The sequence below is a fragment of the Coregonus clupeaformis genome, unplaced genomic scaffold, assembly GCF_020615455.1.
Source record: "Coregonus clupeaformis isolate EN_2021a unplaced genomic scaffold, ASM2061545v1 scaf1335, whole genome shotgun sequence".
NCBI lineage: Eukaryota > Metazoa > Chordata > Actinopteri > Salmoniformes > Salmonidae > Coregonus > Coregonus clupeaformis.
The window spans coordinates 56,722-128,810 of NW_025534789.1; the positions used below are offsets into that span (position 1 = coordinate 56,722).

Consider the following 72,089-nt stretch of genomic DNA (forward strand, 5'->3'; position numbering starts at 1 on the left):
AACCCAACAGCCCAGCCCTGTGGAGTTACATCAACCCAACAGCCTAGCCCTGTGGAGTTACATCAACCCAACAGCCCAGCCCTGTGGAGTTACATCAACCCAACAGCCTAGCCCTAAAATACCTTCCAGTCTTGTTCCTCTGCTATACTAATATTTTCTGCTAGCTCCTCTCTGCCTCAGTGATGTGTCTGTCTCCTCAGTGACGTGTCTGTCCCCTCAGTGATGTGTCTGTCCCCTCAGTGATGTGTCTGTCTCCTCAGTGACGTGTCTGTCCCCACAGTGACGTGTCTGTCCTCTCGGTGACGTGTCTGTCCCCTCAGTGATGTGTCTGTCCCCTCAGTGATGTGTCTGTCCCCTCATCCAGCAGCATACCACCCTGAATCCCACTGCTAGCTTGCCACTGAAGCTATACAGGGTCAGTCCAGGTCGGTCCCTGGGTGGGAGACCAGATGCTGCTGGAAGTGGTGTTGGAGGGCCAGTAGGAGGCACTCTTTCCTCTGGTCTAAACGAATATCCCAATGCCCCAGGGCAGATATTGGGGACATCACCCTGTGTAGAGTGCCGTCTTTCGGATGGGACTTCAAACGGGTGTCCTGACTCTCTGTGGTTAATAAAGATCCCATGGCATTTATCGTAAATGTAGGGGAGTTAACCCCGGTGTCCTGGCTAAATTCCCAATCAGGCCTTCATACCATCTGTCACGCCCTGGCTCTGGGGACTCTAGTATGTGGAGCCAGGGTGTGACTTTTCATTTTGTTTATGTTCTAGTTGTTGTAATTCTATGTTGGCCAGGGTGGCTCCCAATCAGAGACGGCTGTAGCTCGTTGTCTCTGATTGGGAGTCATACTTAGGTAGCCTTTTGGCATTCATTATTTGTGGTTTCTTGTTCCGTGTTGGTTTGTTTATGTAACCAAGGACGTCACGTTTCGTTGTTTTGATCGTGTGATCATTCATATAATAAATATGTTTGCTTTCAACGCTGCGCCTTGGTCCTCTCCCTCCTTAGACGAGCGTGACAGAAGAAACCACCATAACAGGACCAAGCAGCGTGAGGAGAGAGAGAGGATGGACTTGGGAGCAGTGGAGTAGGAGTCTCGACTGGGCCAAGCCAAGCGAAGAGGAGAGAGGTTGGACTTTGGAGCAGTGGGGTGAGAGTCTGGCGAGAACGATGGAGGCCTGGCCCACGGGGAGGAGAGACCCCCAGAAAATGTTTAGGGGGGGGCTCACGACGTCGGGCCAGCAGGAGACCGCGGCAGAGCGGCACAGCGGAGTGGCTGAGGAGGCCGCCAGGTTACGGGAGTCACTGGTCACCAGGGGGAAGGAGGTTGTAGAGGCACGGCGAGAGGTACTGGCGTGTGTTGCCAGTCCGGTCCGGCCTGTTCCTGATCCCCACGTAGGGCCAGTGGTGTGTGTTCCCAGTACGGTCCGGCCTGTTCCTGCTACTCCCACCAAGTCAGTGGTGCGTTTCGTCAGCCCGGCGCGGCCCGTTCCTGCTCCCCGCACCAAGTCAGTGGTGCGCGTCGTCAGCCCGGTCCGGCCCATTCCTGCTCCCCGCACCAAGTCAGGGGTGCGCGTCGTCAGCCCGGTCCGGCCCATTCCTGCTCCCCGCACCAAGTCAGTGGTGCGCGTCGTCAGCCCGGTCCGGCCCATTCCTGCTCCCCGCACCAAGTCAGTGGTGCGCGTCGTCAGCCCGGTCCGGCACATTCCTGCTCCCCGCACCAAGTCAGTGGTGCGCGTCGTCAGCCCGGTCCGGCCCATTCCTGCTCCCCGCACCAAGTCAGTGGTGTGCTTCGTCAGCCCAGTCCGGCCTGTCCCTGCTCCACGCACCAAGCCTACGGTGTGCGTCGTCAGCCTGGTAAGGCCCGTTCCTCCTCCACGCACCAAGCCTACGGTGTGCGTCGTCAGCCTGGTAAGGCCCGTTCCTCCTCCACGCACCAAGCCAGGGGTGCGTGTCGTCAGTCCAGCACAACCCCGTGCCTGGGTCATGTCGGAGCCGGATCCGCCGCCGAGGCGGGAGTGCCCATCCGGTCCCTCCCTGTTGGATTTGGTTGGCGCGGTCGGAGTCCGCGCGCTTTAGGGGGTACTGTCACGCCCTGGCTCTGGGGACTCTAGTATGTGGAGCCAGGGTGTGACTTTTCATTTTGTTTATGTTCTAGTTGTTGTAATTCTATGTTGGCCAGGGTGGCTCCCAATCAGAGACGGCTGTAGCTCGTTGTCTCTGATTGGGAGTCATACTTAGGTAGCCTTTTGGCATTCATTATTTGTGGTTTCTTGTTCCGTGTTGGTTTGTTTATGTAACCAAGGACGTCACGTTTCGTTGTTTTGATCGTGTGATCATTCATATAATAAATATGTTTGCTTTCAACGCTGCGCCTTGGTCCTCTCCCTCCTTAGACGAGCGTGACACCATCATCGCCACCTAATCATCCCCAGTTTCTAATTGGCTCATTCATCCTCCTCTCCCCTGTAACTATTCCCCAGGTAGTTGCTGTAAATTAGAATGTGTTCTCAGTCAACTTAGCTGGTAAAATAAGGGCAAAATAAAAATATGTGTCTGTCTCCTCAGTGATGTGTCTGTCCCTACTGTGTTGAGCTAAACACCCACAGGCAACAGTACAACACCCTATAATACCTTCTATTTGTTCTGCCTTCTCCAGTAATGTTGAAGTAGAGAGAAGTAATGTTGAAGTAGAGAGGAGTAATATTGAAGTAGAGAGGAGGAATGCTCCAGTAATGTTGAAGTAGAGAGGAGGAATGCTCCAGTAATGTTGAAGTAGAGAGGAGGAATGCTCCAGTAATGTTGAAGTAGAGAGGAGGAATGCTCCAGTAATGTTGAAGTAGAGAGGAGGAATGTTGAAGTAGAGAGGAGGAATGCTCCAGTAATGTTGAAGTAGAGAGGAGGAATGTTCCAGTAATGTTGAAGTAGAGAGGAGGAATGCTCCAGTAATGTTGAAGTAGAGAGGAGGAATGCTCCAGTAATGTTGAAGTAGAGAGGAGGAATGCTCCAGTAATGTTGAAGTAGAGAGGAGGAATGCTCCAGTAATGTTGAAGAAGAGAGGAGGAATGCTCCAGTAATGTTGAAGTAGAGAGGAGGAATGATACAGTAATGTTGAAGTAGAGAGGAGGAATGCTCCAGTAATGTTGAAGTAGAGAGGAGGAATGCTCCAGTAATGTTGAAGTAGAGAGGAGGAATGTTCCAGTAATGTTGAAGTAGAGAGGAGGAATGCTCCAGTAATGTTATCTCCTATAGGTTCTCTGAGATTATTAATGTCCCCAGTGGTAACTATTTACTCAGCAGACAACACTCTTAGTGACCAGATTTGTCTCCTCCCTATTAACCAACATTCTAATTGTTGTAATGTCCCATTCCAAGTCGACTGGACGGAATTCTAATTTGGAGCTAAACTGTTCCAACTCACCCAGGCCCAATCAGACGAGTCATTACTGAGCGTAGTTATCCTCATATAAACCAACTATACACACAAACACACACACAAAAACACACACACACACACATACACACACACACACACACACACCGTTCTCATTCAGTGAACAGCTGTGGAGTGTGTTTATGATCCACAGGTGGGTCATTATGCATCTATGGGGCTATAAAATAATATATGTGTTATGTTTTATCATCTCTCTAAACCGTTGGAAATCTCATGATGAAACAATGACCGGAAAATATTTTATCAGACAGTTAAGGCTCGCTGGGGTGTGTTACCGTGGCTGTCTCCTGCAGATGGATGTCAAATTTAAACCCTCGGCTTAGCCCCAAATGACACTCTATTCCCTACATAGTGCACTACTTTTGACCAGAGCCCTATGGAGGCCCATAGTGCACTATGTGGTGAATAGGGTGTCATTTGGGACGTACACTGTTAATTACAGGGGTCATAACCGTGTATCCAGGCCCTGTCCCAGCCAACATAGAGCATTCAGCTCATACAAAAGGAATCAACACTCATAGGATTTTAACAGAGAGGAAGAGGCGAAGGGTTAGGGTTTACTCTGCCCAAAATAAAACCATGAAGTGAGGAATGTATTCATTGCTAATTTGCTACGTGAGGCTTGTTTGATTGAATATACGTTTCATAATGGTTAGGTTGTTATAAATGCACTGATATAAGTAGACGCACGTGGCATTTCATGAAGTTCGAAAATACTGCTTTATATCAGTGTTGCTCACAAGCATATATATATATATTTTTTTAACCTTTATTTAACTAGGCAAGTCAGTTAAGAACAAATTCTTATTTACAATGACGGCCTACACCGGCCAAACCCGGACGACGCTGGGCCAATTGTGTGCCGCCCCTATGGGACTCCCAATCACGGCCGGTTGTGATACAGCATGGAATCGAACCAGGGTTTCTGTAGTGACGCCTCAAGCACTGAGATGCAGTGACTTAGACCGCTGTGCTTACTCGGGAACACTCATTGTCTAGAATGGACCCACATGATCTCGCCTTCTCCCGCCTGCCTTCCATCTTTGAGGACATTTATATTGTTAGAGTGGTCACTCGACCATCTTGTCAATACAATAGATTAATATTAAATGGTTACTTCGGAATTTTGGCAATGACGCCCTTTATCTACTTCCCCGGAGCAGTGGTGGAAACCCAACAGTCATACTTGAGTAAAAGTAAAGATGACTTAATAGAAAATGACTCAAGTAAAAGTGAAAGTCACCCAGTAAAATACTACTTGAGTGAAAGTCTAAAAGTATTTGGTTTTAAATGTACTTAAGTATCAAAAGTAAATGTAATCGCTAAAATATACTTAAGTTTCAAAAGTAAAAGTATTAATCATTTCAAATTCCTTATATTAAACAAACCAGAGGGCACCATTTAAAATAAAATAAAAATACGGATAGAAAGGGGCACATTCAAACACTCAGACGCCATTTACAAACGAAGCATTTGTGTTTAGTGAGTCCGCCAGATCAGAGGCAGTTGGGATGACCAGGGATGTTCTCTTGATAAGTGTGTCAATTGGACCATTTTCTGTCCTGCTAAGCATTCAAAATGTAAGAAGTACTTTTGGGTGTCAGGGAAAAGGTAAGGAGTAAAAAGTAAATAATTGTTTTTAGGAATGTAGTGAAGTAAAAGTAAAAGTTGTCAAAAAAATATAAATAGTAAAGTAAAGTACAGATACAAAAAAAAAAACTACTTAAGTAGTACTTTAAAGTATTTTTACTTAAGTACTTTACACCACTGCCCCAGTGTCAGATGAACTAGTGGATACCATTTGTATGTCTCTGTGTCCAGTATGAAGGAAGTTAGAGGTAGTTTTGCAAGCCTATGCTAACTAGCGTTAGCACAATGACTGGAAGACTATGGATATCGCTAGCATGCTAGAGAGATATACACACACCTGTAAAGGGAAATAACGAACAAATAAAGATAAGCCATCTCTCTCACCGTCCCTGCACCTTGATGTCAGAGATGGCGTAGAAGTATCTGGACAGGTTGTTTTCATCTACCATGGTGGACCCGGTGGCCGGTTTCAGCAGCCGTATCCTCAGGTCTGTCACCGTGAAGAAGTCCCGGAGGTTCCTGGTGGTGTCCAGTTGACCGTACAGCGACGCCATGTTGTACAGCTGCAGCCCGGCGAACAGCGCAAACCGGTCCTTGATCTCGAAGCGGACTGTTTTATCGTACTTCCACACGTAGCCACGGGAGTAGTCCTCAGTGCAGATGATGTCGAGGAGGGTTCGCTGGGTCAGCTCGTTGACCGTCTTGGGCTCCATGGTGAAGGCGTCGAGGCAGTCGGTAGCGTAGAACTGGTAAGGGGTCCAGGTTTTACCGTAGTCTAGCGATTTCTCCAGAAGCATCTGCTCAGGGCGGCCAGACTCGAAGGTTAGGACGATGTCGTCGGTCAACTCGATGGTCTTGTTCCAGGACAGAGTGATGTTGACCTCCAGGAGTTTGGGGTACTTCTTCCAGGAACTGGACTGCCAGAAGGTTGTGGGGTTGCGGCCCTCGAAGTCGAACATGAGCTCCGGAGGGTGGGCTAGTTCTTCTGTGGTGGCGTCACACTCGTTGTTGCACATGTAAGGGTTTTCCTGTGGGAAAATAGAGGTAGAGGCAGTTAAAACCATATTAACTTACCCGGTATTTAAGTGTGTCTATTTGGGTCAGGGTTTCAACATATCTGCAATCTATTCTGGACTGACAGGGACTCATTCAGGTACTCATTCACACACCTGTACACTAGTGGTGTCGCCCACTGCTGGCAGAGAAGTGTAACTGCACAATATTAAAACCCTGCTACATAGTATAATACTGTCCTGTATTCTATCCACCCCTGTCCTCTACATAGTATAATATAGTCCTGTATTCTATCCACCCCTGTCCTCTACATAGTATAATATAGTCCTGTATTCTATCCACCCCTGTCCTCTACATAGTATAATATAGTCCTGTATTCTATCCACCCCTGTCCTCTACATAGTATAATATAGTCCTGTATTCTATCCACCCCTGTCCTCTACATAGTATAATACTGTCCTGTATTCTATCCACCCCTGTCCTCTACATAGTATAATATAGTCCTGTATTCTATCCACCCCTGTCCTCTACATAGTATAATATAGTCCTGTATTCTATCCACCCCTGTCCTCTACATAGTATAATACTGTCCTGTATTCTATCCACCCCTGTCCTCTAGATAGTATAATATAGTCCTGTATTCTATCCACCCCTGTCCTCTACATAGTATAATACTGTCCTGTATTCTATCCACCCCTGTCCTCTACATAGTATAATATAGTCCTGTATTCTATCCACCCCTGTCCTCTACATAGTATAATACTGTCCTGTATTCTATCCACCCCTGTCCTCTACATAGTATAATACTGTCCCTGTATTCTATCCACCCCTGTCCTCTACATAGTATAATATAGTCCTGTATTCTATCCACCCCTGTCCTCTACATAGTATAATACTGTCCTGTATTCTATCCACCCCTGTCCTCTACATAGTATAATACTGTCCTGTATTCTATCCACCCCTGTCCTCTACATAGTATAATACTGTCCTGTATTCTATCCACCCCTGTCCTCTACATAGTATAATACTGTCCTGTATTCTATCCACCCCTGTCCTCTACATAGTATAATACTGTCCTGTATTCTGTCCACCACTCTGGTAGGTCTCTAGTCGATTCTACCACCCAAATTGCCTGTATGATTTATATTCCTGCTGTTCCTCTAGTGGAGATGGGAGAAGAATCCTCAATGACTACTTCTCATGAAACACACAGCTGAGAGATATACATATTTTTGCCTGCACAACCGAGCCCCTGCACGACTCTCAGTATGTTTGTTTGTGTGCTACCTGTGTGTGTGTGTGTGTGTTGTGTGTTTGTGTGTATGAGAGAGAGTGTTTTTAAACACACTCATATTGACATTCATCTCACCTCTAGTCTATATAACATTGAGGCCAGCAGCAGATGAGATTTTGATCAACTATAAACGTCTAGTCTAGCCTGTCATAATTTCAGAATGCTAATGCTGGCTATTTAAAATGTGAACAGTATTTACCATTATTGTTGTGGCAGTGTGATTATGAGGTTATGATACATCCAACACATTTCAAACCAGACTTCATGTTTAACAAGAGGCATGTTCACTACGGCACAGAATACTCATAACGCTGCAACCAATATTGTTTCAGGAAATAAATGAAATAGGTTGAACTCAAATACAGGTTTGACTGCTTATTCATTACCCACGAAGGACTGGGCATCCTGTATTTCAGATGGTTATGTTTGGACATCAGTACATTTGATACCTTGCAAGATGAGAGTCAAGATTCTTCAAGATAGGATCCTATCTAGCCAGGCCCCATTGGTGTGTTATCGGGAACATGTCACCTGGCCTCTGCTCCTACTGATGTTAGATAAGGATAAGGACTACCTGATAAGGCTGAACATGTCTGTGGTGTCCTGGGTCAGTAGAGTTGGCTGACTGAGGTAAGTGGTAAGTGGTTTTGTTTCCATGACTACCACCTAATAGGTGTTGGGTGATACCATTCTTATTAGAGAGAGTTACGTTGAGACATGATAGAGAGATGGAAGGAAGGAAGGGAGTGGTAGCAGGGGAAGGAAGAGATAGATAAGAGAAAACAAGGGGGCAGAGACAGTCAGAGGACGAAGCAGAGAGGAAGACGGTCAGAGGAGGAGGGAGAGAGGGAGACAGTCAGAGGAGGAGGGAGAGAGGGAGACAGTCAGAGGAGGAGGGAGAGAGGAAGACAGTCAGAGGAGGAGGGAGAGAGAGAGACAGAGGAAGGAGTGGATGTGAGAGACTATAGAGAGATGGAGGGAGAGAGAGAGAGACAGAGGAGGGAGTGGATGTGAGAGACTAGAGAGATGGAGGGAGAGAGAGAGACAGAGGAGGGAGTGGATGTGAGAGACAGTAGAGAGATGGAGGGAGAGAGAGACAGAGGAGGGAGTGGATGTGAGAGACTATAGAGAGATGGAGGGAGAGAGAGAGAGACAGAGGAGGGAGTGGATGTGAGAGACTAGAGAGATGGAGGGAGAGAGAGAGACAGAGGAGGGAGTGGATGTGAGAGACAGTAGAAAGATGGAGGGAGAGAGAGAGACAGAGGAGGGAGTGGATGTGAGAGACAGTAGAGAGATGGAGGGAGAGAGAGAGACAGAGGAGGGAGTGGATGTGAGACAATAGAAAGATGGTTCAGGGACAGTAATAGGAAAGTAGTTGTTGGTTCAGTGTGATGAGGTGGTGTTGAAGGAGTCAGGCGCAGGAGGGTAAATCACAGAAGAACAGGCTTTAATCCCCAAAATACAGGTTTACGCAGAAATGCACAAAAACAGGCGCACTGGAAAATACATTACACACAGGAAATACTCCTGTCGATACAAAATACACGAGCTCCACCGAGCTTCACTAACCTCCACATTACACAATCACCCACACAGACAAGGAAGCAGAGGGAACACTTATACAATGACTAATGAGGGGATAACGACCAGGTGTGTGTGATTGAAGACAAGACAAATGGAGTGATGATAAATGGATCGGCAGTTTCTTGTAAGCCGGTGACGCCGAACGCCGAAACCTGCCCGAACAAGGAGGGGAGGCAGCCTCGGCGGAAGTCGTGACACAGAGACAGTAATAGGTAGGTAGTTGTTGGTTCAGGGACAGTAATAGGTAGGTAGTTGTTGGTAGGTAGTTGTTGGTTCAGGGTCAGTAATAGGTAGGTAGTTGTTGGTTCAGGGACAGTAATAGGTAGGTAGTTGTTGGTTCAGGGACAGTAATAGGTAGGTAGTTGTTGGCTCAGGGACAGTAATAGGTAGGTAGTTGTTGGTTCAGGGTCAATAATAGGTAGGTAGTTGTTGGTAGGTAGCTGTTGGTTCAGGGACAGTAATAGGTAGGTAGGTGTTGGTTCAGGGACAGTAATAGGTAGGTAGTTGTTGGTTCAGGGACAGTAATATATAGGTAGTTGTTGGTTCAGAGCCAATAAAAGGTAGGTAGTTGTTGGTTCAGGGTCAGTAATATGTAGGTAGTTGTTGGTTCAGGGTCAGTAATAGGTAGGTAGTTGTTGGTTCAGGGACAGTAATAGGTAGGTAGTTGTTGGTTCAGGGACTAGGTAGGTAGTTGTTGGTAGGTAGTTGTTGGTTCAGGGACAGTAATAGGTAGGTAGTTGTTGGTTCAGGGACAGTAATAGGTAGGTAGTTGTTGGTTCAGGGACAGTAATAGGTAGGTAGTTGTTGGTTCAGGGACTAGGTAGGTAGTTGTTGGTAGGTAGTTGTTGGTTCAGGGACAGTAATAGGTAGGTAGTTGTTGGTTCAGGGACTAGGTAGGTAGTTGTTGGTAGGTAGTTGTTGGTTCAGGGACAGTAATAGGTAGGTAGTTGTTGGTTCAGGGACAGTAATAGGTAGGTAGTTGTTGGTTCAGGGTCAGTAATATGTAGGTAGTTGTTGGTTCAGGGCCAATAAAAGATAGGTAGTTGTTGGTTCAGGGTCAGTAATATGTAGGTAGTTGTTGGTTCAGGGCCATTAAAAGGTAGGTAGTTGTTGGTTCAGAGACGTAATAGGTAGGTAGTTATTGGTTCAGGGACAGTAATAGGTAGGTAGTTGTTGGTTCAGGGACAGTAATAGGTAGGTAGTTGTTGGTTCAGGGACAGTAATAGGTAGGTAGTTGTTGGTTCAGGGCCAATAAAAGATAGGTAGTTGTTGGTTCAGGGTCAGTAATATGTAGGTAGTTGTTGGTTCAGGGCCATTAAAAGGGAGGTAGTTGTTGGTTCAGGGACAGTAATAGGTAGGTAGTTGTTGGTAGGTAGTTGTTGGTAGGTATTTGTTGGTTCAGGGTCAATAATAGGTACGTAGTTGTTGGTTCAGGGTCAGTAATAAGTAGGTAGTTGTTGGTTCAGGGACAGTAATAGGTAGTTAGTTGTTGGAAGGTAGTTGTTGGTTCAGGGCCAATAAAAGGTAGGTAGTTGTTGGTTCAGGGTCAGTAATAGGTAGGTAGTTGTTGGTTCAGGGACAGTAATATGTAGGTAGTTGTTGGTTCAGGGCCAATAAAAGGTAGGTAGTTGTTAATTCAGGGCCAATAAAAGGTAGGTAGTTGTTGGTTCAGGGACAGTATTTATTTTATTTATTTTTATTTCACCTTTATTTAACCAGGTAAACCAGTTGAGAACAAGTTCTCATTTACAACTGCGACCTGGCCAAGATAAAGCAAAGCAGTGCGATAAAAACAACAACACAGAGTTACATATGGGGTAAAACAAAACAAAGTCAAAAATACAACAGAAATACATATAATATACAGTGTGCAAATTTAGCAAGTTATGGAGGTAAGGCAATAAAATAGGCTATAGTGCAAAATAATTACAATTAGTATTAACACTGGAATGATAGATGTGCAAGAGATGATGTGCAAATAGAGATACTGGGGTACAAATGAGCAAAATAAATAACAATATAGGGATGAGGTAGTTGGGCGGGCTAATTTCAGATGGGCTGTGTACAGGTGCAGTGATCGGTAAGGTGCTCTGACAACTGATGCTTAAAGTTAGTGAGGGAGATAAGTGTCTCCAGCTTCAGAGATTTTTGCAATTTGTTCCAGTCATTGGCAGCAGAGAACTGGAAGGAATTGCGGCCAAAGGAGGTGTTGGCTTTGGGGATGACCAGTGAGATATACCCGCTGGAGCGCAGACTACGGGTGGGTGTTGCTATGGTGACCAATGAGCTAAGATAAGGCGGGGATTTGCCTAGCAGTGATTTATAGATGGCCTGGAGCCAGTGGGTTTGGCGACGAATATGTAGTGAGGACCAGCCAACAAGAGCGTACAGGTCACAGTGGTGGGTATTATATGGGGCTTTGGAGACAAAACGGATGGCACTGTGATAGACTACATCCAATTTGCTGAGTAGAGTGTTGGAGGCTATTTTGTAAATGACATCACCGAAGTCAAGGATCGGTAGGATAGTCAGTTTTACGAGGGCATGTTTGGCAGCATGAGTGAAGGAGGCTTTGTTGTGAAATAGGAAACCGATTCTAGATTTAACTTTGGATTGGAGATTCTTAATGTGAGTCTGGAAGGAGAGTTTACAGTCTAACCAGACACCTAGATATTTGTAGTTGTCCACATACTCTAGGTCAGACCACGTCGAGAGTAGTGATTCTAGTCGGGTGGGCGGGTGCAAGCAGCGTTCGGTTGAAGAGCATGCATTTAGTTTTACTAGTGTTTAAGAGCAGTTGGAGGCTACTGAAGGAGTGTTGTATGGAATTGAAGCTCGTTTGGAGGTTTGTTAACACAGTGTCCAATGAAGGGCCAGATGTATACAAAATGGTGTCGTCTGCGTAGAGGTGGATCTGAGAGTCACCAGCAGCAAGAGCGACGTCATTGATATACACAGAGAAAAGAGTCGGCCCAAGAATTGAACCCTGTGGCACCCCCATAGAGACTGCCATAGGTCCAGACAACAGGCCCTCCGATTTGACACATTGAACTCTATCTGAGAAGTAGTTGGTGAACCAGGCGAGGCAGTCATTTGAGAAACCAAGGCTATTTAGTCTGCCAATAAGAATGCGGTGGTTGACAGAGTCGAAAGCCTTGGCCAGGTCAATGAAAACGGCTGCACAGTACTGTCTATTATCGATCGCGGTTATAATATCGTTTAGGACCTTGAGCGTGGCTGAAGTGCACCCATGACCAGCTCGAAACCGGATTGCATAGCGGAGAAGGTACGGTGGGATTCGAAGTGGTCGGTGATCTGTTTGTTGACTTGGCTTTCAAAAACTTTTGAAAGGCAGGGCAGGATGGATATGGGTCTGTAACAGTTTGGATCTAGAGTGTCACCCCCTTTGAAGAGGGGGATGACCGCGGCAGCTTTCCAATCTCTGGGGATCTCAGACGTTACGAAAGAGAGGTTGAACAGGCTAGTAATAGGGGTTGCGACAATTTCGGCGGCTAGTTTTAGAAAGAAAGGGTCCAGATTGTCTAGCCCAGATGATTTGTAGGTGTCCAGATTTTGCAGCTCTTTTAGAACATCAGCTGTCTGGATTTGTGTGAAGGAGAAGCGGGGGGGACATGGGCAAGTTGCAGCGGAGGGTGCAGAGCTGGTGGCCGGGGTAGTGGTAGCCAGGTGGAAAGCATAGCCAGCCGTAGCAAAATGTTGAAATTCTCGATTATTGTAGATTTATCGGTGGTGATAGTGTTTCCTAGCCTCAGTGCAGTGGGCAGCTGGGAGGAAGTGCTCTTATTTTCCATGGACTTTACAGTGTCCCAAAACTTTTTGGAGTTAGTGCTACAGGATGCAAATTTCTGTTTGAAAAAGTTAGCCTTTGCTTTCCTAACTGCTTGTGTATATTGGTTCCTAACTTCCCTGAAAAGTTGCATATCGCGGGGGCTATTTGATGCTAATGCAGTACGCCACAGGATGTTTTTGTGCTGGTCAAGGGCAGTCAAGTCTGAGGAGAACCAGGGGCTATATCTGTTCTTAGTTCTGTATTTTTGAATGGGGCATGTCTATTTAAGATTGAGAGGAAATTACTTTTAAAGAACAACCAGGCATCCTCTACTGACGGAATGAGATCTATATCCATCCAGGATACCTGGGCCAGGTCAATTAGGAAGGCCTGCTTGCTGAAGTGTTTTTGGGAGCGTTTGACAGTGATGAGGGGTGGTCGTTTGACCGCGGACCCGTTACGGACGCAGGCAATAAGGCAGTGATCGCTGAGATCCTGGTTGAAGACAGCAGAGGTGTATTTAGAGGGTAAGTTAGTCAGGATGATATCTATGAGGGTACCCATGTTTACGGATTTAGGGTTGTACCTGGTAGGTTCGTTGATAATTTGTGTGAGATTGAGGGCATCTAGTTTAGATTGTAGGATGGCCGGGGTGTTAAGCATATCCCAATTTAGGTCACCAAGCAGTACGAATTCTGAGGATAGATGGGGGGCAATCAATTCACACATGGTGTCCAGGGCACAGCTGGGGGCTGAGGGGGTCTGTAGCAAGCGGCAACAGTGAGAGATTTATTTCTGGAAAGGTGGATTTTTAGAAGTAGAAGCTCAAACTGTTTGGGCACAGACCTGGATAGTATGATGGAGCTCTGCAGGCTATCTCTACAGTAGATTGCAACTCCACCCCCTTTGGCAGTTCTATCTAGACGGAAAATGTTATAGTTGGGGATGGAAATTTCAGAATTTTTTGTGGCCTTCCTAAGCCAGGATTCAGACACTGCTAGAACATCAGGGTTGGCGGAGTGTGCTTGTCACGGTTTCGGCCGAGGCTGCTCCTCCTCCTTGTTCGGGCAGGCTTCGGCGGTCGTCGTCCCCGGAGTACTAGCTGCCACCGTTCGATGTTTCATGTTTGTTTGGTTTTGTCTGTTTGTACACCTGTCCCTTGTTAGTGTTTGATTTTGTTTCCTATTTAGTTATCGTGTGTTGGGTCAGGTGTTATGTGTGATTGTTTTTTGTCAAGCTGTTGCTCTCGGGATTTGCTCTCGTGTTTTGTTGTGTTTCGAGAGTCCGCACTGTGTGCGCTATCGTTGTTTTACGCACTGTGTTTATTTGTGCGTAATTGGTATTTTGCCTCCCGGTTGGGTTGGCTGTTCGCCTGCTTGGTGCTGCTTTCGTTGACTAAAGTCTGTTCACGAACGCCCGTGTTTCCTGCGCTTGATTTCCACACCGCATCTACACTCAGCTACTGACAGAATCACACATCAACCCATGGAATCAGCAGGAGCAACCGCGCCAACGGACATCATGGAGGACCGTCTTCGTGGGCAGGAGGACAGGATCAACCAGATCGGTCACGCCCTGGATCGGGTGATGAACACTCTCCACCGATGGAAAAGCAGCGGGGTACCCACGCCCCACCTACCGGACCATCCCCATCGGTCAGTCCTCCTGTCCCCCTTCCGGAACCCAGCGGGATTCGGCTCTCGCTCCCGAGGGCGTACGACGGCTCCGCTGCCGGGTGTCAAGGGTTCCTGCTGCAAGTGGAGCTCTACCTCGCCACCGTACACCCGGGCGCCCTCGGGACACGAGAGCGTCTCCGCCCTCATCTCCTGTCTCACCGGCAAGGCGTTGGAGTGGGCCAACGCCCGAATGGAGGAGAATAGACGCCGCTACTATTACCTATGCGGAGTTCTCCCGCCGCTTCCGTGCCGTGTTTGACCATCCACCAGAAGGGAAGGCGGCGGGGGGAGCGTCTGTTCTACCTCCGACAGGGGATGAGGAGCGCACAGGATTTTGCTTTGGAGTTCCGGACTCTAGCGGCAGATGCAGGGTAGAATGAGCGGGCCCTCATAGACCACTTCCGCTGCAGCCTCCGGGAGGACGTCCAGAGAGAGTTGGCGTGCAGGGATACCACGTTGTCGTTTGACCAACTGGTCGACATGGCCATTCGGCTGGAAACCCTGCTCGCCACCCGTGGACGTCCCGGGTGGGGGTTGCCCATTCCACCTTCCGGCACCTCCGAGCCGAGCCCTATGGAGCTCGGAGGTGCTGGCGCTAGAGAACGGAGGAGTAGGAACCCGAGGGGGCCGTTCCCTGCACCAACTGTGGCCGTGGAGGGCACACCGCGGCTAGGTGTTGGGGAAGGTCCCCCGGTGGAGGTGAAGGCAGGCCACACATTGGGGAGTCCCCCCAGGTGAGTAGGCGCCCTACTTACCCAGAGCTTTCTGTCATTCACATAACCTTGCCTGTTTGTTTCCCACAGGTTGCACCTCGTTCCCAGCATAAGGCGCTAGTAGATTCAGGCGCAGCTGGGAATTTTGTAGATCACCAGTTCTGTGTAGAGTTAGGGATTCCTCTCCTTCCCGTTGATAAGCCTTTCCCTGTACATGCCCTAGATAGCCGTCCGTTAGGATCTGGGTTAATTAGGGAGGTCACAGCGCCCCTTAGGATGAAGACGCAGGGGGTCATGAGGAGACGATTCAGCTCTATCTGATTGACTCTCCTGCGTATCCGGTGGTGCTGGGACTTCCCTGGTTGATTACCCATGATCCTACTATTTTGTGGCGAGAGAAAGCTCTTAAAGGGTGGTCTGTTCAGTGTGAGGGGCTATGTCTGGGTGTTTCCATAGGGGCGACCTCGGTGGAGAGTCCAAATCAAATGCCCGCACTGCATATTCCCCCGAGTATGAGGATTTGACACTGGTGTTTAGTAAGACAAGGGCGGCGCAGCTGCCGCCTCATAGACAGGGGGATTGTGCAATAGATCTCCAGTTAGGAGCAGCCCTCCCGCGGAGCCATGTGTATCCCTTGTCTCAAGAGGAGAGGAAGGCGATGGAAACTTACATCGCCGAGTCTCTGAGACAGGGATACATACGGCCTCCACTTCACCCGCTTCTCGAGCTTCTTTTTGTGAAGAAAAAAGATGGAGGTTTGCGCCCCGTGTATTGATTACCGCGGTCTCAATCAGATTACGGTGAAGTACAGTTATCCACTTCCTCTGATTGCGACTATGACGGAGTCATTACACGGTGCTCAGTTCTTCACAAAATTGGATCTCAGGAGCGCATATAACTTGGTGCGCATTAGAGAGGGCGATGAATGGAAGACAGCATTTAGCACGACCTCCGGTCATTACGAGTATCTCGTCATGCCATATGGGTTAATGAATGCTCCCTCAGTCTTCCAATCCTTTGTAGATGAGATTTTCCGGGACATGCAGGGGCAGGGAGTAGTCGTGTACATAGACGATATTCTGGTGTACAGTTCTACCCGAGCTGAGCATGTAGCCCTGGTGCGCCGAGTGTTGAGGAGACTTTTGGAGCATGACCTATATGTCAAGGCAGAGAAATGTCTGTTCTTTCAGAAGTCGGTCTCCTTTTTGGTTTATCAGTTGTCTGCGTCAGGGGTGAAGATGGAGGTTGACCGGGTGTCAGCTGTGCGTAATTGGCAAACCCCAACCACTGTGAAAGAGGTGCAACAGTTCTTGGGTTTTGCGAATTATTAACGGAGGTTTATCCGGGGTTTTGGACAGGTGGCAGCTCCCATAATGTCTCTGTTGAAGGGGGGTCCGGTGCGCTTGCGGTGGTCAGCTGAGGCGGACAGGGCTTTTGGGAGACTGAAGGACCTGTTTACCTCGGCGCCGGTGTTGGCGCATCCGGATCCCGCGTTACCATTCCAGGTAGAGGTAGACGCGTCCGAGGCCGGTATTGGGGCCGTCCTCTCACAACGGTCTGGCACACCACCTAAGCTCCGCCCCTGTGCTTTTTATTCTAAGAAGCTCAGTCCGGCGGAGCGGAATTATGACGTAGGGGACAGGGAGCTGTTAGCCGTGGTACAGGCCCTAAATGTGTGGAGGCATTGGCTTGAGGGGGCTCAACACCCTTTCCTCATTTTGACGGACCACCGTAACCTGGAGTACATCCGGGCAGCTAGGAGACTGAATCCTCGCCAGGCCCGCTGGACTATGTTTCTAGCCCGGTTTGTGTTTAATATCACTTACATCCCTGGGTCCCAGAACGGGAAGGCAGATGCCCTGTCTCGGCGGTATGACACGGAGGAGAGGTCCGTTGAGCCCACTCCCATACTACCAAAGTCTTGTTTGGTGGCACCGGTGGTATGGGAGGTCGATGCAGAGATCGAGCGGGCGTTACGCACCGACCCAAGTCCTCCACAGTGTCCAGTGGGTCGGACGTACGTTCCGCTCGAGGTACGCGATCGCCTCATTTATTGGGCTCATACGTCCCCCTCCTCTGGACATCCAGGTATCGGCCGGACAGTTCACTGCCTTAGCACTAAGTACTGGTGGCTAACGTTAGCCAGGGATGTGAGGGTTTATGTCTCCTCCTATTCGGTGTGTGCACAGTGTAAGGCGCCCAGACATTTGCCCAGGGGTAAGCTACAACCCCTGCCCGTTCCACAACGACCCTGGTCCCACCTCTCGGTGGACTTTGTTACAGACCTTCCCCCTCACAGGGGAATACTACCATCCTGGTCGTTGTGGATCGGTTCTCGAAGGCCTGTCGTCTCCTTCCCATGCCGGGTCTCCCTACTGCCCTACAGACCGCTGAGGCTCTGTTTACCCATGTCTTCCGGCATTACGGGGTACCCGAGGATATAGTGTCTGATCGAGGCCCCCAGTTCACCTCCAGAGTGTGGAGAGCCTTTATGGAATGGTTGGGGTTTCGGTGAGCCTTACCTCGGGTTACCACCCGGAGAGTAATGGGCAGGTTGAACGTGTCAACCAGGATGTGGGTAGGTTTCTGAGGTCTTATTGCCAGGGCCGGCCGGAGGAGTGGGCGAGATACGTTCCGTGGGCCGAGATGGCGCAGAACTCTCTCCGCCACTCCTCCACCCAACTAACCCCTTTCCAGTGTGTGTTAGGGTACCAGCCGGTTCTGGCACCTTGGCACGAGAGCCAGATCGAGGCCCCTGCGGTGGATGAGTGGGTGCGGCGCTCGGAGGAGACATGAAACGCTGCCCACGTCCATCTGCAGCGGGCCATCCGTCGGCATAAGACGAGCGCCGATCTCCACCGCAGTGAGGGGCCTGTATACGCACCTGGAGATCGAGTCTGGCTCTCGACCAGAAACCTGCCCCTCCACCTGCCCTGCCGGAAGCTGGGTCGGCGGTTTGTGGGGCCATTCAAAGTCCTGAGGAGGTTGAACGAGGTGTGTTACAGGTTAGAACTGCCTATTGATTACATGAATATTAACCCCTGCGTTCCATGTGTCTCTCCTCAGGCTGGTGGTAGCTGGTCCACTCCAGGACTATGAGATAGAGGAGATTCCTCCGCCCCGTTGGACATCGAGGGGCTCCGGCGCACACTGTGAGGTCCATCCTTGATTCGGAGACGCTGGATGGGGGGTCTCCAATATCTCGTGGAGTGGGAGGGGGTATGGCCCGGAGGAGCGGTGCTGGGTGCCGAGGAGGGACATATTAGACCTGTCCCTGCTGACCGAGTTCCATCGGGGTCATCCTACGCGCCCTGCTCCGCGTCGTCCTGGTCGTCCCCGAGGCCGGGATCGGCGCACGGCTGGAGCCGCGCGTCAGGGGGTACTGTCACGGTTTCGGCCGAGGCTGCTCCTCCTCCTTGTTCGGGCAGGCTTCGGCGGTCGTCGTCCCCGGAGTACTAGCTACCACCGTTCGATGTTTCATGTTTGTTTGGTTTTGTCTGTTTGTACACCTGTCCCTTGTTAGTGTTTGATTTGTTTCCTATTTAGTTATCGTGTGTTGGGTCAGGTGTTATGTGTGATTGTTTTTTGTCAAGCTGTTGCTCTCGGGATTTGCTCTCGTGTTTTGTTGTGTTTCGAGAGTCCGCACTGTGTGCGCTTATCGTTGTTTTACGCACTGTGTTTATTTGTGCGTAATTGGTATTTTGCCTCCAGGTTGGGTTGGCTGTTCGCCTGTTTGGTGCTGCTTTCGTTGACTAAAGTCTGTTCACGAACGCCCGTGTTTCCTGCGCTTGATTTCCACACTGCATCTACACTCAGCTACTGACAGAGCTAACGCAGTGAATAACTCAAACTTAGGAAGGAGGCTTCTGATATTTATGTGCAGAAAACCAAGACTTTTACGGTTACAGAAGTCAACAAATGATAGCTCCTGGGGAGTAGGAGTGATACTGGGGGCTGCAGGGCCTGGGTTAGCCTCTACATCACCAGAGGAACAGAGGAGGACTAGAATAAGGATACGACTAAAGGCTTTAAGAACTGGTCTTCTAGTGCGTTGGGTACATAGAATAAAGGGGGCAGTTCTCCGGGCGTTGTAGAAAAGATTCAGGGCATTATGTACAGAAAAGGATATGGAAGGATATGAGTACAGTTCAGGTAACCCTAAGCGTTGGGTAACAATGAAAGAAATAGCGTCATTGGAGGCATCGATTGAGCCGGTCTCGGCGTGTATGGGGGGTGGAACAAAGGAACTATATGAGGCAGTTTGAGAGGAACTAGGGGTTCTACAGTGAAATTGTATAATAAGAACTAACCCAAACAGCAATAGGCAAGGCATAATTGACATGGGAGAGAGGCATAAAGCAGTCACAGGTGTTATTAGAGAGAGCTAAGACACAACTGGAAATAGCGATAACGTTTGGGCTAAGACTAAACAGAATAAACAGGACAGGGTACCGTGTAAAGGAACAGTCCAGCAGGCATCAGCTGTGCAGCTGAGTGATCATAAGGTCCAGTGAACAGCAATATGTGAGTCTGAGAGCAGTTCAAATTGGTGCTTCAGCACAGCTAGCAGGGAGCACAGTTGTAGTTTGCATGTGCTAGCGGGCCGGGGCTGGCAGATGGATCTTCGTGGTTGTCGCAACGGGAAGCCTGTTGAAACCACATCAGACTATTTCGTCGGCAAACCAGTCGTGTTGGATCGGCGGGGCTCAGTGTCAACACTAGGAGGTCCCGTCCGGTTGACAGAGAGGTAGATAGCCGGGAGATGGGCCTGAGGCTAGCTCAAGGCTAACTGGTGCTTGCTATAGGGCAATGGTAATCAGCCAACAACAGGTTGCAGCTAGCTAGCTGGTTGTGATGATCCGGCGCTAGGGTCCAGTGATTCCGGTAGAAAGTCCAATAAGCTCTGGGTCGATAGCACGCTGGGTCGATAGCACGCTGTGCAGACTGGCCAACGAATTGTCCAGGCTAGAGCTAGAGCTGGCTGGTGGATAGTGTAGGCCACAGACAGTGGTGTAGACGCTAACGTTGACTAATAGCAGGTAGCCATTCAGATTGCGGCTACACTCGTTTCAGCTTACGGTTCTTGATTAAAGTTATAAAGAAATAATAGAATCCTTTCCACGTTGGGTGAGGCGGGTTGCAGGAAAGTATATTTAGTTAAAGAATTAAAGTAAAAAATTGAGAAATATATACAAAATAGACCAAAAAAAATAAGAAACGGGATATTTACACAGGACGATGAAATAAAAGCGACCGCACTGCTACGCCATCTTGGACAGGTAATCAGTAATAGGTAGGTAGTTGTTGGTTCAGGGACAGTAATAGGTAGGTGGTTGTTGGTTCAGGGACAGTAATAGGTAGGTAGTTGTTGGTTCAGGGACAGTAATAGGTAGGAAGTTGTTGGTTCAGGGACAGTAATAGGTAGGTAATTGTTGGTTCAGGGTCAGTAATAGGTAGGTAGTTGTTGGTTCAGGGACAGTAATATGTAGGTAGTTGTTGGTTCAGGGCCAATAAAGGGTAGGTAGTTGTTAATTCAGGGCAAATAAAAGGTAGGTAGTTGTTGGTTCAGGGACAGTAATAGGTAGGTAGTTGTTGGTTCAGGGACAGTAATAGGTAGGTAGTTGTTGGTTCAGGGACAGTAAAAGGTAGGTCGCTGTTGGTTCAGGGACAGTAATAGGTAGGTAGTTGTTGGTTCAGGGACAGTAATAGGTAGGTAGTTGTTGGTTCAGGGACAGTAAAAGGTAGGTCGCTGTTGGTTCAGGGACAGTAAAAGGTAGGTAGTTGTTGGTTCAGGGTCAGTAATAGGTAGGTAGTTGTTGGTTCAGGGACAGTAATAGGTAGGTGGTTGTTGGTTCAGGGACACTAATAGGTAGGTAGTTGTTGGTTCAGGGACAGTAATAGGTAGGTAGTTGTTGGTTCAGGGACAGTAATAGGTAGGTAGTTGTTGGTTCAGGGTCAGTAATAGGTAGGTAGTTGTTTGTTCAGGGACAGTAAAAGGTAGGTCGTTGTTGGTAGGTAGTTGTTGGTTCAGGGACAGAAATAGGTAGGTAGTTGTTGGTAGGTAGTTGTTGGTTCAGGGACAGAAATAGGTAGGTAGATGTTGGTAGGTAGTTGTTGGTTCAGGGACAGTAAAAGTTAGGTAGTTGTTGGTTCAAAGACAGTAAAAGGTAGGTAGTTGTTTGTGCAAGGACAGAAATAGGTAGGTAGTTGTTGGTAGGTAGTTGTTGGTTCAGGGACAGTAATAGGTAGGAAGTTGTTTGTGCAAGGACAGAAATAGGTAGGTAGTTGTTGGTAGGTAGTTTTTGGTTCAGGGACAGTAATAAGTAGGTAGTTGTTGGTTCAGGGACAGTAATAAGTAGGTAGTTGTTGGTTCAGGGAGGGTAATAGGTAGGTATTTGTTGGTAGGTAGTTGTTGGTTCAGGGACAGTAATATGTAGCTAGTTGTTGGTAGGTAGTTTTTGGTTCAGGGACAGTAATAGGTAGGTAGTTGTTCGTTCAAGGACAGTAGTAGGTAGGTAGTTGTTGGTAGGTAGTTGTTGGTTCAGAGACATAATAGGTAGGTAGTTATTGGTTCAGGGACAGTAATATATAGGTAGTTGTTGGTTCAGGGACAGTAATATGTAGCTAGTTGTTGGTAGGTAGTTTTTGGTTCAGGGACAGTAATAGGTAGGTAGTTGTTGGTTCAGGGACAGTTATAGGTAGGTAGTTGTTGGTAGGTAGTTGTTGGTTCAGGGACAGTAATAGGTATGTAGTTGTAGGTAGGTAGTTGTTGGTTCATGGACAGTAATAGGTAGGTTGTTGTTGGTAGGTAGTTGTTGGTTCAGGGTCAATAATATGTAAGTAGTTGTTGTTTCAGGGACAGTAATAGGTAGGTAGTTGTTGGTTCAGGGACATTAATAGGTAGGTAGTTGTTGGTAGGTAGTTGTTGGTTCAGGGACAGTAATACGTAGGTAGTTGTTGTTTCAGGGAAAGTAATAGGTAGGTAGTTGTTGGTTCAGGGACAGTAATAGGTAGGTAGTTGTTGGTTCAGGGACAGTAATAGGTAGGTAGTTGTTGGTTCAGGGACAGAAATAGGTAGGTAGTTGTTGGTAGGTAGTTGTTGGTTCAGGGACAGTAAATGGTAGGTAGTTGTTGATTCAAGGACAGTAATATATAGGTAGTTTTTGGTAGGTCGTTTTTGGTTCAGGGACAGTAATAGGTAGGTAGTTATTAGTTTATTAAATTATTGCATCTGAGCTTCTAGAGTGTGCGGCTCTCCTAGTGTTCTACTCTGTTAGCCAGCACCTCTCCTAAACAGGTGTTCTACTCCGCTAGCCAGCACCTCCCCTAAACAGGTGTTCTACTCTGTTAGCCAGCACCTCCCCTAAACAGGTGTTCTCGTCCGTTAGCCAGCACCTCCCCTAAACAGGTGTTCTACTCCGCTAGCCAGCACCTCCCCTAAACAGGTGTTCTCGTCCGTTAGCCAGCACCTCCCCTAAACAGGTGTTCTACTCTGTTTGCCAGCACCTCGCCTAAACAGGTGTTCTAGTCCGCTAGCCAGCACCTCTCCTAAACAGGTGTTCTACTCTGTTAGCCAGCACCTCTCCTAAACAGGTGTTCTACTCCGCTAGCCAGCACCTCCCCTAAACAGGTGTTCTACTCTGTTAGCCAGCACCTCTCCTAAACAGGTGTTCTACTCTGCTAGCCAGCACCTCTCCTAAACAGGTGTTCTACTCTGTTAGCCAGCACCTCCCCTAAACAGGTGTTCTACTCCGCTAGCCAGCACCTCCCCTAAACAGGTGTTCTAGTCCGCTAGCCAGCACCTCTCCTAAACAGGTGTTCTACTCTGTTAGCCAGCACCTCTCCTAAACAGGTGTTCTACTCCGCTAGCCAGCACCTCCCCTAAACAGGTGTTCTACTCTGTTAGCCAGCACCTCTCCTAAACAGGTGTTCTACTCTGCTAGCCAGCACCTCTCCTAAACAGGTGTTCTACTCTGTTAGCCAGCACCTCCCCTAAACAGGTGTTCTACTCCGCTAGCCAGCACCTCCCCTAAACAGGTGTTCTACTCTGTTAGCCAGCACCTCTCCTAAACAGGTGTTCTACTCTGCTAGCCAGCACCTCTCCTAAACAGGTGTTCTACTCTGCTAGCCAGCACCTCTCCTAAACAGGTGTTCTACTCTGTTAGCCAGCACCTCTCCTAAACAGGTGTTCTACTCCGCTAGCCAGCACCTCTCCTAAACAGGTGTTCTACTCTGTTAGCCAGCACCTCTCCTAAACAGGTGTTCTCTACTCTGTTAGCCAGCACCTCTCCTAAACAGGTGTTCTACTCTGTTAGCCAGCACCTCTCCTAAACAGGTGTTCTACTCCGCTAGCCAGCACCTCTCCTAAACAGGTGTTCTACTCTGCTAGCCAGCACTCTCCTAAACAGGTGTTCTACTCTGCTAGCCAGCACCTCTCCTAAACAAGTGTTCTACTCTGCTAGCCAGCACCTCTCCTAAACAGGTGTTCTACTCTGCTAGCCAGCACCTCTCCTAAACAGGTGTGCGTTTCTTTCGCCTCTATATTACATCCTGGAATTTAAATGGTTTTTTGGGGGGTTTGTATCATTTGATTTACACAACATGCCTACCACTTTAAAGATGCAAAACATTGTTTATTGTTAAACAAACAAGAAATAAGACAACAACAACAAAAAACTATTCACCCCCCCATCCCCAGTCAATACTTTGTAGAGCCACCGTTTGCAGCAATTACAGGTGAAAGTCTCTTGGGGTATGTCTCTAGAAGCTTGGCACATCTAGTCACTGGGATATTTGCCCATTCTTCAAGGCAAAACTGCTCCAGCTCCTTCAAGTTGGATGGGTTCCGCTGGTGTACAGCAATCTTTAAGTCATACCACAGATGTTCAATTGGATTGAGGTCTAGGCTTTGACTAGGCCATTCCAATACATTTAAATGTTTCCCCTTAAACCACTCGAGTGTTGCTTTAGCAGTATGCTTAGGGTCATTGTCCTTCTGGTAGGTGAACCTTCGTTCCAGTCTCAAACCTCTGGAAGATTGAAACAGGTTTCCCTCAAGAATTTCCCTGTATTTAGCGCCATCCATCCTTCCTTCAATTCTGACCAGTTTCCCAGTCCCTGCCAATGAAAAACATCCCCACAGCATGATGCTGCCACCACCATGCTTCACTGTGGGGATGGTGTTCTCGGGGAGAAGAGATGTGTTTGGTTTGCACCAGACATAATGTTTTCCTTGATGGCCAAAAACCTCAATTTTAGTCTCATCTGACCAGAGTACCTTCTTCCATATGTTTGGGGAGTCTCCCAAATGCCTTTTGGCGAACACCAAACGTGTTTGCTTATTTCTTTGTTTATGCAATGGCTTTTTTTCTGGCCACTCTTCTGTAAAGCCCAGCTCTGTGGAGTGTACTGCTTAAAGTGGTCCTATGGACAGATACTCCAATCTCAGCTGTGGAGCTTTGCAGCTCCTTCAGGGTTATCCTTGGTGTGTTTGTTGCCTCTCGGATTAATGCCCTCCTTTCCTGGTCGGTGAGTTTTGGTGGGCGGCCCTCTCTTGGCAGGTTTGTTGTGGTGCAATAATCTTTCCATTTTTTAAATAATGGATTTAATGGTGCTCCGTGGGATGTTCAAAGTTTCCGATATTTTTTGATAACCCAACCCTGATCTGTACTTCTGCACAACTTTGTCCCTGACCTGTTTGGAGAGCTCCTTGGTCTTCATGGTGCCGCTTGTTTGGTGGTGCCCCTTGCTTTTTGGTGTTGCAGACTCTGGGGCCTTTCAGAACATTTGTATATATACTGAGATCATGTGACAGATCATATGACACTTAGATTACACACAGGTGGACTTTATTTAACTAATTATGTGACTTCTGAAGGTAATTGGTTGCACCAGATCTTATTTAGGGGCTTCTTAGCAAAGGGGGTGAATATATATGCACGCACCACTTTTCCGTTATTCATTTTTTAGAATTTTTTGAAACACGTTTTTATTTTTTATTTTTTACTTCACCAATTTGGTCTATTTTCTGAATGTCCATTACATGAAATCCAATTAAAAATCAATTTAAATTACAGGTTGTAATGCAACAAAATAGGAAAAACGCCAAGGTGGATGAATACTTTTGCAAGGGACTGTATATTTCCAGTTTGAGTCCATTAGGAGTACAATCTGTGGCTTGTGTGTGTCCTCAGTGGGTGTGGGGGGGTTGTCAGGAGGGCTATCAGGGTGGCTGACAAGGGGAGGCTAGGAGGGGGTGGCGTCCCCTGGGCTTGGGGTTCTTCATTTATCTGTCCTGCTGATGGTCAGGGTCTGGTGTGGACTGTTCTGCTGTGGTGTCGAGACTTCGGTCAGGATCTGAGGTGGGCTGTTTTGCTGGCTTCTCTGCGGGGGTGGCCAGCTCTCTAATGGGTTTTTTTTTCTCTCTCTCTCTCTCTCTCTCTCTCTCTCTCTCTCTCTCTCTCTCTCTCTCTCTCTCTCTCTCTCTTTCTCTCTCTCTCTCTGAGTTGATTGAGGCTGGAGCAGCTCATGAAATAGCTCTGTATTATCCAGCCAGTGGAGGTAGACTGGAGACTAATGAAACAATCATCCAATCAAGACATGTGACTTGTCTTGCTTTTTGAAAGGTCTGAACCTCTCATTGGGTTCCAGTTATTTAACAAGCATGGCCTAATGAAGATCGATAACCCTCTCTGATCACTCTCCAATGCAGGGCTCATATGCATAAAAGTACAACGGTAGAGCTTTACATTCCAGCTCAGTAATAACTGGGTAATAACATGGTAATAACTATGTATATACTAGGTAATTAGCTAGTCATTACCATTAATTACCAGTAGTATTTACCAACGTAGTTTCCCCCAAGTCCCAAAAAAAACAAAAACAACAATCAAACAATAATTACTAACAATAATAACATCTCTATATAACAAACATAGCATAACAGTGATATACACTTCCGTTCAAAAGTTTGGGATCACTTAGAAATGGCCTTGTTTTCGAAAGAAAAGCACTTTTTTTGTCTATTAAAATAACATCAAATTGATCAGAAATAGAGTGTAGACATTGTTAATGTTGTAAATGGCTATTGTAGCTGGAAACGGCTGATTTTTTATGGAATATCTACATAGGCGTAACAGAGGCCCATTATCAGCAACCATCAGTCCTGTGTTCCAATGGCACGTTGTGTTTGCTAATCCAAGTTTATCATTTCAAAAGGCTAATTGATCATTAGAAAACCCTTTTGTAATTATGTTAGTACAGCTGAAAACTGTTGTGCTGATTAAAGAAGCAATAAAACTGGCCTTCTTGAGACTAGCTGAGTATCTGGAGCATCAGCAATTGTGGGTTCATTACAGGCTCAAAATGGCCAGAGACAAATAACTTTCTTCTGAAACTCGTCAGTCTATTCTTGTTATGAGAAATGAAGGCTATTCCATGTGAGAAATTGTCAAGAAACTGAAGATCTCGTGACGCTGTGTACTACTCCCTTCACATGTGGCCAGGGCAATAAATTGCAATGTCTGTACTGTGAGACGCCCTAAGACAGCGCTACAGGGGAGACAGGACGGACATCTGATCGTCCCTCGCAGTGGCAGACCACGTGTAACAACACCTGCACAGGATCAATACATCCGAACATCACACCTGAGGGACAGGTACAGGATGGCAACAACAACTGCCCGAGTTACACCAGGAACGCACAATCTCTCCATCAGTGCTCAGACTGTCCGCAATAGGCTGAGAGAGGCTGGACTGAGGTCTTGTAGGCCTGTTGTAAGGCAGGTCCTCACCAGACATCACTGGCATCAACGTTGCCTATGGGCACAAACCCACCGTCACTGGACCAGACAGGACTGGCAAAAAGTGCTCTTCACTGACGAGTCGCGGTTTTGTCTCACCAGGGGTGATGGTCGGATTCGCGTTTATCGTCGAAGGAATGAGCGTTACACCGAGGCCTGTACTCTGGAGCGGGATCGATTTGGAGGTGGAAGGTCCATCATGGTCTGGGGCGGTGTGTCACAGCATCATCGGACTGAGCTTGTTGTCATTGCAGGCAATCTCAATGCTGTGTGTTACAGGGAAGATATCCTCCTCCCTCATGTGGTACCCTTCCTGCAGGCTCATCCTGACATGACACTCCAGCATGACAATGCCACCAGCCATACTGCTCGTTCTGTGGGGTAACATCTCACAGCAAGAACTGGCAAATCTGGTGCAGTCCATGAGGAGATGCACTGCAGTATTTAATGCAGCTGGTGGCCACACCAGATACCGACTGTTACTTTTGATTTTATATTTACACATGTTAAGTTTGCTGAAAATAAACACAGTTGACAGTGAGAGGACGTTTCTTTTTTTGCTGAGTTTATAAAGCTTTGTGCACCTATTTTTATCCGTCTTGGTCTGTTGGTGGTAGGTGGACTTGATTCAGAATCCCTGTTGGTGGTAGGTGGACTTGATTCAGAAGCCCTGTTGGTGGTAGGTGGACTTGATTCAGAAGCCCTGTTGGTGGTAGGTGGACTTGATTCAGAAGCCCTGTTGGTGGTAGGTGGACTTGATTCAGAAGCCCTGTTGAGGTAGGTGGACTTGATTCAGAAGCCCTGTTGGTGGTAGGTGGACTTGATTCAGAAGCCCTGTTGGAGGTAGGTGGACTTGATTTAGAAGCCCTGTTGGTGGTAGGTTCACTTGATTCAGAAGCCCTGTTGGTGGTAGGTGGACTTGATTCAGAAGCCCTGTTGGTGGTAGGTTCACTTGATTCAGAAGCCCTGTTGGTGTCAGGTTCACTTGATTCAGAAGCCCTGTTGGTGGTAGGTTCACTTGATTCAGAAGCCCTGTTGGTGTCAGGTTCACTTGATTCAGAAGCCCTGTTGGTGTCAGGTTCACTTGATTCAGAAGCCCTGTTGGTGGTAGGTGCAATTGATTCAGAAGCCCTGTTGGCGGTAGGTGCAATTGATTCAGAAGCCCTGTTGATGGTAGGTGCACTTCCAATTCAGAAGCCCTGTTGGTGGTAGGTTCAATTGATTCAGAAGCCCTGCGCGCCGGGTAGGCAAAGTGTTCCCATTTTAAACCATTTAATTTCTCTGAAGGGACAAACTCCGCCTACTCGGCGGACCAGGAGAGCTAAATCAAGTGCCTACTGCATTGGCCAATCAGATAGCTCAAATCACTGTGCCTACAGCTTCCACGACCCCACAGAAAAGTTTGATACTAGCCTATGTGAGATTTCATAACTTTTAAAACCATGACCAGAAAGAAACTGTCAAAGAGTACAGCAAAGAGCTGCTGTTTTTATGAGTGAGTTCATGTTTAAGTTTTTATTCAGCACTGTCAACATTGTGTTTATTCAACACTTTTACAAAACATAAAACACACTTCTCCCTACTTCCACTCGCGCTACAACCAGCACTGCAGCTGCAATGAATGAAGTAATCATGTATCGACAGGCCTGCACTTTTATCAGCAGCTCGTTGTTTCTATTTTAATATCAAGGAATATTTCTCTTTTCTCTGGTCATAGGAACAACATCAATTCGTGCATGAGGCAGAAATAATGTGGTGCTACTCGAGATTCGCCATCAGGTGGAAGACGGTGTCCCCTCTTTTTTGTTCAGTCTCACCGGAGGAAAGGAGAGAGCAGGGGCCGTGAGCTGTGGACACTCCGCTGCTCTCTCCCTCCACTGGGACTGACCATCAGATGCAGGTACCATCAGTCCGGTAAAATAAAAAAAAGGCGAATTATTTCAATTTATGCACAGCTGTGCCTCGCAAGTGATACAACTGATCTATTTTGTTATCAAAGCTCGAATTTGTAAATACAATATGATTTGAGAAAAATAATATTGAAAGGCCAAGCATTGCCAATATGCTGTGATAATGTATTAGACCTACACAGCACAAACCTCATTACTACAGAACAGTTTTTTGACTCCGAAAGTGATCGTGACCACTGATCTAATCCAATATGAAGTCATCACGGTGAGAGAGAGAGAGAGAGAGAGAGAGAGAGAGAGAGAGAGAGAGAGAGAGAGAGAGAGAGAGAGAGAGAGAGAGAGAGAGAGAGAGCGAGAGAGAGAAATAGAGAAATAGAGAAATAGAGAGATCCAGGAAGGTGTCCATCGCAGTAATTTCCACTAAATGCTTGTTGCCAGCTTCATTAGTGAACGCTGAGGGATCTCATCAGATGACCAATGAAGTGCAATAAATTCTAGCAGAATGATCTGGAATACATTACACGTGACACGACAGTAGATTATTACAGGCCTTGGTGGTCTTATCTTTTTAGGTTTGGGCTTAAGGACAGACTTTAACCCTGGGACAGACTTTAACCCTGGGACAGACTTTAACCCTGGGACAGACTTTAACCCTGGGACAGACTTTAACCCTGGGACAGACTTTAACCCTGGGACAATGACAGATCTGAACTAAACCCTCAAATCTGTGTGTGTGTGTGTATGTGTGTGTTGTGTGAGTGTGTGTGCTGTGTGTGTGTGTGTTGTTTGAGTGTGAGTGTGTGTGCTGTGTGTGTGTGTGTGTGTTGTTTGAGTGTGTGTGCTGTGTGTGTGTGTGTTGTGTGAGTGTGTGTGCTGTGTGTGTGTATTGTGTGAGTGTGTGTGCTGTGTGTGTGTGTGTGTGTGTGTTGTGTGTGTGTGTGTGTGTGTGTGTGTGTGTGTGTGTGTTGTGTGTGTGTGTTGTGTATGTGTGTGTGTGTGTAGACTCAGTTGATGTGATTCCTGACAGACAGGGGATGTGGTCGAGGAGATAAACTCACTGTGCCAATGACAGGCCAGCGTGATGGATGGGTGAAGGCATTTCCAACCAATCTATTTGTCTGACAGATCTTCTGGACTCAAAGCCCAGATCACAGATTGAACCCAACTCACCAACACCATCTCACCTTGCCTAACTTCTCTCCTCTTACTCTCTCTCTCACACACACAGACACACACACAAACAAACACACACACACACACACACACACACACACACACAAACACACACACACACACTCCAATGAAGCACCTTGATCAAATTAGCCATCTCTATTTGTCCAGCATAAAAACTGCTTATGATTCATTTCTGAAACATCTTTTGATCAGCAAAATAAAATCCTGCAACTAAAAGAAGTGATTAATGAAGGGGTTAATGAAGGCTTTTGTTGGGCCTTAAATGTGTTCAAAAATCGAATCGTAAAATCTAATTAGATTAAATAAAATGTTATTCGTCACATGCTTGGTAAACAACAGGTCTAGACTAACAGTGAAATGCTGGGTAAACAACAGGTCTAGACTAACAGTGAAATGCTTGGTAAACAACAGGTCTAGACTAACAGTGAAATGCTGGGTAAACAACAGGTCTAGACTAAGAGTGAAATGCTTGGTAAACAACAGGTCTAGACTAACAGTGAAATGCTTGGTAAACAACAGGTCTAGACTAACAGTGAAATGCTTAGTAAACAACAGGTCTAGACTAACAGTGAAATGCTGGGTAAACAACAGGTCTAGAATAACAGTGAAATGCTTGGTAAACAACAGGTCTAGACTAACAGTGAAATGCTTGGTAAACAACAGGTCTAGACTAACAGTGAAAATGCTTAGTAAACAACAGGTCTAGACTAACAGTGAAATGCTTGGTAAACAACAGGTCTAGACTAACAGTGAAATGCTTAGTAAACAACAGGTCTAGACTAACAGTGAAATGCTTGGTAAACAACAGGTCTAGACTAACAGTGAAATGCTTGGTAAACAACAGGTCTAGACTAACAGTGAAATGCTTGGTAAACAACAGGTCTAGACTGACAGTGAAATGCTTGGTAAACAACAGGTGTAGACTAACAGTGAAATGCTTGGTAAACAACAGGTCTAGACTAACAGTGAAATGCTTGGTAAACAACAGGTGTAGACTAACAGTGAAATGCTTGGTAAACAACAGGTCTAGACTAACAGTGAAATGCTGGGTAAACAACAGGTCTAGACTAACAGTGAAATGCTGGGTAAACAACAGGTCTAGACTAACAGTGAAATGCTTGGTAAACAACAGGTGTAGACTAACAGTGAAATGCTTGAGTAAACAACAGGTCTAGACTAACAGTGAAATGCTGGGTAAACAACAGGTCTAGACTAACAGTGAAATGCTTGGTAAACAACAGGTGTAGACTAACAGTGAAATGCTTGGTAAACAACAGGTCTAGACTAACAGTGAAATGCTTGGTAAACAAAAGGTCTAGACTAACAGTGAAATGCTGGGTAAACAACAGGTGTAGACTAACAGTGAAAATGCTTGGTAAACAACAGGTCTAGACTAACAGTGAAATGCTGGGTAAACAACAGGTCTAGACTAACAGTGAAATGCTGGGTAAACAACAGGTCTAGACTAACAGTGAAATGCTTGGTAAACAACAGGTCTAGACTAACAGTGAAATGCTTGGTAAACAACAGGTGTAGACTAACAGTGAAATGCTTGGTAAACAACAGGTCTAGACTAACAGTGAAATGCTTGGTAAACAACAGGTCTAGACTAACAGTGAAATGCTGGGTAAACAACAGGTCTAGACTAACAGTGAAATGCTTGGTAAACAACAGGTCTATACTAACAGTGAAATGCTTGGTAAACAACAGGTGTAGACTAACAGTGAAATGCTGGGTAAACAACAGGTCTAGACTAACAGTGAAATGCTGGGTAAACAACAGGTCTAGACTAACAGTGAAATGCTTGGTAAACAACAGGTCTAGACTAACAGTGAAATGCTTGGTAAACAACAGGTCTAGACTAACAGTGAAATGCTTGGTAAACAACAGGTCTAGACTAACAGTGAAATGCTTGGTAAACAACAGGTCTAGACTAACAGTGAAATGCTTGGTAAACAACAGGTCTAGACTAACAGTGAAATGCTTGGTAAACAACAGGTCTAGACTAACAGTGAAATGCTTGGTAAACAACAGGTCTAGACTAACAGTGAAATGCTTGGTAAACAACAGGTCTAGACTAACAGTGAAATGCTTGGTAAACAACAGGTCTAGACTAACAGTGAAATGCTTGGTAAACAACAGGTCTAGACTAACAGTGAAATGACTTAAGGGTCCAAAAGCAGAGTTAAAGATAAAAATACAAAATCTAACAAAAAAAAGAAACAAGGAATAAATATAGATAAAATCTATAATATAATCTATTATATAATATAGAATATAATATAGAATATAATATAGAATATAATATAGATATAATATAGATATAATATAGAATAGAATATAAAATATAATATAGAATATAATATAGGAATATAATATAGAGATAATATAGATATAATATAGAATATAATATAGAATATAATATAGAATATAATATAGAGATAATATAGAATATAATATAGATATAATATAGAATATAATATAGATATAATATAGAATATAATATATAATATAGAATATAATATGGAGATAATATATAATATAATATAGAGATAATATAGATATAATATAGAATATAATATAGAATATAATATAGCGATAATATAGAATATAATATAGATATAATATAGAATATAATATAGATATAATATAGAATATAATATATAATATAGATTATAATATGGAGATAATATATAATATAATATAGAGATAATATAGATATAATATAGAATATAATATAGAATATAATATAGAGATAATATAGAATATAATATAGATATAATATAGAATATAATATAGATATAATATAGAATATAATATAGAGATAATATAGAATATAATATAGAGATAATATAGAATATAATATAGAATATAATGTAGATATAATATAGAATATAATATAGATATAATATAGAATATAATATAGAATATAATATAGAGATAATATAGAATATAATATAGAATATAATATAGAATATAATATAGAGATAATATAGAATATAATATAGAATATGATATAGAGATAATATAGAATATAATATAGAATATAATATAGAGATAATATAGAATATAATATAGAGATAATATAGAACATAATATAGAATATAATATATAATATAATATATAATATATGTGTGTGTGACACTCTGGCTCCATGGACTTTGATTATTGAGCCAGGGTTGTTCATTTTCTTTTGGGTGTATTTCTATGTTGGTTTCTAGGTGTTCATTTCTATGTTGTGGTGGTTATTATTCATGTGACTCCCAATCGGAGGTAACAGTGACAGCTGTCGGCTCGTTATCTCTGATTGAGCCATATTTAAACTGTTGTGGTTTCACTGTGTGTTTGTGGGTTTTTGTTCCATGTTTCTGTCAGTGTTACAGAGGACTTCACTATCGTCATTTGTTGTTTTTTCGTGGTTGCTTTATTAAATAAAGTCATCATGTTCACTCCACGCGCTGCGTATTGGTCCGCTTCTTCAGACGATCGTGACAGTGTGTGTGCTGTGTGTGTGTATTGTGTGAGTGTGTGTGCTGTGTGTGTGTGTGTGTGTGTTGTGTGTGTGTGTGTGTGTTGTGTGAGTGTGTGTGCTGTGTGTGTGTGTTGTGTGAGTGTGTGTGCTGTGTTTGTGTATTGTGTGAGTGTGTGTGCTGTGTGTGTGTGTGTGTGTGTTGTGTGTGTGTGTGTTGTGTGTGTGTGTTGTGTATGTGTGTGTGTGTGTAGACTCCAGTTGACGTGATTCCTGACAGACAGGGGATGTGGTCGAGGAGATAAACTCACTGGCCAATGACAGGCCAGCGTGATGGATGGGTGAAGGCATTTCAACCAATCTATTTGTCTGACAGATCTTCTGGACTCAAAGCCCAGATCACAGATTGAACCCAACTCACCACCACCATCTCACCTTGCCTAACTTCTCTCCTCTTACTCTCTCTCTCACACACACACACACACACACACACACACACACACACACACACACAAACACACACACACACACTCCAATGAAGCACCTTGATCAAATTAGCCATCTCTATTTGTCCAGCATAAAAACTGCTTATGATTCATTTCTGAAACATCTTTTGATCAGCAAAATAAAATCCTGCAACTAAAAGAAGTGGTTAATGAAGGGGTTAATGAAGGCTTTTGTTGGGACTTAAATGTGTTCAAAAATCGAATCGTAAAATCTAATTAGATTAAATAAAATGTTATTCGTCACATGCTTGGTAAAAAGGCAGGTCTAGACTAACAGTGAAATGCTGGGTAAACAACAGGTCTAGACTAACAGTGAAATGCTTGGTAAACAACAGGTCTAGACTAACAGTGATCAAAACAGTTAAATGCTTGGTAAACAACAGGTCTAGGCTAACAGTGAAATGCTTAGTAAACAACAGGTCTAGGCTAACAGTGGAAATGCTTGGTAAACAACAGGTCTAGACTAACAGTGAAATGCTTGGTAAACAACAGGTCTAGGACTAACAGTGAAATGCTTGGTAAACAACAGGTCTAGACTAACAGTGAAATGCTTGGTAAACAACAGGTCTAGACTAACAGTGAAATGCTTGGTAAACAACAGGTCTAGACTAACAGTGAAATGCTGGGTAAACAACAGGTCTAGACTAACAGTGAAATGCTTGGTAAACAACAGGTCTAGACTAACAGTGAAATGCTTGGTAAACAACAGGTCTAGACTAACAGTGAAATGCTTGGTAAACAACAGGTCTAGACTAACAGTGAAATGCTGGGTAAACAACAGGTCTAGACTAACAGTGAAATGCTTGGTAAACAACAGGTCTAGACTAACAGTGAAATGCTGGGTAAACAACAGGTCTAGACTAACAGTGAAATGCTTGGTAAACAACAGGTCTAGACTAACAGTGAAATGACTTAAGGGTCCAAAAGCAGAGTTAAAGATAAAAATACAATATCTAACAAAAAAAAGGAACAAGGAATAAATATAGATAAAATCTATAATATAATCTAAAATATAATCTATAATTTAATATAGAATATAATATAGAATATAATATAGATATAATATAGAATATAATATAGAATATAATATATATATAATATAGATATAATATAGAATATAATGTAGAATATAATATAGATATAATATAGAATAGAATATAGAATATAATATAGAATATAATATAGAGATAATATAGAATATAATATAGAATATAATATAGATATTATATAGATATAATATATAATATAATATATAATATAATATAGAATATAATATAATATAGAATATAATATAGAATATAATATAGAGATAATATGCCGCAGCCCGTCTGGTGTTCAACCTTCCCAAGTTCTCTCACGTCACCCCGCTCCTCCGCACACTCCACTGGCTTCCAGTTGAAGCTCGCATCTGCTACAAGACCATGGTGCTTGCCTACGGAGCTGTGAGGGGAACGGCACCTCCGTACCTTCAGGCTCTGATCAGTCCCTACACCCAAACGAGGGCACTGCGTTCATCCACCTCTGGCCTGCTGGCTCCCCTATCTCTCGCGAAGCAAAGTTCCCGCTCAGCCCAGTCAAAACTGTTCGCTGCTCTGGCACCCCAATGGTGGAACAAGCTCCCTCACGACGCCAGGACAGCGGAGTCACTCACCACCTTCCGGAGACATTTGAAACCCCACCTCTTTAAGGAATACCTGGGATAGATAAAGTAATCCTTCTACCCCCCCCCCCCCCCCTTTACTCCAACCCCCCAAAAAAAATAAATAAATAAATAAATAAACATATTAAATAACAAAAAAAATAGAAAATAAAAATAAAAAAATAAAAAAACATTTTCAGGTGGTTATCCTACTGGATATAAGGTGAATGCACCTATTTGTAAGTCGCTCTGGATAAGAGCGTCTGCTAAATGACGTAAATGTAAATGTAATAATATAGAATATAATATAGAATAGAATATAGAATATAATATAGATATAATATAGAATATAATATAGATATAATATAGAATATAATATAGATATAATATAGAATATAATATAGAGATAATATAGAATATAATATAGAATATAATATAGAATATAATATAGATATAATATAGAATATAATATAGAATATAATGTAGATATAATATAGAATATAATATAGATATAATATAGATATAATATAGAGATAATATAGAATATAATATAGAATATAATATAGAATATAATATAGATATAATATAGAATATAATATAGAATATAATATAGATATAATATAGAATATAATATAGAATATAATATAGAATATAATATAGAGATAATATAGAATAACGAATAACAATAACGAGTAAAAACTGTCGTCCTCAGGACCTTTTCAAACCTTCCGAAATCGACAGCTGTTTCTAGTTTCCAGTATAAAATGTATATAATAATAATAATAATAATAATAATATAATTAGGGGGTGCTTCTATACTCCTGTTGCATTCCCAGGGTCCTGAGCTTGGTGATGGGTTTGGTGATGAGCTTGGAGGGTACTATGGTGTTGAATGTTGAACTGTAGTCTATGAACAGCATTCTTACATAAGTATTCCTTTTGTCCAGGTGGAGTGCAATAGACATTGTGTAATCTGTGGATCAGTTGGGGCGATATGCAAATTGGAGTGGGTTTAGGGTGTCTGGGATGATGGTGTTGGTGTGAGCCATGACCAACCTTTCAAAGCATTTCATGGCTATAGATGTGAGTGCTACGGGGCGATAGTCATTTAGGCAGGTTGCCTTGACGTTCTTGGGCACGGGGACTATGGTGGTCTGCTTGAAGCAAGTTGATATTACAGACCGGGTCAGGGATAGGTTGAAAATGTCAGCGACAAACCTTGCCAGCAGGTCAGCGCATGCTCTGAGTACGCGTCCTGGTATTCCATCTGACTGCGAATGTTTAATCTGTTTAAAGGCCTTACTCACATCAGCTACAGAGAGCGAGATCAAAAATCATCTGGAATAGCTGGTGCTTTCATGCATGGTTCAGTGTTGCTTACCTCGAAGCGAAAATAGAAGGCATTTAGCTCGTCTGGTATGGCTTCCATTGCTGGGCAGCTTGAGGCTGGGTTTCCCTTTGTAATCTGTGATAGTTTGCGACATCCATCGAGCATCAGAGCCGGTGTAGTAGGATTGGATCCTAGTCCTGTATTGACACTTTGCCTTTTTGATGGTTCGTCGGAGGTCGTAGCGGGATTATGTCCCACTCCTTGAAAGCGGCAGCTCTAGCCTTTAGCTCAGTGTGGATGTTGCCTGGAATCCATGGTTTCTGGTTGGGATATGTACGTATGGTCACTGTGGGGGCCTGTGACTGATGTGGTAAACTCCTCAGTTATCGGATGAATCAGCGGAACATATTTCCCTGCCTGTGTTCAACAGAGAGCTGTTTGGCATCTGTGTTGGCTCTTAGAGCATTTGCCACTTTAACTAAGGCTGTTTCTGTGCTGTGGTGGGCACGAAAACCAGATAGACATTTTTTGAAAATACAGTTCGCTCGCAAAAAAAATATTTTGCTGTTTGAAAACCAATTTCTCTAGAATTTTGCTTAAGAATGGAATGTTGGAGATTGGCCGAAAATTGCTAAGAGCTAAAGAATCTAGATTACTTTTCTTCAGAAAAGGTTTCACCATAGCAGGGAGTGACAAACAACAGCATGCCAAACACAGATTTGTCCATCGGACTGCCAGATGGTGAAGCGTGATTAATCACTCCAGAGAACACGTTTCCACTGCTCCAGAGTCCAATGGCGGTGAGCTTTACACCACTCCAGCCGACACTTGGCATTGCGCATGGTGATCTTAGGCTTGTGTGCGGCTGCTCGGCCATGGAAACCCATTTCATGAAGTTCCCAACGAACAGTACTTGTGCTGACGTTGCTTCCAACAAAAGGTTACTATTTCTGCTGTTCTGAAGGTCAAACCAACAAAAGGTTACTATGTCTGCTGTTCTGAAGGTCAAACCAACAAAAGGTTACTATGTCTGCTGTTCTGAAGCTAAAACCAACAAAAGGTTACTACGTCTGCTGTTCTTACGGTCAAACCAACAAAAGGTTACTACGTCTGCTGTTCTGAAGGTCAAAGGCAACATCACCGTGAGGGCAAAACAACTGATCCCCAGGTGAAGTGTAACAACTTGATTAAAACTGTTTCATGTCTGAACATGTTAGTTTGAGATGAGAGAGAGAGAGAGGAATGAAGGAAAGAAGGATAGAGAGATGGAGAGAGAGACAGGAAAATATAGATAAATGCATGGAGAGAGAGAGAGGGGATGACGGAGAGAAAAATAAAAATTAAGTGGGATGAAGGAAGAGAGTGAAGGAGAGAGCGAAGTAGAGAGCGAAGGAGAGAGCGAAGGAGAGCGAAAGAAAGAGCGAAGGAGAGAGCGAAGGAGAGAGCGAAGGAGAGAGCGAAGGAGAGCGAAGGAAAGGGCGAAGGAGAGAGCTAAGGAAAGAGCGAAGGAAAGAACGAAGGAGAGAGCGAAGAAGAGCGAAGGAAAGAGCGAAGGAGAGAGCGAAGGAGAGATCGAAGTAGAGAGCGAAGGAGAGAGCGAAGGAGAGAGCGAAGGAGAGCGAAGGAGAGAGCGAAGGAGAGCGAAGAAAATAACGAAGGAGAGAGCGAAGGAGAGAGCGAAGGAGAGAGCGAAGGAGAGCGAAGGAAAGAGTGAAAGAGAGAGCGAAGGAGAGAGCAAAGGAGAGAGTGAAGTAGAGCGAAGGAGAGAGCGAAGGAGAGCGAAGGAAAGAGCGAAGGAGAGTGTGAAGGTGAGCGAAGGAAAGAGCGAAGGAGAGAGCGAAGGAGAGCGAAAGAAAGAGCGAAGTAGAGAGTGAAGGAGAGAACGAAGGAGAGAGCGAAGGAAAGAGCGAAGGAGAGAGCGAAGGAGAGCGAAGGAAAGAGCGAAGGAGCGAGTGAAGTAGAGATCGAAGGAGAGAGCGAAGGAGAGAGCGAAGGAGAGCGAAGGAGTGAGTGAAGGAAAGAGCGAAGTAGAGAGCGAAGGAGAGAGCGAAGGAGAGAGCGAAGGAAAGAGAGAAGGAGAGAGCGAAGGAAAGAGAGAAGGAAAGAGCGAAGGAGCGAGCGAGTAGAGAGCGAAGGAGAGAGCGAAGGGAAAGCGAAGGAGAGCGCGATGGAGAGAGCGAAGGGGTGCGAAGGAAAGAACGAAGGAGAGAGCGAAGTAGAGCGAAGGAAAGAGCGAAGGAGAGTGTGAAGGAGAGAACGAAGGAGAGAGCGAAGGAAAGAGCGAAGGAGAGAGCGAAGGAGAGCGAAGGAAAGAGCGAAGGAGCGAGTGAAGTAGAGATCGAAGGAGAGAGCGAAGGAGAGAGCGAAGGAGAGAGCGAAGGAGAGCGAAGGAGTGAGTGAAGGAAAGAGCGAAGTAGAGAGCGAAGGAGAGAGCGAAGGAGAGAGCGAAGGAAAGAGAGAAGGAGAGAGCGAAGGAAAGAGAGAAGGAAAGAGCGAAGGAGCGAGCGAAGTAGAGAGCGAAGGAGAGAGCGAAGGAAAAAGCGAAGGAGAGCGCGATGGAGAGAGCGAAGGGGTGCGAAGGAAAGAACGAAGGAGAGAGCGAAGTAGAGCGAAGGAAAGAGCGAAGGAGAGTGTGAAGGAGAGCGAGGGAAAGAGCGAAGGAGAGAGCGAAGGAGAGCGAAGGAAATAGCGAAGGAGAGAGCGAAGTAGAGAGTGAAGGAGAGAGCGAAGGAGAGCGAAGGAGTGAGCGAAGGAAAGAGCGAAGGAGTGAGTGAAGTAGAGAGCAAAGGAGAGAGCGAAGGAGAGAGCGAAGGAGAGAGAGAAGGAGAGAGCGAAGGAGAGAGCAAAGGAAGAGTGCAAAGGAAGAGAGGGAAGGAGAGAGCGAAGGAGAGAGAGAAGTAGAGAATGAAGTAGAGCGAAGGAGAGAGAGAAGGAGAGAGCGAAGGAAGAGAGTGAAGGAGAGAGCGAAGGAAGAGAGTGAAGGAGAGAGCGAAGGAAGAGAGCGATCACTCAACATTCATTAACACCTGCTCTCATTATCTACCCCATGTGGTCCGGTCTGGCGGGGGTACATTTAACACCACTTTATTAGCATGGGTGGTGATGTGTGTGTGTGCGTGTGTGTGAAGTGGATTTCAGAAGGCTGAAACACCATGGAGTCAGGATTCAATCAACTGCTCCTTTGGGGACCGTTTTTAGAAGGGCTCTGGTAAAAAGCAATGCAATATATAGGAAATATGGAGCCGTTTGGGATGCATCTTTAGACCTTCTCCTCACTGAAGGCTAATTCGAACTGGTTTTACACCGAACAAAACTATAAATGCAACATGCAACAATTTCAAAGATTTTACTTCATATACGGAAATCAGTCAATTGAAATAAATGCAATATTCCCTAATCTATGGATTTCACACTGTTGGTCACAGATACCTTTAAAAAAAAAAGGTAGGGGCGTGGATCAGAAAACCAGTCAGTATCTGGTGTGACCACCATTTGCCTCATGCAGCATGACACATCTCCTTCCCATAGAGTTGATCAGGCTGTTGATCGTAGCCTGTGGAATGTTGTCCCACTCCTCTTCAATGGCTTTGTGAAGTTGCTGAATATTGGCGGGAACTGGAAGACGCTGTCATAAACGTCGATCCAGAACATCCCAAACATGCTCAATGGGTGACGTGTTTGGTGAGTATCAAGTCATGTCAGTCAGGTCAGTTTACTATTCAGATCTTTGTGAAAGAAGAGAGAAGCAGTTGAAATGCTTGTCATCACGTCCATCCCATAGGGAGTGATCATCACAGATTACATTAGAACTAAAACAATGCAGATGTGTCACACCAACATTGAGGATAAAGTCACAGAGACACAAAACAGAGGATACGTGACGAGCATCTTGTTCAGCCCCAGTGTGAGTCAGACTCCTTGTGTTAAACTGATAGTACTCCTCTGTACGGATGGTTTTTCATGACCCTCTTAGTACACATCAAGGTTAGCGTCCTTATACTTTATATTCTCAGAAAGAAGGACGTTGAGGACGAGGTAAGATGTGGAATAGTTTGTCTTCTCTAACAGCCACTAAATCGATAGAAATAAAGTTCAACACGGTCCTCTCCTACACTACGTCTTCACCCTACAATACCCCTTCACCCTACACTACCTCTTCACCCTACACTACCTCTTCACCCTACACTACCTCTTCACCCTACACTACCTCTTCACCCTACACTACCTCTTCACCCTACACTACCTCTTCACCCTACACTACCTCTTCACCCTACACTACCTCTTCACCCTACACTACCTCTTCACCCTACACTACCTCTTCACCCTACACTACCTCTTCACCCTACACTACCTCTTCACACTACACTACCTCTTCACCCTACACTACCTCTTCACCCTACACTACCTCTTCACCCTACACTACCTCTTCACCCTACACTACCTCTTCACCCTACACTACCTCTTCACCGTACACTACCCCTTCACCCTACACTACCTCTTCACCCTACACTACCTCTTCACCCTACACTACCTCTTCACCCTACACTACCTCTTCACCCTACACTACCTCTTCCCCCTACACTACCTCTTCACCCTACACTACCTCTTCACCCTACACTACCTCTTCACCCTACACTACCTCTTCACACTACACTACCTCTTCACCATACACTACCTCTTCACCCTACACTACCTCTTCACCCTACACTACCTCTTCACCATACACTACCTCTTCACCCTACACTACCTCTTCACCCTACACTACCTCTTCACCCTACACTACCTCTTCACCCTACACTACCTCTTCACACTACACTACCTCTTCACCATACACTACCTCTTCACCCTACACTACCTCTTCACCCACACTACCTCTTCACCCTACACTACCTCTTCACCCTACACTACCTCTTCACCCTACACTACCTCTTCACCCTACACTACCTCTTCACACTACACTACCTCTTCACCCATACCTACCTCTTCACCCTACACTACCTCTTCACCCTACACTACCTCTTCACCATACACTACCTCTTCACCCTACACTACCTCTTCACCCTACACTACCTCTTCACCCTACACTACCCTTCACCCTACACCACCTCTTCACCCTACACTACCTCTTCACCCTACACTACCTCTTCACCGTACACCACCTCTTCACCCTACACTCACCTCTTCACCATACACTACCCCTTCACCCTACACTACCTCTTCACCCTACACTACCTCTTCACCCCTACACTACCTCTTCACCCTACACTACCTCTCACCCACACTACCTCTTCCCCCCTACACTACCTCTTCACCCTACACTACCTCTTCACCCCTACACTACCTCTTCACCCTACACTACCTCTTCACACTACACTGCACCTCTTCACCATACACTACCTCTTCACCCTACACTACCTCTTCACCCTACACTACCTCTTCACCATACACTACCTCTTCACCCTACACTACCTCTTCACCCCTACACTACCTCTTCACCCTACACTACCTCTTCACCCTACACTACCTCTTCACACTACACTACCTCTTCACCATACACTCACCTCTTCACCCTACACTACCTCTTCACCCTACACTACCTCTTCACCCTACACTACCTCTTCACCCCTACACTACCTCTTCACCCTACACTACCTCTTCACCCTACACTACCTCTTCACACTACACTACCTCTTCACCATACACTACCTCTTCACCCTACACTACCTCTTCACCCTACACTACCTCTTCACCATACACTACCCTCTTCACCCTACACTACCTCTTCACCCTACACTACCTCTTCACCCTACACTACCGCTTCACCCTACACTACCTCTTCACCCTACACTACCTCTTCACCCTACACTACCTCTTCACCGTACACTACCTCTTCACCCTACACTACCTCTTCACCATACACTACCTCTTCACCCTACACTACCTCTTCACCCTACACTACCTCTTCACCCTACACTACCTCTTCACTCTACACTACCTCTTCACCCTACACTACCTCTTCACCCTACACTACCTCTTCACCCTACACTACCTCTTCACACTACACTACCTCTTCACCCTACACTACCTCTTCACCCTACACTACCTCTTCACCCCTACACTACCTCTTCACACTACACTACCTCTTCACGCTTACACTACCTCTTCACCCTACACTACCTCTTCACCCTACACTACCTCTTCACCCTACACTACCTCTTCACCCTACACTACCTCTTCACCCTACACTACCTTTTCACCCTACACTACCTCTTCACCCTACACTACCTCTTCACCCTACACTACCTCTTCACCCTACACTACCTCTTCACCCTACATTACCTCTTCACCCTACACATAGAAAGGTGGGGTTTGCTACTTGCTGTGTCATGACTTCAAATCATTTCCTTCCCAACCTTGTGAGGTCGGATCACCACAGTAGTAGCTTTGGGATGGAAAACAAACACTGCCTGACATCACACAGTGTGTGTGTGTGTGTGTGTGTGTGTGTGTGTGTGGGGTTACGAGGGGTGTGTGTGTGTGTGTGTGTGTGTGTGTGTGTGTGTGTGTGTGTGTGTGTGTGTGTGTGTGTGTGTGTGTGTGTGTGTGCGTGTGTGTGTGTGTGTGTGAGTTACGAGGTGTGTAGCGCTGCAAGTGTGTCGGATCGAGAGACAGAGCGCCGCGATGAAACATTCATCAAATAATTCCAGAGACAGAGAGACAGAGAGAGTGAGGGAGAGAGAGAGGGGGGAGAGGGGAGAGAGAGAGAGAGAGGGGAAGAGAGTGAGAGAGAGAGAGAAAGAGAGAGAGAGAGAGAGAGAGAGAGAGAGAGACAGAGAGACAGAGACAGAGACATAGAGACAGAGACAGAGAGAGACAGAGACAGAGAGAGACAGAGAGACAGAGACAGAGACAGAGAGAGAGAGAGAGAGAGAGAGAGAGAGAGAGAGAGAGAGAGAGAGAGAGAGAGAGAGACAGAGAGAGCGAGAGCGAGAGAGGCTCAATGGCTAGATGCTTTTAGACATCCTCCTCCCAAAGTGGTCTCTAAAAATGAAAACAGAGCCAACTCCCTGATGAAGCGCACCTGTCCAGCCCTGTCTCGTTCCTGTCCTGTCCTGTCTGTGTCCAGCCTCTGTCCTGTTCCTCTGTCCTGTCCTGCTATGTCCTTCTATCCTGTTCTACCCTGTTTTGTCCTGTCCTGTCTTATCCTGTCTCACACTCTACCTCACACTCCTAATGGCTCATTGAATCTTTCGCAGAGGTAGTTCTGGGAAAGTAAGGATTCAATTGGAAGCAAAGGGATGCTGAAAATGTTCATAGGAAACAGAGAGGAAACGTGTGTTTTCTGTGACATGGTCCGTTACTATAATGGATCTATTCAATCTGCATCGCAGAAGTTCAGCTTTACAGTGCGATTGAAAATTTAAAGGCAATGTTTATGCCAAGAGTTTGCAAAGCTGTCATCAAGGCAAAGGGTGGCTATTTGAAGAATCTCAAATATAAAATTATATTTTGATTTGTTTAACACTTTTTTGGTTACTACATTATTCCATATGTGTTATCTCGTAGTTTTGATGTCTTAACTATTATTCTACATTGTAGAAAATAGTAAAAAATAAATAAAATCCCTTGAATGAGTAGGTGTTCTAAAACTTTTGACCAGTAGTGTATGCTTGAAGGATCAAACCAAAACATTACATATCAGAACCGTTTGGATCACCTCTGTCCTTAGACAGTCAGAGAGAGAATGGTATTTGTAAGACAATGTCAGAGGGATAAAGACACACTCTGTTCAGAATGTTTAACTATCTACAATTCTGGGGATTCGTTTCCTGGTTCCGAACAGCATGGTGCCTTCTGACTGGCTAACAGAGCTCATCTGCATGCGCTCCACATCGCTATAGTAACTGTGAGAGGCTTCTGAGGGTTAGGTCAAGGGTGCCAGTCTGACTGTGTGCCCGCTAGGAATGTCAGCAGATAAAACAGAATATGTCTCTCTCTCTCTCTCTCTCTCTCGCTCTCTCTCTCTCTCTCTCTCTCTCTCTCTCTCTCTCTCTCTCTCTCTCTCTCTCTCTCTCTCTCTCTCTCTCTCTCTCTCTCTCTCTCTCTCTCTCTCTCTCCCTCTCTCTCTCTCTCTCTCTCTCTCTCTCTCATCCCCCCTCTCTCTCTCTCTCTCTCTCTCTCTCTCTCTCTCTCTCTCTCTCTCTCTCTCTCAATTCAATTCAATTTAAAGCATTTACTGGCATGGGAAACATATGTTTACATTGCCAAAGCAAGTGAAATAGATAGTAAACAAAAGTGAAATAAACAAAAAAAATATAACAGTAAACATGACACTCACAAAAGTTCCAAAAGAATAAAGAAATGTCAAATGTCGTATTATGTCTATATACAGTGTTGTAACGATGTGCAAATAGTTCAATTACGAATGGGAAAATAAATAAACATAAATATGGGTTGTATTTACAATGGTGTTTGTTCTTCACTGGTTGCCCTTTTCTTGTGGCAAAAGGTCACAAATATTGCTGCTGTGATGGCACACTGGGGTTCACCCAATATATATGGGAGTTTATCAAAATTGGGTTTGTTTTCAAATTCTGTGTAATCTGAGAGAAATACAGTGCCTCCGGAAAGTATTCAGTATTCATACGTTACAGCCTTATTCTGAAATGGATTAAATAAAACATTTTCCTCATCAATCTACACACAATACCCCATAATGACTAAGTGAAAACAGGTTTGTATTTTAAGAAAAAATTAAAACAGAAATACCTTATTTACATAAGTATTCAGATGATTTGGAAAGGCACACACCTGTCTATATAAGGTCCCACAGTTGAAAGTGCATTTCAGAGCAAAAACCAAGCCATGTGGAAGGGTACCAAAAAATTTCTGCAGAATTTAAGGTCCCCAAGAACAAAGTGGCCTCAATCATTCTTAAATGAAAGAAGTTTGGAACCACCAAGACTTTTCCTAGAGCTGGCCGCCCGGCCAAACTGAGCAATCGGGGGAGAAGGGCATTGATCAGGGAGGTGACCAAGAACCCAATGGTCACTCTGACAGAGCTCCAGAATTCCTCTGTGGAGATGGGAGAACATTCCAGAAGGACAACCATCTCTGCAGCACTCCACCAATCAGGCCTTTATGGTAGAGTGGACAGATGGAAGCCACTCCTCAGTAAAAGGCACATGACAGCCCGCTTGGAGTTTACCAAAAGGCACCAAAATACTCTCAGACCATGAGAAACAAGATTCTCTGGTCTGATGAAACCAAGATTGAACTATTTGGCCAGAATGCCAAGCGTCACGTCTGGAGGAAACCTGGCACCGTCCCTACGGTGAAGCATGGTGGTGGCAGCATCATGTTGTGGGGATGTTTTTCAGCGGCAGGGACTGGGAGACTAGTCAGGATCGAGGGAAAAATGAACTTAGCAAAGTACAGAGAGATCCTTGATGAAAACCTGCTCCAGAGCGCTCAGGACCTCAGACTGGGGTGAAGGTTCACCTTCCAACTGGACAAGCACGCAACCAAGACAACACAGGAGTGGCTTCGGGACAAGGCTCTGAATGTCCTTGAGTGGCCCAGCCAGAGCCCGGACTTGAACCCGATCGAACATCTCTGGAGGGACCTGATAATAGCTGTGCAGCAACGCTCCCCATCCAACCTGAGAGAGCTTGAGAGGATCTGCAGATAAGAATGGGAGAAACTCCCCAAATACAGGTGTGCCAAGGTTGTAGCATCATACCCAAGAAGAATTGAGGCTGTAATCGCTGCCAAAGGTGCTTCAACAAAGTACTGAGTAAAGGTTCTGGATACTTATGTAAATGTAATATTTCTGTAGTTTTTTTTTAATACATTTGAAAAACAATCTAAAAAACTGTTTTTGATTTGTCATTATGGGGTATTGTGTGTTGATTGATGAGGGAAATAAGGCTGTAACATAACAAAATGTGGAAAAAGTCAAGGGATCTGAATACCTTCCGAATGCACTGTATGTGTCTCTAATATGGTAATACATTTGGCAGGAGGTTAGGAAGTGCAGCTCAGTTTCCACCTTTCAAATCAAATCAAATTTTATTCGTCACATACACGTGTTTAGCAGATGTTATTGCGGGTGTCGCGAAATGCTTGTGCTTCTAGCTCCGACAGTGCAGTAATATCTAACAAGTAATATCTAACAATTTCACATCATATACCCAATACACACAAAACTAGTAAGGAATGGAATTTAAGAATATATACATATATGGACAAGCAATGACATGGCATGGACTAAGATACAGTAGAATATTATAGAATAGAATGCAGTATATACATATGAGATGAGTAGTGCAAGATATGTAAACATTATTAAAGTGACTAGTGTTCCATTTCTTAAAGTGGCCAGTGATTTCAATAGGCAGCAGCCTCTAATGTGCTAGTGATGGCTATTTAACAGTCTGATGGCCTTGAGATAGAAGCTGTTTTTCATTCTCTCGGTCCCAGCTTTGATGCACCTGTACTGACCTCGCCTTCTGGATGATAGTGGGATGAACAGGCAGTGGCTCGGTTGGTTGATGTCCTTTTTGGCCTTCCTGTGACATCGGGTGCTGTAGGTGTCTTGGAGGCTCTGTTGCGCCTTCTTCACCACACTGTATGCGTGGGTGGACCATTTCAGTTTGTCAGTGATGTGTACGCCAAGGAACTTGAAGCTTTCCACCTTCTCCACTGCGGCCCCGTTTATGTGGATAGGGGGGTGCACCCTCTGCTGTTTCCTGAAGTCCACGATCATCTCCTTTGTTTTGTTGATGTTGAGTTATTTTTTTCCTGGCACCACACTCCCAGAGCCCTCACCTCCTCCCTGTAGGCGGTCTCGTCATTGTTGGTAATCAAGCCTACTACTGTTGTGTCGTCTGCAAACTTGATGATTGAGTTGGAGGCATGCTTGGCCATGCAGTCATGGGTGAACAGGGAGTACAGGAGGGGGGCTGAGCACACATCCTTGTGGGGCCACAGTGTTGAGGATCAGCAAAGTGGAGATGTTGTTTCCTACCTTCACCACCTGGGGGCGGCCCGTCAGGTGGGCAGTGTGCACAAAGCCTGTCTTCTCTTGAGAGCCAGGTCTGCCTACGGCAGCCTTTCTCAATAGCAAGGCTATGCTCACTGAGTCTGTAGATAGTCAAAGCTTTCCTTAATTTTAGGTCAGTCACAGTGGTCAGGTATTCTGCCACTGTGTACTCTCTGTTTAGGGCCAAATAGCATTCAATTTGCTCCGTTGTTTTGGTAAATTATTTCCAATGTGTCAAGTAATTATCTTTTTGTTTTCTCATGATTTGGTTGGGTCTAATTGTGTTGCTGTCCTGGGGCCCTGTTCTCTCTCTCTCTCTCTCTCTCTCTCTCTCTCTCTCTCTCTCTCTCTCTGCCTTGCCTTAACAGACACACACACACATAGACATTCTTCTCTCTCTTCTCTCTTGCCGTGCCACTAAATGTCTCTATACCATCTGGAGTTTGGGGAGGAAAAGAGTTTTCAGAACCCACTTTTATTTTGGTATATATTTATACTTAGTGATGCTCTTTGGTACTGCAGCAGAAGCCACACAATGTTCAAATTAAAGATCTCCATTGTGCGTGTTTGGTTTGACTGAAAAAGGAAGACTCTGCATTATGACATCACCAGGCACAGCGGGGCAGCTTCCTGCTTACAGACTGAACAGACGTCAACCAATCAGGCAGCATCTAGTCCATGACTGACAATATTGCAATTTCCCATCTCCACACAACATGCACACACGCACAAATGAAGGCCCACATTAACACACACACACACACACACACACACAGTGTGTGTGTATGCATACATCCCGTTGAACAACAGAGTTTGTGGGCTGAAACCTACCTTCTCAATTGTGTGTGTGTGTGCGTTTATGCGTGTACGTCCGTATGTCCGTCCCCTGTGTGTGTGTTTTGCCACTACTCACCAGTGCGCAGTATGTCTCAGGTGGGTCTCCACAGGTGATATTGGGCGGGTCCAGGCTGACCGTCAGGTACTTGGTCATGACCGTAGCTTCTGGTTGACAGGCCATGTAGTCCCATGTTAACCCCTTCCTCTGTGTAGATCTGACTCTTACACACGTCGTAGTGGCCCCCAGCAGCAGCTGGGTAGTGCTGCATGGCCACACTTACACGCACACTCACACACACACACACCGCCTGCAGTGTCAACATCACCGGACAACGCATCGCCAGGTTCTCCCCTTTGTCCGTCCTATCGTGACTAAGCGGCAGGTTTTTTACTGTCACACACAAAGAGAAGATGGACAGAGAGAACTTTGAGAAGACAGGCTCCACCGTTGAGTTCAACGAAGGGTCAAAGACAGTGTGAAGGGGGCGGGGCCAACGTGTTGGATCGTCCTCCCTCGTGAGCCAATGGCAGTGTGAGGTCTTAGGTTGGTGTGTTTTTATTCATCGTTGTGGCTGTGGGTCAGTAAGAGCTCTGTGGGAGGAGAGGAGAGGAGAGAGGAGAGAGGAGGTTATCTGACAGTCAAGGATCAGGTTGAAGGCAGTATTAGAAGACTGGATTAGTAGCACAAGGGTTGTACGCACCCATGCAAGCACACACACACACAAGCGCGCACTTGTCTTTATTGGACCATTCTTACCCTTAGATAATGGCACGGCTGAAATATATACGATTTAAATGTAAAATCTCATCCTTATTTGAATACAATACAAAATTATAATTTTCCATATGTCAAGTAATTACAATTGAGACAATTGATTTTCCAGCCAGCTCCTTTTATTCCGTATATAACTTAAAAGAAGGATGAGTTTTTACTAACCAAAGTTAGTAAATATATCGTGGTCAAATACTTAGTGACTTAGTTTTAGTCACCATCTGGTTTCCTATAACTACAAACATAGTTGTGTTTTTATTTTTTATTTTTTTAATTAACTTATTTTCAGATATCTTCGGAACTACCCACAATGCACTCTTGTCAATGTCATTCAGAGATCCTACTCTCTCTGTGCTACCGGGTTCATATGCTAGCTCGCTAGCTAGGTCGAGCTGGCTAACGCTAGCCACTAGCCCATGCTCGCTTGAGTGTTCAAGTGTTTGACGGTGGTGAGCTACATTCCACCAATCACAAGGAAGTGTGATGTCATCCCTGCCTGCTCTAATTGTTTAGTAGCTTGTCTCCTTTTTGTTTTGTCAACTTCCTGTCCTTCCTGCATCTCTGATCTATACTGTGCGCTGTGTGATCACCTCCACCTGCCTGGAGCCTTCCTCCGATCACCGGCTTGTTGACTGTTCCCCTCGTCTCCTGTTCCCCTTGCTTCTGGAATCTTATCTACTTTGGATTTCCCTTGCTATATCGCTATTGGATTATCCTCACTGCTCCCGCCTCCCAGCCGGATATTCTCAGCCAGATTAAAGAGCTCTCAACATGATTTTAAAAATATAGAATTTCATAGAATTGAAACAAGACCACTTTCTCTTGGCCACAGATGGACGAAATCACTTTGTGCTTAATATTGTCACTAGTCTGCATACATTTGAATAATGTCTCTGCGGTGCTCAGTGGACATTTAGGAGAAAATTCTCTGTCGCGTCAGTTATATGAAATAGTGCCAATATTGTACTGTCACTAAGTAATATTATATTTTATTTTACATTGTTTATGATTCGATTGTTTCTATATTTAGAAAGCATTTCAGTCATTTCAAGCCCTATTGTCCCACTTTTGTTGAATAGGAAAAATATCATACGTGATTTTTTCATATTTTCATTATATTTATACTATGTACTTGAGCTTGTGTTCTAAAACTATGCAACATCACCAGTTATTGTTTGTGGCCATCTCATGAAAAATAATTATGTTTGGGTATGTCTATTTGGGCGGAAATGTAAATGTTGCCCTATCTTTCAACTGGAGGACACAACACAAATATTGCCACCCCTTGCCATCTCAGGGCAAGCGAGCTGGCGTTAGACAGTTTTTTTACACTGTGAAATAGCTAACTCACGTGCATTTGACACTTGCGCCTCCTTAGCACCAGCCAAAAATAGAGCTCCTAGTCTCACTGTCTAACTACTGATATCCTTTGGAGCAGTGGAGGGAGAGCAGAGTGGTGTATTGGAGGGATTGGGAGAGGGGAGTGGTGTGTTGGAGGGATTGGGAGAGGGGAGTGGTGTGTTGGAGGGATTGGGAGAGGGGAGTGGTGTGTTGGAGGGATTGGGAGAGGAGAGTGGTGTGTTGGAGGGATTGGGAGAGGGGAGTGGTGAGTTGGAGGGATTGGGAGAGGGGAGTGGTGTATTGGAGGGATTGGGAGAGGGGAGGGTGTGTTGGAGGGATTTGGAGAGGGGAGTGGTGTATTGGAGGGATTGGGAGAGGGAGTGGTGGTGTTGGAGGGATTGCATTGCAGGACACAGTGAGCTATCTATCACAAACGATCAGTAAGATGGAACAACTGTTCCTTTAATGGTACCTACCAGCCTTCAGTGTGTGTGTGTGTGTGTGTGTGTGTGTGTGTGTGTGTGTGTGTGTGTGTGTGTGTGTGTGTGTGTGGCGTGTGTGTGTGTGTGTGTGTGTGTGTGTGTGTGTGTGTGTGTGTGTGTGTGTGCGTGTGCGTGTGTGGTGCGTGCTGTGTGTGTGTGCGTTTTGTGGCTGTGTGTACAGAACCCAAAATAGATGGTAACAGCTGCATGACAACCTCAGAGGACAGTTCTGGACGAGAGCGTAGATACTGTTGTTGACTACATGTTTCTAACACCTACATTTCAACCGATTTTTTCAAAGCCTTTTGTTTGTGAATGTTATTCATTATGGCTTACTAACATAGGCCCACATTTCTATGGCGCTTTCAAGACAAAGCCTACAATTTATAATACCAGCTCTATTTTATGGGAAGTAACTACTTCACCCTTTGGCATAATCAACAATTAAAAATGTAATTAATGTATTTCTAATAAACTACAATGATGTGCTCAACAACCGCTACCGTATTGAACATTCGAAAGGCACATTGAGGTGTTCAACTGGACAACATTTTGACAGGTATGCTGAAGACACTATCAACAGGCCTCCTATTCACTCAGACAGCAGACACCGATAATCAATCATTTACCTTCCTTTTCCATGCATCAACCTTACTGCATATTTAACTTGATCTTAATAGAACCTAGACGACTGGCTCAGATCTCTTATAGAACTGGGATTTCAGTTGAACACATCCAGAAGTTACAGTTTTTCCTCTACCAGTTGAACACATCCAGAAGTTACAGTTTTTCCTCTTCCAGTTGAACACATCCAGAAGTTACAGTTTTTCCTCTTCCAGTTGAACACATCCAGAAGTTACAGTTTTTCCTCTTCCAGTTGAACACATCCAGAAGTTACAGTTTTCCCTCTACCAGTTGAACACATCCAGAAGTTACAGTTTTCCCTCTACCAGTTGAACACATCCAGAAGTTACAGTTTTCCCTCTACCAGTTGAACACATCCAGAAGTTACAGTTTTCCCTCTACCAGTTGAACACATCCAGAAGTTACAGTTTTTCCTCTTCCAGTTGAACACATCCAGAAGTTACTGTTTTCCCTCTACCAGTTGAACACATCCAGAAGTTACAGTTTTTCCTCTACCAGTTGAACACATCCAGAAGTTACAGTTTCCTCTTCCAGTTGAACACATCCAGAAGTTACTGTTTTCCTCTACCAGTTGAACACATCCAGAAGTTACTGTTTTCCTCTACCAGTTGAACACATCCAGAAGTTACAGTTTTTCCTCTTCCAGTTGAACACATCCAGAAGTTACAGTTTTTCCTCTTCAGTTGAACACATCCAGAGAGTTACAGTTTTTTCTCTTCCAGTTGAACACATCCAGAAGTTACAGTTTTTCCTCTTCCAGTTGAAACACATCCAGAAGTTACAGTTTTTCCCTCTACCAGTTGAACACATCCAGAAGTTACAGTTTCCGTCTACCAGTTGAACACATCCAGAATTTACAAGGTTTCCCCTCTACCAGTTTAACACATCCAGAAGCACAGACTGGAACATGTTCCGGGATTCTTCAGATAGCATTGAGGAGTACACCACATCAGTCACTGGCTTCATCAATGCATCGATGATGTCGTCCCCCATAGTGACCGACGTACATACCCCAACCAGAAGCCATGGATTACAGGGAAACATCCGCACTGAGCTAAAGGGTAGAGCTGCCGCTTCAAGGAGCGGGACTCTAACTGACGCTATAAGAAATCCCGTTAGCCCCCGACGAATCTCTTCAAACAGGCAAAGAGTCAATACAGGACTAAGATTGAATCGTACTACACCGGCGACGCTCGTCGGATGTGGCAGGGCTTGAAAACTATTACAGACTACAAAGGGAAGCCCAGCCACGAGCTGCTCAGTGACACAAGACTTCCAGACGAGCTAAACCACTTCTATGCTCGCTTCGAGGAAAGCAACACTGAAGCATGCATGAGAGCACTAGCTGTTCCGGATGGAGGCCTGATCACCGACAATGATGAGACAGCCTATAGGGAGGAGGTCAGAGACCTAGCCGTGTGGTGCCAGGATAACAACCTCTCCCTCAATGTGACCAAGACAAAGGAGATGATTGTGGACTACAGGAAAAAAAAGAGGACTGAGCACGCCCCCATTCTCATCGACGGGCTGTAGTGGAACAGGTTGAGAGCTTCAAGTTCCTTGGTCTCCACATCACCAACTAACTATCATGGTCCAAACACACCAAGACAGTCGTGTAGAGGGCACGACAAAGCCTATTCGCCCCTCAGGAGACTGAAAAGATTTGGCATGGGTCCTCAGATCCTCAAAAAATTCTACAGCTGCACCATCGAGAGCATCCTGACTGGTTTGACATCACCGCCTGGTATGGCAACTGCTTGGCCTCCGACTACAAGGCACTACAGAGGGTAGTGCGTACGGCCCAGTACATCACTGGGGCTAAGCTTTCTGCCATCCAGGACCTCTATACCAGGCGGTCAGAGGAAGGCCCTCAAAATTGTCAAAGACTCCAGCCACTCCTAGTCATAGACTATCCCTGCTACCGCACTGCAAGCGTGCACGGAGTGCCAAGTCTAGGTCCAAAATATTTCTCAACAGCTTCTACCCCAAGCCATAATATTCCTGAACAGCTAATCATGGCTACCCAGACTATTTTCACTGCCCCCCACCCCCACCCCCACCCCATATTTTTACGCTGCTGCTACTCTTAATTATTTATGCATAGTCACTTTAACTCTACCCAATGTACAATTACTCAACTACCTCAACTAGCCGGTGCCCCAGCACATTGACTCTGCACCGTACCCCCTCGTATATATAACCTCCTACTTATTTTATTTTACTTCGCTCTTTTTTTCTCAACACTTTTTTGTTTTGTTTTATTTTACTTTTTTTATTAAAAATAAATGCACTGTTGGATAAGGGCTGTAAGTAAGCATTTCACTGTAATGTCTGCACCTGTTGTATTCAGGCGGATGTGGCCAATAAAATTTGATTTCATTTGAGAAGTTACAATTTTCCCTCTACCAGTTGAACACGTCCAACAGTTACAGCTTCTACTAATCTATTACTTCTGTACTTTGGTGGAATGATTCCAGGGCTGAAAAGGCTCTGAATATGCTAAGGTTGCTTCCCAAATGGCAAATGTTTTTTTTGTAAATCCTATGGCATAAGGACTATTATTATTATTATTATATTACAAAGGAATAGGGTGCCATTTGGAGCACAGTCACTGATGAAAAAGACTGAGATATTTTTCTTTACACTGGAGATATGATTAATTCATCCATGCCATGTTCTTCAGAATGACAACGTTGATTAGGTATACCTCCATGGGTGGGAGAGGGGGGAAGAGAGAAATGAGGATGGAAGAGTAGGGAGGAGGGAGGGAGGGAGGGGGAGGAGAGGGAGGAGAGGGAAGAGGAGAGGGAGGCGGGAGAGAGGAGGAAGCCGAAAAAGAGTGAGAGAAAGGATGAGAAGATAAGTACAAAAATGACTGAGGAAACCTAAATGTGCTGACGTCTATCAGGAAGTGTTCTAACAACAAGCCAATTACAAGTTTGATATATGTCCCAAGCCAGAACTCAATATGATGAATGAGCCATTTCCTTATGGACATAATGTGTCATATTTCATAACAAGATATGTCAGTCACCAGCCAGGAAAGCTGCCCAGGGAAGGAGTGAAGACTCCAGTGATGGACCAGCCAGGAATGCTGCCCAGGGAAGGAGTGAAGAGATAAAGTGTAGAGAAGTGTGTGTGTCTGTGTGTGTGTATGGGTGTGTGTGAGGGTGTGTGCATCTGTGTGTGCTTGTGCCTGTGTGTGTGTGTGTGTGTGTGTGTGTGTGTGTGTGTGTGTGTGTGTGTGTGTGTGTGTGTGTGTGTGTGTGTGTGTGTGTGTGTGTGTGTGTGTGTGTGTGTGTGTGTGTGTGTTGAGAAAGAGAGAGAGAGAGAGAGAGAGAGAGAGAGAGAGAGATGAGAGAGAGAGAGAGAGAGAGAGAGAGAGAGAGAGAGAGAGAGAGAGAGAGAGAGAGAGAGAGAGAGAGAGAGAGAGAGAGAGAAAGAAAGAAAGAAAACTGTAGGGGGTTCCAGGAATGATGAGGATATCACACACACTCAAGTGTTATCTGGGAAGTAATTTAGATTAAAAAAACCTCCCTCCCATTATCGCCTGCTTGAGTTTTATTACTCCACTGGTCAGATTATGTTTCATACATACACCAAAGTATGTGGACACATGCTCAAGCGAACATCTGCGTTCCAAATCATGTGCATTAATATGGAGTTGGTCCCCCCTTTGCTGCTATAACAGCCTCCACTCTTCTGGGACGGCTTTCCACTAGATGTTGAACAATGCTGCGGGGACTTGCTTCCATTCAGCCACAAGAGCATTAGTGAGGTCGGGCACTGATGTTGGGCGATTAGGCCTGGCTACGAGTCAGCATTCAAATTCATCCCAAAGGTATTCGATGGGGTTGAGGTCAGGACTCTGTGCAGGCCAGTCAAGTTCTTCCACACCGATCTCTACAAACCATTTCTGGATTGACCTCGCTTTATGCACGGGGGCATTGTCATGCTGAAACAGGAAAGGGACTTCACCAAACCGTTGCCATAAAGTTGGAAGCACAGAATCGTCTAGAATGTCATTGTATGCTGTAGCTTTAACATTTCCCTTCACTGGAACTAAGGGGCCTAGCCCGAACCATGGAAAACAGTCCCATATCATTATTCCTCCTCCACCAAACTTTACAGTTGGCACTATGCATTGGGGCAGGTAGCATTCTCCTTGCATCCGCCAAACCCAGATTAGTCCTTCAGACTGCCAGATGGTGAACCGTAATTAATCTCTCTTGAGAATGCTTTTCCACTGCTCCAGAGTCCAATGGCGGCGAGCTTTACATCACTCCAGCCAACACTTGTCATTGCATATGGTGATCTTAGGCTTGTGCGGCTGCTCGGCCATGGAAACCCATTTCATGAAGCTCCCGACGAACAGTTATTGTGCTGACGTTGCTTCCAGAGGCAGTTTGGATCTCGGTAGTGTGTTGCCACCGAGTACAGACGATTTTTACGCGCTACGCGCTTCAGCACTCAGCGGTCCTGTTCTGTGAGCTTGTGTGGCCTACCACTTCACGGCTGAGCCGTTGTTGCTCTTAGACATTTCCACTTCACAGTAACAGCACTTACAGTTGAACAGGGCAGCTCTAGCAGGGAAGACATTTTACGAACTGACATGTTGGAAAGGTGGCATCCTATGTAGCTCAGTTGGTAGAGCATGGCGTTTGCAACGCCAGGGTTGTGGGTTCGTTTCCCACGGGGGGCCAGTATGAAAGATGTATGCACTCACTAACTGTAAGTCGCTCTGGATAAGAGCGTCTGCTAAATGACTAAAATGTAAATGATGGTACCACTTTGAAAGTCACTGAGCTCTTCAGTATGGGCCAATGTTCTTCAATGGAGATTGCATGGCTGTGTGCTCGATTTTATACACCTGTCAGCAACGGGTGTGGATGAAATATCCACTCATTTGAAGGTGTTCACATGTATATATAGTGTACCTCTCTCTCTCTCTCTGATCACTGAAGTGGAGTTGTGGAGCTGTGGAGTTGTGGAGCTGTGGAGTTGTGGAGTTGTGGAGCTGTGGAGCTGTGGAGTTGTGGAGCTGTGGAGTTGTGGAGCTGTGGAGTTGTGGAGTTGTGGAGCTGTGGAGTTGTGGAGCTGTGGAGTTGTGGAGCTGTGGAGCTGTGGAGTTGTGGAGCTGTGGAGTTGTGGAGCTGTGGAGTTATGGAGTTGTGGAGTTGTGGAGCTGTGGAGTTGTGGAGCTGTGGAGTTGTGGAGCTGCCTTGCTGCTTATCTGGTTTGCAATAGGAAAAGGGAAAAAGCTCGGCGATAGTGGATGGGGCTGACCTCATGGATATTGGGTGTCATTCATTACCAAGAAATGCTTACTTACAAGCCCTTAACCAACAACGCAGTACAATAAATAGAGTTAAGAAAATATTTACTAAATAAACTAAAGTTAAAAATAAAATAAAAAGTAACAGACAAAAAATGCCTAGGCTTTAGCTCAGTGGGCTAACACAGTCTAGGAATACAGGAGACCAGGGTTTGAACTCACTCGGGCACACACCATGTTACCCAATGACTCACAATGCACTGGGGATAACTACATTTTCTGGGTTCGAGGTTCCAAGAAAAAAATATGCTAGGGCTGCAACGGCGCATTCTATATTAAAAGTCATACATATTTCACTAGTTCTCTCTCTGTATGTTTAGAGTACAGACAGAGAGAGAGAGAGAGAGAGAGAGAGAGAGAGAGAGAGAGAGAGAGAGAGAGAGAGAGGGAGAGAGAGGGAGGGAGGGAGGGAGAGCGGAAGAGTGATCAAGAGTGAGAGCAAGAACGAGAGCGACAGAGAGAAAGAGAGAGAGAGTATAGACCCAGATGTTTATCTCTCTCTTCTGTCTCCTGTTGTTTTTCCATCCTGTGAAACACCCCCCTGTGTCCGCTAGCATCCCATCCCCTGGGCCGGTCAGGCATGGTGGAGTGCCCTGTGGCTTGTCTTGGTTACTCCGTAGACTTTAAAACACTGGATATACCCTGTTTATTATATAGTCCAACCCTCAAAGCTTTCAATTTCTATCTACATACATTGCCTTCAGAAAGAATTCACACCCCTTGACAATTCCACATTCTGTTATGTTACAGCCTGAATTCAAAATGGATGAAATAGATTGTTTTTCTCACCCAGCTACACACAACACCCCATGATGACAAAGTGGAAACATGTTTTTAGACATTTTTGCAAATGTATTGAAAATGAAATACAGAAATATCTCATTTACATAAGTATTCACACCCCTGAGTGTTAGAATCACCTTTCTCTGGGTAAGTCTTTAAGAGCTTTGCACACCTGGATTGTACAATATTTGCACATTATTCTTTTTTAAATTCTTCATGCTCTGTCAAGTTGGTTGTTGATCATCGCTAGACAGCCATTTTCAAGTCTTGCCATAGATTTTCAAGCCGCTTTAAGTCAAAACTGTAACTAGGCCACTCGGGAACATTCAATGTTGTCTTGGTAAGCAACTCCAGTGTGTATTTGGCCATGTGTTTTAGGGTATTGTCCTGCTGAAAGGTGAATTTGTCTTCCAGTGTCTGTTGGAAAGCAGACTGAACCAGGTTTTCCTCTAGGATTTTGCCTGTGCTCAGCTCTATTCTATAACTACAATAGAACTACAATATAGTTGATCCATCCTCGCTTTTCTCATATCATTAAACTCTGTAACTGTTTTAAAGTCACCATTTTCCTCATGGTGAAATTAATGAACGGATTCCTCTCCGACAACTGAGTTAGGAAGGATGCCTGTCTCTTTGTAATGACTGGGTGATTAATACAGTGGGGGGAAAAAAGTATTTAGTCAGCCACCAATTGTGCAAGTTCTCCCACTTAAAAATATGAGAGAGGCCTGTAATGTTCATCATAGGTACACGTCAACTATGACAGACAAATTGAGAAAAAAGAAATCCAGAAAATCACATTGTAGGATTTTTAATGAATTTATTTGCAAATGATGGTGGAAAATAAGTATTTGGTCACCTATAAACAAGCAAGATTTCTGGCTCTCACAGACCTGTAACTTCTTCTTTAAGAGGCTCCTCTGTCCTCCACTCGTTACCTCTATTAATGGCACCTGTTTGAACTTGTTATCAGTATAAAAGACACCTGTCCACAACCTCAAACAGTCACACTCCAAACTCCACTATGGCCAAGACCAAAGAGCTGTCAAAGGACACCAGAAACAAAATTGTAGACCTGCACCAGGCTGGGAAGACTGAATCTGCAATAGGTAAGCAGCTTGGTTTGAAGAAATCAACTGTGGGAGCAATTATTAGGAAATGGAAGACATACAAGACCACTGATAATCTCCCTCGATCTGGGGCTCCACGCAAGATCTCACCCTGTGGGGTCAAAATGATCACAAGAACGGTGAGCAAAAATCCCAGAACCACACGGGGGGACCTAGTGAATGACCTGCAGAGAGCTGGGACCAAAGTAACAAAGCCTACCATCAGTAACACACTACGCTGCCAGGGACTCAAATCCTGCAGTGGCAGACGTGTCCCCCTGCTTAAGCCAGTACATGTCCAGGCCCGTCTGAAGTTTGCTAGAGTGCATTTGGATGATCCAGAAGAGGATTGGGAGATTGTCATACGGTCAGATGAAACCAAAATATAACTTTTTGGTAAAAACTCAACTCGTCGTGTTTGGAGGACAAAGAATGCTGAGTTGCATCCAAAGAACACCATACCTACTGTGAAGCATGGGGGTGGAAACATCATGCTTTGGGGCTGTTTTTCTGCAAAGGGACCAGGACGACTGATCCGTGTAAAGGAAAGAATGAATGGGGCCATGTATCGTGAGATTTTGAGTGAAAACCTCCTTCCGTCAGCAAGGGCATTGAAGATGAAACGTGGCTGGGTCTTTCAGCATGACAATGATCCCAAACACATCGCCCGGGCAACGAAGGAGTGGCTTCGTAAGAAGTATTTCAAGGTCCTGGAGTGGCCTAGCCAGTCTCCAGATCTCAACCCCATAGAAAATCTTTGGAGGGAGTTGAAAGTCCGTGTTGCCCAGCGACAGCCCCAAAACATCACTGCTCTAGAGGAGATCTGCATGGAGGAATGGGCCAAAATACCAGCAACAGTGTGTGAAAACCTTGTGAAGATTACAGAAAACGTTTGACCTGTGTCATTGCCAACAAAGGGTATATAACAAAGTATTGAGAAACTTTTGTTATTGACCAAATACTTATTTTCCACCATAATTTGCAAATAAATTCATAAAAAATCCTACAATGTGATTTTCTGGATTTTTTTCTCTCATTTTGTCTGTCATAGTTGACGTGTACCTATGATGAAAATTACAGGCCTCTCTCATCTTTTTAAGTGGGAGAACTTGCACAATTGGTGGCTGACTAAATACTTTTTTTCCCCACTGTAACTTCACCATGGTCAAAGGGATATTCAGTGTGTGCATTTTTTAAAACCCATCTACCAATAGGTGCCCTTCTTTGTGAGGCATTAGAAAACCTCCCTGGTCTTTGTGGTTGAATCTGTGTTTGAAATTCACTGCTCGACTGAGGGACCTTACAGATGTGTGGCGTACAAAGATGAGGGGGTCATTAAAAAAATCATGTTAAACACTATTATTGCACACAGAGTACATGCAACTTATTATGTGACGTGTTAAGCAAATTAACTTATTTAGGCTTGCCATAACAAATGGGTTGAATAGGTATTGACTTAAGACATTTCAGCTTTTCATTTTTTATTAATTTGTAAACATTTCTAAAAACATAATTCCACTTTGACATTATCTGGTAATGTGTGCAGGCCAGTGACCAAAAAAAAATCTAAATCTAATTCATTTTCAATTCAGGCTGTAACACAAAATGTGGAAAAAGTCAAGGGGTGTGAATACTTTCTGAAGTCTCTCTCTCTCTCTCTCTCTCTCTCTCTCTCTCTCTCTCTCTCTCTCTCTCTCTCTCTCTCTCTCTCTCTCTCTCTCTCTCTCTCTCTCTCTCTCTCTCTCTCTCTCTCTCTCTCTCTCTGCCTTTTCTGTCTGTATTAGTATATGAATAATAATACATCTACAAGATCCGTATACATTTTCTCCTGATTCTGTTTTTCAGGTTTCTGTTTTACCGTGTTTTTTCAGGTTTTCGCCCTCAAAATCAGACTTTAAAAAAAATTAAAAATAAAAAATAAAAGGATGTTACTAAGTTCAATACATTTAGTTGATTTCCTACTAAGCTCAATACATTTAGTTGATTTCCTACTAAGCTCAATACATTTAGTTGATTTCCTACTAAGTTCAATACATTTAGTTGATTTCCTACTAAGTTCAATACATTTAGTTGATTTCCTACTAAGCTCAATACATTTAGTTGATTTCCTACTAAGCTCAATACATTTAGTTGATTTCCTACTAAGCTCAATACATTTAGTTGATTTCCTACTAAGTTCAATACATTTAGTTGATTTCCTACTAAGTTCAATACATTTAGTTGATTTCCTACTAAGCTCAATACATTTAGTTGATTTCCTACTAAGCTCAATACATTTTTTTATATTATTGAATTCCGTTCTAATGTCTGGATTCTGTTATAGTGGCTGCGTTCTCTGCAACGTAGATTTTTTAGAGACTCCTCTCAGCCTAGAGACGAAGCCCAAGAGTCCCTCCTCAGCTCAGCCTTGGAGCCCCGTAGGCAGCCCAAGCATATTGATCAATATTCTGAGATGTAAGTCATTAAGTGCTCAAATGTATATAGATTCTTGGATCAATTACTCCACTAAACGTTACAATGTCACATTGTGAACTTACATCTGTCTGCATGTATTAATTCAGCCTGAGGTGGGATGGGGGTGGTGCTGAGGAGTATTTCTGTCTGTAATAAAGCCCCTTTGTTGGGGAAAAAACTCATTCTGATTGGCTTGCCTGGCTCCCCAGTGGGTGGGCCTGGCTGCCAAGTGGGTGGGCCTGGCTCCCCAGTGGGTGGGCCTGGCTCCCCAGTGGGTGGGCCTGGCTCCCCAGTGGGTGGGCCTGGCTGCCAAGTGGGTGGGCCTATGCCCTCCAAGGCCCACCCATGGCTGCGCCCCTGCCCAATCGTGTGAAATCCATGGATTAGGGCCTAATTAATTTACTTCAATTGAATGATTTCCTTATACGAAATGTAACTCAGTAAAACGTTGAAATTGTTGCATGTTGCGTTTATATTTTTGTTCAGTATATTAATTCAAGCCAGTTCCAGCACCTAATTCAGGTTACTGGGCCAACTGAGCTGGCAAATGCTCGTTGTCTGGCTGATGAATACCGTAATAAGACTATAAAATGCCTCCCAGCTTCACTTGGCCAACACCAAAACCTCTCCTATGAGCCAGAGCCAGCCAGAGTGTGCTCTATTGCCAGGGAAAACAGAAGTTCCCCACTGCCTGTCCTCTCTGTCCTCTCTGTACCCTCTGTCCCCTCTGTCTCTCTCTGTCCCCTCTGTCTCTCTCTGTCCCCTCAGTCTCTGTCCCCTCTGTCTCTCTCTGTCCCCTCAGTCTCTGTCCCCTCAGTCTCTGTCCCCTCTGTCTCTGTCCCCTCTGTCTCTCTCTGTCCCCTCTGTCCCCTCTGTCTCTCTCTGTCCCCTCTGTCTCTCTCTGTCCCCTCTGTCTCTGTCCCCTCTGTCTCTCTCTGTCCCCTCTGTCCCCTCTGTCTCTCTCTGTCCCCTCTGTCTCTCTCTGTCCCCTCTGTCTCTCTCTGTCCCCTCTGTCTCTCTCTGTCCCCTCTGTCCCCTCTGTCTCTCTCTGTCCCCTCAGTCTCTGTCCCCTCAGTCTCTGTCCCCTCTGTCTCTGTCCCCTCTGTCTCTCTCTGTCCCCTCAGTCTCTGTCCCCTCTGTCCCCTCTGTCCCTCTCCTCTGCCTGTCCCTCTCCTCTGCCTGTCTATCTGCCTGTCCCTCTCCGCTGCCTGTCTATCTGCCTGTCCCTCTCCCCTGCCTGTCCCTCTGCCTGTCCCTCTCCTCTGCCTGTCTATCTGCCTGTCCCTCTCTTCTGCCTGTCCCCCACCTGTCCCTCTCCTCTGCCTGTCCCTCTCCTCTGCCTGTCCCTCTCCCCTGCCTGTCCCTCTGCCTGTCCCTCTCCTCTGCCTGTCCCTCTCCTCTGCCTGTCCCTCTCCTCTGCCTGTCCCTCTCCTCTGCCTGTCCCTCTCCTCTGCCTGTCTATCTGCCTGTCCCTCTCCTCTGCCTGTCCCTCTGCCTGTCCCTCTCCCCTCCCCTGCCTGTCTTTCTGCCTGTCCCTCTCCTCTGCCTACCTAGTATCACAGTGGTGGGGTGGTTTCAGCAGCACAGAGACTGGTTTTCTCTCCCTCTCCCTTTCTATCTCCCTCTCTGTCTCTCTCTCTCTCTACCCACCCTCTCTCCACCCCTCCTCTCTCTTTCTATCTCCCTCTCTTTCGCGCTCTCTCCACCCCTCCTCTCTATCTCTCCCTTTCTTTCTCTCTCTACTCCCCCCGCTCTCTCCCTCTCCCTCTCTCTCTCTCTGATTGTGTTTGAGTCAAATATTATATCTGTTTGGGCATCTTGTGGTCAATTTGCAGTCTACAAATTATTTGTAATTATGTTCTGCCCCCCACCCCCGACCATCCGCTGAAGAAAAAAGCGGTCTGCGGCTGAATGTAGTTGATGATCCCTGCTGTAGACTGAGACAGCCAATACCAAGTATGTATGAGTGTCACAGTTCCCTCAGCCAGAACCCAAAAGCAGACCAGGACAAGGAGAGTTGAACGAAGGTGAGGGTTTATTAGATACGACAAAAAGGTGCAGTATAATCCAGGGACAGAGCGGGCGGCGTGGTTGAGTAGTTGGGGGTGCAGTCTGGGTCCAGTGATGGCTCGGCAGCCGCCGACCATCAGGCAGAGGTGGAGTGAAGGTTCCGGACGTATGACTGCAGGTGGAACAAAAACGGAGGTAAGAACACAAAACTCAACAAAGTACAAAATAACCAAAACTCACGCAAGATACTCTTGAACTGATACACAGTACACCTACTGTTCATGGCTAACGATCCGGCAGGAACTGGATGTTGGGCCAGAGCCTAAGAAAGGTGCTGATTAGGCCCAGGTGTGCAGATTGCTAATAGGAAGCAGGTGCGGAAACCAGAGCGCTCCCGGAGCGTTCCCGAACCCTCGGGAAACTGGAGATTACGACCAGACCCCGACTCAGACAGCCGGGATCGTTACAGTACCCCCTCCGACGAACGCCACCGGGCGGACTCCCCGGAGCGCCAGGATGGAGGCGGTAAAGTCCCTGATGAGATCCGCATCTAGGACCTGTCGCCGCGGAATCCAACTCCTCTCCCTCAGGACCATACCCCTCCCAGTCCACGAGATACTGGAAACCCCGGCCCCGCCGTCTGGAATCCATAATGCGACGCACCGTGTAGGCAGGACCACCTCCGATCATCCGAGGAGGAGGAGGAGGAGGCGGAGGAGGCAACAGAGGACTGAGGAAGACAGGCTTGAGGCAGGAGACATGAAAGGTGGGATGGACTCTGAGCGTCCTCGGTAGTTTGAGTCGCACTGCCACTGGATTGATCACCTTCTCCACCACAAACGGACCAATAAACTTCGGTAACAACTTCCTAGACTCAGTCCGTAACGGAAGATCCCGTGTGGCCAACCAAACCCTATCTCCGATGGTATAGGTGGGAGGCGGGGATCCGGCGACGATTCGCCTGGAGCTGATACCGGTCCGAACCTCTAAGGAGTGCCTTTCTGGCCCGATGCCAGGTCCGGTGGCAACGCCGAATATGGGCCTGAACAGAAGGCACTGAGAGCTCCTTCTCCTGAGAAGGGAACAGGGGAGGTTGGTAGCCATACAGGCACTGGAAGGGGAGACATCCCAGTGGCAGATGTAGGGAGAGTATTGTGGGCATACTCAACCCAAGGCAACTGAGAGGCCCAGGAGGTGGGGTTGGAAGAGACCAGACAGCGTAGCGTGGATTCCATCTTCTGGTTGGCTCTCTCCGCCTGACCATTGGATTGGGGGTGAAAACCAGATGTGAGACTGACTGTAGCTCCAATGGCCAAACAGAAGGACTTCCAGACAGCAGAGGTAAACTGAGGGCCACGGTCGGAAACGATATCACTGGGCAAACCGTGGACCCTGAAAACCTCCCCTAACCAGGATCTCGGACGTCTCCGAGGCAGAGGGAAGCTTGGCAATAGGCACAAAGTGGGCGAACTTGCTGAATCTGTCCACGATAGTCAGAACGACCGTGTTCCCCTCAGAAGCGGGCAACCCCGTGACGAAGTCCAGGGCCAGATGCGACCATGGACGCCGGGGAATAGGAAGGGGATGAAGTAGTCCAGAGCTGGGCCGATTGGTACTCTTATTCTGCGCACACACTGGACAGGCAGCAACAAAACCCCGAGTATCCTCGGCCATGGCAGGCCACCAAAAACGTCTGCGAAGAAACGCCATAGTCCGAGCCACGCCGGGGTGACAAGCCATCTTGCTGGCGTGGGACCATTTGAGGACAGCAGGACGAACCGACTCAGGCACAAACAACCGACCGGGTGGACCGTTACCGGGACCGGGCTGAGTCCGAAGGGCCGCCAGCACCTCCTCCTCAATCTTCCACATCACTGCTCCCCACGACGCAGTTCCGGGGAGAATAGTCTCGGTCTTGGACCCACTCTCCTCCGTCTTGGAGAACATCCGGGACAAGGCGTCCGCCTTGCCGTTCTTAGATCCAGGTCGGAACGTCCAGGGCAAACTTGAATCGTCCGAAAAACAACGCCCACCTGGCCTGACGGGAGTTGAGACGTTTAGCCGATTGCACGTAAGCGAGATTCTTGTGGTCAGTCCAGACAATAAACGGTTGCTCCGCCCCTCTCAACCAGTGGCGCCACTCCTCCAAGGCAAGTTTCACCGCGAGAGCTCCCGGTTACCCACATCGTAATTCCTCTCTGCAGGCGAAAGGCGACGAGAGTAGTAGGCGCAGGGATGGAGTTTACTGTCCGTGGAGCCTGGCTGCGACAGGATGGCGCCAACTCCCACATCCGACGCGTCCACTTCAACGACGAACTGACGGGCCGTGTCCGGTTGAGAGAGAATCGGTGCGTTGGTGAATCGCCTCTTCAAATCCAGAAACGCACGATCCGCCTCCGGATTCCACTTGAAGGTCCTGATACTGGAAGTCAAGGCAGTTAATGGAGCGGCCACACGGCTGTAATCCCGGATGAATCTGCGGTAGAAATTCGCAAACCCCAAAAATCTCTGGAGTTGCAATCTCGCACCGGGCTGGACCCATTCCAGAACCGCTCTAACCTTCTCCTGATCCATCCTAATCTCACCCCTGGAGATGATGTACCCGAGAAAGGATGTAGTGTGGGCGTGAAACTTCGCACTTCTCGGCCTTCACGAACAGACGATTCTCCAACAATCGCTGCAGAACCTGCCGGACATGCTGGACGTGGTCGGAAGGTTCCTTCGAGAAGATCAGAATGTCGTCCAGGTAAACAAACACGAAGAGACCGATCATATCTCTCAGGACGTCGTTCACCATACTCTGGAATACCGCTGGAGCATTGGTCAGTCCAAACGGCATCACCTGATACTCGAAGTGACCCATCGGTGTATTGAAACCCGTCAACCACTCGTCCCCTCTCTGATCCGGACCAGGTGATACGCATTGCGTAGGTCTAGCTTGGTGAACACCGTAGCACCCTGTAAGGAGTCGAAGGCAGAACTCATCAAGGGCAGGGGATACTTGTTCTTGACCGTGATGTCATTCAACCCCCGATAATCAATACACGGTCGAAGAGAGCCATCCTTCTTTCCCACAAAGAAGAATCCTGCCCCCAGGGGTGATGACGAGGGACGAACGAGACCAGCAGCTAGGGACTCCTTGATGTAGGTCTCCAACGCCTCACGTTCAGGTCGGGAGATACTGTATAACCTTCCCTTGGGGTAGACAGCTCCAGGAACCAGGTTGATGGCACAATCATATGGTCGGTGGGAAGGAAGTGACAGAGCCTTCTGCTTACTGAAAACTTCCCCCAAATCGTGATATGTCTCGGGAACCAGGGACAAATCTGGGGGTTTAGCCTCAATCACCTGACTGGGAACCGAATGGGGGCAGGCAGTCTTGAGACAGTTAGCATGACAATCAAGGCTCCAACTCGTTACCTTGCCCGTCGCCCAATCGAACGTGGGATTGTGTTCCTTCAGCCAGGGGTATCCAAGGACCAGAGGAACATGGGAAGACGGCAGAATGAAAAATGAAATCATCTCCGAATGATTCCCCGACAACCGCATCTTAACCGGTTCAGTCCTCATCGTGATACGTGCCAGACTACTGCCGTTCAGAGTGGTCGCTTCAATGGCTTCCGGCAATTGCTCCTTGAAAGCCCCAGCTGTTCCACCAACTCGGCATCGAGAAAGCTTCCATCGGCACCTGAATCGATAAAAGCGTTAAGCGCTAAGCTCTGATTCCTGTTCACAAGGGTAGCCGGAAGCGGGGTCTGACAGAGGTACTGAGAGGTTGGAAACTGGCTCGCTAAAAGTCCTCCCAACTTTAGCGAGCCGGGCAGTTTGACGACCGCGGGAACCAGTGGAGATGTAATGTCCCCGAGCGACCACAGTAGAGGCAGCAGTTGGTCTTACGTCTATGTTGACCCGGCTCCTCCTTGGTTAACCCGTGCCGCCCCACTTGCATGGGTTCAGAATCGGGAGAGAGGTCCTCTCTACTAATCCTTAGTGGTGGAGAATGATCGACGTGTTCTGGTCCACCACCCGATCCGACTGGGAACTGAGAAGCTGATCGATTGGACGGACCCCATTGCTTCTCCCTCCTTCGCTCTCGGACTCGATTATCCACCCGAATAGACAAGGCTACCAAGCTGTCCAGGTCACTAGGCTCCGGATAGGAGATCAACTCATCCTTGAGCTGCTCCGACAGGCCCTGGTAAAAGGCCGCTTGCAAAGACTCCTCGTTCCACCCACTCTCCACAGCCAACGTCTTGAACTCGATCACGAAGTCGGCCACGCTGCGGAGTTCCTTGGTGAAGAGAAAACAGACGCCTAGCTGCGTCCCTCCCTCGGACGGGAATGGTCGAAGAGCTTCCTCATCTCGGCCGTGAACCCCTGGTATGAAGCCATGCAGGGATCCTGTCGTTCCCAAACGGCTGAAGCCCACTCCAGCGCCTCGACCACGCAGCAACTCAATCAAAAAGGCTATCCTAGCCTTGTCAGTGGCATAAGAGTAGGGCTGTAGATCGAACACTAATCCACACTGCATAAGGAAGGAACGGCATCTTCCCAGCTCCCCCTCATATTTATCCGGCGTCGGGACCTTGGGCTCACGGAGGGACACAACTTCAGAAGCGGCAGGCGAGATGGGTGAAACCGGTAGTGAGTCCTCCACCGGACACTGGCGTTGGTTCTGGACCTCCGTCAGGCCGGTAGAAAGGTTCGAACTGACAACGCGATCTCCTGTAGTACCATGCCATGATGGCCCAACATCTTCTCCTGCTGGGTAATGGCATGGCGAACAGAGTCCAGGTCCGCTGGGTTCATAATTGGCCGGATCGTTCTGTCACAGTTCCCTCAGCCAGAACCCAAAAGCAGACCAGGACAAGGAGAGTTGAACGAAGGTGAGGGTTTATTAGATACGACAAAAAGGTGCAGTATAATCCAGGGACAGAGCGGGCGGCGTGGTTGAGTAGTTGGGGGTGCAGTCTGGGTCCAGTGATGGCTCGGCAGCCGCCGACCATCAGGCAGAGGTGGAGTGAAGGTTCCGGACGTATGACTGCAGGTGGAACAAAAACGGAGGTAAGAACACAAAACTCAACAAAGTACAAAATAACCAAAACTCACGCAAGATACTCTTGAACTGATACACAGTACACCTACTGTTCATGGCTAACGATCCGGCAGGAACTGGATGTTGGGCCAGAGCCTAAGAAAGGTGCTGATTAGGCCCAGGTGTGCAGATTGCTAATAGGAAGCAGGTGCGGAAACCAGAGCGCTCCCCGGAGCGTTCCCGAACCCTCGGGAAACTGGAGATTACGACCAGACCCCGACTCAGACAGCCGGGATCGTTACAATGAGAGCTTCCCATTATTATTGAAAACTGTTTTCCTGAAGGGCTAACATACTGCATACTGGAGCACACACACACACACACATACACACACACACACTGGCCATTAACGTCCAACAGGCTACTTTCGCCTATATATCAAATTATTAAGTGGTGATGGGAAACCGAGGCTTTCTGAAGGCTTCGGCGCTTTCACCAAATTGTGACGATAAACGGTTAATTACTCAGAGCTTCATTATCTGTCCACAATGCACATTAGTGACAGCTGCTGGTCAGCAATAAATAGCAGCGTGTGATTATCAGATAGAGGTATTTTTTTCTCTGTTGTTTTCATTACAACACCGTGGCTCAGCGGTGATTACAGTAGCCTAGTCAGTTGGAATACCAGGTTTGCATCTTACATCATGCTTCCTTTGTTGCCTTCAAGTTTACAATTTTTCAAAAACGGAATCTATGGCATTATTTAGGATGCTTAAGACAGAAGCTTATACTATACTAAATAAAATAAAAATGTTGAACAACAGTGTAGAAAGAACAATTTTCAAAATAGTGTGCCTTCAATGGAATTCGACCTCATACCCTCACGTCCCTGAATGTTCCAGAGTTCCCTACTCTATCCACTAAGCTTCCGGTGAGGTGAAACTTATTGTACAAAATACTAACTATATTTGTAAGTACGGTGTCCAGCAGAGGTCGGTGTTTGAAAGCAGCTTGGAATCGAAAAATGCACCGGAACCACGGCATAATCAGTGGTATCTCGCAATTTTTGCAACACGCGGTTTGAAAAAGCCTGTGATCAAACGAAGCTTCGGACGTCATTGATGAAGTACTTCTGATAAAGTGATACACGCATCGGCACACTGCTTCGAAGTTAGCTGCTTTGCGATTTCGACGCATTCCTCTGAGCTCCGGTACCAAACGTAACATCACTTTTAATCAGCAACCAGGCAGTACTGTGTTAATCAGACAACTCCTCTATGGTTTGTAAGTCGATCTGGATAAGAGCGTCTGCTAAATGACGTAAATGTAAATGTAATGGTTTAAGACCCACCAGAGGGCAGACATTCAGCACCATTCAGCCCTGTCTATAGCCCACACAACCCCCCGTCAGTATGAGCCATAACCACTAGCAGTATTGTGTATTCACGGATGACAAGGGAAGCCATGCTTCTCCCAAAAATTGACCGAGATTATTATTATTTTACGTCTCTCTGTGTTTTCATAATTTTCCTTCAGTTCGCAAGAGGCTAAATGTATCTCACCCGGAGAAAGCATCCGAGCGAACGAAACAGCGCCCCCTCTGTCTCTGTATGTGTAGCCCAACTATCTGATGCTGTCTGGTCAAAAAGAGTATGACATTGTTGCCGCCCGTAGCATTGAATGCAAGGGGAGCCAGCGAGCGTTTGGCCTCCCTTGATAATTTGTTTTATAAAATAATAGCCAATCACCATTGCGCTAAACTGAGTAAGCTCAACTGTGAATGATCCTGGCGCAACAACAACAAAAAAAGTGTCAAGGGAAGCCAGTTTGGATTTGGCTTCACTCCTATCGCAACGCATCAAGAGAAATACGTAATTGACAGAAACAACTTGAATTGTTGCATCTCGTTGTGTTGTTGTCCTCCGGTGGCTAGCTAGCTAGCTAATGCATCTCGTTGTGTTGTTGTCCTCCGGTGGCTAGCTAGCTAGCTAATGCATCTCGTTGTGTTGTTGTCCTCCGGTGGCTAGCTAGCTAGCTAATGCATCTCGTTGTGTTGTTGTCCTCCGGTGGCTAGCTAGCTAGCTAATGCATCTCGTTGTGTTGTTGTCCTCCGGTGGCTAGCTAGCTAGCTAATGCATCTCGTTGTGTTGTTGTCCTCCGGTGGCTAGCTAGCTAGCTAATGCATCTCGTTGTGTTGTTGTCCTCCGGTGGCTAGCTAGCTACAATTATCCCTTTCCTAAATTAGCCATGGGATGGAGATAGGGATTTTTGGACTTTTGGTTTTACTTAATTCTCCATACTGGCCAATAATGATAACGCTAATTCTGTTCCAACCATAAATTGGACTGAGAGGACTGAGAGGATGGAAGTTCAATATGTAGCTAGATGTAGAAGGCTAATGCTAACTAGCTAACGTTGCCCATGAATGGAAGTTACGCTAGCGAGCAAGCATTTTAGCCAGGTAGCCTAGGACAACAAAAAATAAAAGTGTGTACTGTATGACAGAGTCGTAGACCGTTTCATCAACATGAAAGAGAGGAGGATGGCATTTCTCTACAAGTAGGGTGAGTCAACATGTTTTTCTACTTGCACAAAAACACGCACACACACACACACACACACACACACACAAATCAGAACCATGGACATCCACTTCATATTTAGCTCACGTTGATTGTACTAAATCATTTTTGGTATCTTTTAGTTGTCACTGTATTAGACTAAGAAGAAGAAGAAAACATGAACTTGCTTGACCATGCTGTAGGTCATGTAACTGTTACATGCAATATGCTTTGTGGACTTCACCGGACAGATGTTGCTCTCCGGTTTTGTGATGAAACAAAGGTGTGGTTGAATTTATTCTTATTGTCTCGGCCTTTAGGCCTATATATCACGATGTCAAGGCATATCAATTAACAGGTTATAGAGGAAACAATGCAATTATCACAACACATAGGTTGTAATATGACATTTTTCTGACTTTCACAGTGATTTTACCCACGCACCGCTACTGACCACTAGATATTTACTTAGACCAGAAATGATCAGATGAACGAACAGAAATGTAATATACAGGATCTATGGTGCCCATGCTCACCCGTAAGAAAAAAAAACGTAAACATTTAAAACATCAGATATTTGCAGAAAATAGGAAACAAATTGATTACGGCACACAATGTCGTCGAATTTTGCAAGACCACGACAACTGGTTTCAATCCGCATCACAGAATAACTAACATGCTGACCAAACCGCCCGCGCTGCCTTGCGTCAACAGGCGTC

General features: G+C 45.8%; 1 pseudogene; it reads right to left on the minus strand.

The window, feature by feature from the left end:
• Positions 1 to 5,422: 5,422 nt before the first annotated feature.
• On the minus strand, positions 5,423 to 49,112 carry LOC123486846 (annotated as a pseudogene).
• Positions 49,113 to 72,089: the final 22,977 nt, after the last annotated feature.